This window comes from Miscanthus floridulus, chromosome 19 (assembly GCF_019320115.1).
Source record: "Miscanthus floridulus cultivar M001 chromosome 19, ASM1932011v1, whole genome shotgun sequence".
NCBI lineage: Eukaryota > Viridiplantae > Streptophyta > Magnoliopsida > Poales > Poaceae > Miscanthus > Miscanthus floridulus.
Genome location: NC_089598.1, coordinates 101907230 through 101979318, shown reverse-complemented (window position 1 = coordinate 101979318; position 72089 = coordinate 101907230). Strand labels below are relative to the sequence as shown.

General features: G+C 44.9%; 2 protein-coding genes and 3 pseudogenes across 2 annotated transcripts; all 5 read left to right on the top strand.

The window, feature by feature from the left end:
• The first annotated feature begins 13729 nt into the window (after window positions 1-13729).
• LOC136528621 (condensin-2 complex subunit H2-like) lies at window positions 13730-15694 on the top strand (annotated as a pseudogene).
• A 6679-nt stretch (window positions 15695-22373) lies between these two features.
• Window positions 22374-29906, top strand: LOC136528198 (probable cadmium/zinc-transporting ATPase HMA1, chloroplastic; annotated as a pseudogene).
• Window positions 29907-30904: 998 nt separating this feature from the next.
• LOC136528881 (EG45-like domain containing protein) lies at window positions 30905-31952 on the top strand. The gene is made up of 3 exons (XM_066521876.1): window positions 30905-31136; window positions 31253-31529; window positions 31639-31952. Exons 1-3 carry the CDS (start codon window positions 31034-31036, stop codon window positions 31643-31645), a joined length of 387 nt encoding a protein of 128 aa, XP_066377973.1. The 5' UTR covers window positions 30905-31033; the 3' UTR covers window positions 31646-31952.
• A 3494-nt stretch (window positions 31953-35446) lies between these two features.
• Window positions 35447-39131, top strand: LOC136528880 (beta-glucosidase 38-like). The gene is made up of 11 exons (XM_066521875.1): window positions 35447-35716; window positions 35845-35903; window positions 36004-36079; window positions 36217-36288; window positions 37161-37248; window positions 37435-37678; window positions 37804-37916; window positions 38017-38228; window positions 38354-38385; window positions 38497-38599; window positions 38738-39131. The coding sequence occupies exons 1-11, from the start codon at window positions 35470-35472 to the stop codon at window positions 39010-39012; spliced, it is 1521 nt and encodes a 506-aa protein (XP_066377972.1). The 5' UTR covers window positions 35447-35469; the 3' UTR covers window positions 39013-39131.
• A 4248-nt stretch (window positions 39132-43379) lies between these two features.
• LOC136526504 (EG45-like domain containing protein) lies at window positions 43380-43979 on the top strand (annotated as a pseudogene).
• The last annotated feature ends 28110 nt before the right edge of the window (window positions 43980-72089 follow it).

Below are 72089 nucleotides of genomic sequence, written 5' to 3'. Positions count from 1 at the left end.
AAGAGCACGCCAGGGAAGAAACAGAGGATTTCTTCCTCGCCGCCCCGCCCGCGCCTGCACCCGGTGTACATGGACCCAGCCAGGGGAGAGAAGGGTGGACTTGGCCCACCATGGACCCTGCCTTAGGTCCATGGACCGTGAACATGGGTCCACCGTGAGCCACGCTCACGCCCACAGCCTGGAAACGAAGCCCAATAAAGGCCCAAGGCCGTGACGTGGCAGCGCCACAGCATGCCACGTGGCGGGCCAAGCCCGGCCCAAATCTAGCCCTGTCCAGGCCCAGTTTGAACCTGGCCCATATTGACCGTTGACCTGGCCCCACATGTCAGTGCCACAGACACACTAGACCCACATGTCGGATGATGACGTCATGCTGACGTCACATTGGACCCACACGTCAGAAGCCAACACAGTCGGGTGTGATGTCATGCTGACATCACGATGACATCAGCTGCTGACGTCAGCAGACTAGGCCCCACATGTTAGTGACTCTGACCGTTGACTCACCCATTGACTAACATTGACTTTGACCGGGCCCACATGTCAGTGACCAAAGAGCCCCTGGACCCACCTGTCAAAACTGATGACGTTGATGACGTCATGCTGACGTCAGCTGGACCCCACCTGTTAGCTCAGAACCGAGACACTGATGTCATGCTAACGTCATGCTGACGTCAGCATGCCACGTGGACCAGTCACAGCGTGACACGTGTCAGCCCAGGATTAATTTGGCCTTTTCCATTTTCAAAAATGAATTAAACTTCGGAAATTCATAACTAATTCATATGACCTTAGAAAAATATGAAACTAGGATCAAAATTCATCTAAAATCGAGCTCTACGCAATGAACCCATGTTTGAGTGCATTTGGCTCTTTTGAATTTTCATTGCTTCTTTGTGCTATTCTATAGACGTCGCTAACGCGACTATAATACGATCGTTGTAGACTCGGAGAACCAGATGGACGAGGATCGTGAGTACCGTGAGGAGTACAGAGACGACTACACTAAAGGTGCCACATCCCACCCAATCTCGTAGCACCTATTACGCATGGCTAATATAGAACTGCTATTGCTTTACTTACTGTTATAATCATACAATGATAGGACTTGCATGGTAGTATGCTTACTTGATGGCCTTTACCTTGACGCAACCTTACCCCTGCATACCCTGCTATTAGGCTAGACACACGCTTACTGCTATAATTCATTGCTTACACTTCTTCTACACTTATACTACATTAATGCATGGTGGAAACTGGTGTTATCTGGACTATGGGGAGAGTGCTGCATGTGTGACTTGGGTGTGTGGAGGGTGAGGGTTGTATCGACCAAGTTGGAGTATACGACGAGCCTGGGGCAAGTCTTGCCATGGGGTGCTACCTGGGCACCCCTGGAATGGATACCTGTGGTGGGTAAATGGTATATGAGGTGGCCCTGGGTGTGAACCTGTGATGGGAGGAGCCCGAAGTGGAGGTGCTATGGTGGCACGGTAAATGGAAATCCTGATGAAGACATTCTGGCTTGGTCAACCCTAAGGACTTACTAGTACTCAGATTCACCGAGAAGCCTTACGTACCACTCGCCCTATATGGTGCGGGACGGCAGGACTACTTGGTAGGATATTGCCACTACTGCTAGGTTGATAGCGGACAGTGTAAGGAGGTATGGGGCGCGGAGGATTTCCTCCACACCCTTCTGAGACTTCATGGAGACCTTGTGGACCCAGCTCATGACTCACAGTTTCAGCCACCCCAGACTGGACTTGGGGTGTACCAGGGCTGAATGGTAGAGTGGCATTATCCTAGGCTAGCAAGCGGCCGGAATCAGCCTAGTTGACGATGGTCAGCGAAGAAGGCAGATCTTGTGGTTATGTAAAACCTCTGCAGAGTGTATGGTTGATCGATCGATACATGTGCCGACTTGTCGGCTATGGACCTTTCCTGGGTTTCGCTTAAACTAGATAGTGAGAGGAGTCCTTCTCTTCTTCCCCCGTGAGAGAGTGTCGGTCGTAGCCAGGGGCTGCGGGCCTTGAGACAGTGCTGAGAGGGAGTTGGCCTGTCGACTGAGCGATGGTATGGTGATGGTGTGGAGATGGTGGCATATCGATCCTAGGATCGAAACCTGGCTCTGGAGTGGGAATAGGGTGGAATGTGTGTGGGAATGGTGTTAAAACTTGACTATACTTTTATTCATACTTGATATGCTAAATGCATAGGAAACCCCAGCCTTATAGGTTCCTTTGATTATATCCAACATGCATCCAATTTCCACAAAGTAATGCTCATAGGGCGGGAGTGGCCTGTACAAATCGTACTGATAAATTTTGGCACACAGGTTCTGCTGAGGAGTATAGCTCCGAGGAGTTTGACGGTTGAGGGGTTCATGCCTACGCTCGAGTTTGGTGATTTTATCCTCAAGCTATTCTGAATGAATGCTACTTTTGATTCTACCAATGCGGCGATGTAATAATTTATGTAATTCCACACTATTCGTACTCTGATATTATCGTTGTAAGGATGTGATATTCGACTGGAATTTGGGTAATATGATCTACAACGGTCTTATTACACTTCGACACTGTGGATTTCCCTTCACGGAAATCAGGGTCGTTTCACATACGATATAGCTATAAGTGATAAGTTGTGCCGCTCTACAAACCCCATGCTCAAAAAGGAATGTGATGCACCAGAATCGAATAACACCAAAGTTAGATGGGAGTCGATGGTAAACATACCAGCCATCACCGGCTCCTACTACAAAACCTATGCAGCATCTGTGAAGTGCACCTAGCCAGACCTGCTAGGCACTTTCTTCTTAATGATGGTCCTCTTGACAAGCCTGAAATTTGCGGACGGTTGAGCTAACTGAGCTAGCTGGTTCTGGGGATAGGCCCGGGCATAGTGGCCATCCTTGCCACACTTGAAGCAAGCTCCTGGCCTATTCCCAAACCCCTGACAAGGTGGGACCTACTGTCCCGGAGACTACGGTGGCTGCACCTGCTGTAGAGGTGCACGGTACTGAGTAGAGGAAGCCTACGAAGTCTGCTGGGGTTGCCGGAATGAAGGGCGACTGGATGGTTGATAGGGCCCCCATCGAACAACCTAAATCTTCTATGTGTGAGGGTGGCTAGAGGATCCAGATGCCACCCGCTTCCTCTTCCAATCAGCCTCGGATTCCCGCTAAAAACCATTCATAGCAATGACGGCGTTCATCAGAGCCCCAAAGGTCTGATAGTTCGCCGTGTAGAGCTTTTCCTAAAGGAGGGGAGCTAGACCACGAAAGAAGTGTTCCCTCTTCTTGTCATCAGTATTCACCTGGCTACCAGCATACTGAGCTAAGTGATTAAACTTGTTCACATATTCTATCACTGTCCTATTCCCCTGGCACAGCTCTAGGAACTTAGTCACCTTCTGATTGATGATGCCAACAGGGATAAAGAACTCTCGGAATGAGGTGGAGAACTCCTACCAGGTTGCCGGATGATCCGGTAGCTCCATGGCCTAGAAGGTGTCCCACCATGCACCTACGGACCCCAAAAGCTGTTGCGCTGCAAAGCGCACCGTTTGCTCGTTGGCCACTCCGAGGAGCCAAAACTTCTGTTCCATAGTGCGAAGCCAGTGCTCCGCCTCTAGAGGCTCATCAGATGGGGTGAAGGTGGGTGGGTGAGTCTTGAGGAAGTCCTGGTAGGAGGACAGTCCCTCAGGATGATGGGCACCACCCCCGTTCCCACTGTGACCCCCGTGGCCTCCGCGGGCGAGGCCCGCGACAGCCTGTGCCATAATGTCCATGGCACGAGCTGTTTCCTGGCGAGCAGCAGCTGACTCCCAGCGAGCAGCCAACAGCTCCACCATTATCTCGGTGGGAGTCATCGACGGAGGTGGTGGCGGCGACGGGAAAGGATGAGGAGCCAGAGGTGGAACCTCTTGACCTCCCCCATTGCCACGCTCAATGGCCCGGCCACTGTCACCCTGGCCCTCGTGAGCTGTCCCAGAACTGGTGCTCCCACGTCCAGACCTTAGATTCATCTGCAAGAGAGATGAACCATCCATTAGAACACCTTCTCGGATCAGAAGCAAGGAATTAGGGGGATGACAACACATTTATTAAAGCATTACGTCAGTTAGTCCTATCAATTTACTAATTCCATTATACGTGAAGGGGGATTTCAATTGAAGTAAGATGCTATTAACATGATGCATGCTTCGACCTATACGTTCACTCAAGACAGAATATAGCGGCATTCGTAAAATTTTCGGCACATCGCACACTCACTTTTCGCAATATTAATCGATTTCTTACGCAACGTAAGTTAGTGTACCTGTAGAAAATTGATTAGATAAAACCAGTGCCGCTATCCTAGATAGACCATATTGCTAGGGCTTACACTTATTTACCTCATATAATCGCATCCTACTTTTCGCAAAACTTTTCTAGGTCAAAATTTTAAGTTTTTGAAAAAGGGTGATGAACTCGTAACCATTATTGGCTCTGGTACCAACTGCGGTAGAACCGCCCGAAAGAGCATACTTACGTAGGCGCTTGTCTTCCACCAGACACTAAGCACCCCAAAAGCAAGCAACAGCGAGCGGTATCCGTTGGGTGCACCCCGAGGGAGAACCCGAAAGATCCATATTTTTCCCAAGGATCCAATAATGAGAACGAGTTACAATACTAGTTCATTTCATACATCAAAGTTCCTTAAAAAGTACATTATTACAATATCAAATACCAGAGTGCAGAATTATAACATCAGAATTTAAAAATAACATCTAGCGTAGGGGCGAGGATTCCGTCTGAGCCCACCAGAAGGATCCTCCACACAAAGGTACTCTTCAAGCATCACCTGCAACAGGGGTAAATAAACCCTGAGTACACAATGTACTCGCAAGACTTATCCGACTAGTGGGAATAATTTCCCGACTCCAAGGAATATGATAGGCTTTATGGTTTGCTGGTTTTCTTTAGCAGAAAGCAATACTAATAGTGAGTCCTTATTTATGTATTATTATTATTAGCCGTATTAAGTTATCATCTAGCCAGTCCATATAAGCACATGTTCTACTTTCAAGTAAGAGTTGAGCAATTAGTTATATTTCTTCTCCTTTCCACTTTTAGTTCTTACTATGGTGCTAAACCGCAGACAAGCCGTACCGGATTTCTCAGCGATTCACGAATCAATGTGCCCAGCTAGATGCCCCAAAAACACACGCCCCGCTTGTACCCTAGGCACAAGCAGGAGTAACCCATCACTCTCCTGTCCCGAGTGTCTAGGTCCCTGTCCAAACTTGGACTCCAAGCCCCCACTCCTGAGTCCTAAACTCCGTGTGGTGCAAGGACCTCCACCATCTCCGCCTCCAATCAGTCGGTCCGAAAAGAGCTGGATCCGCGACAAGAGAGCAACAAGTCTTCCCTGCGCCTATACCCAAGTATGCACTCAAGACAATAAATCTGTGACTTGCTTAGAGCCATATGCAACGACCGGTCCTTAATCGACACGGACAGGGAAAAAGTGTAACCAAGTCATGCCCTGTTGGCCGCAGGACACAACTCCTTACACCCACCAGTACCCAATCCATATCCTTGCCCGATCACCATTTTCCTTTCCACCATTTTATCATGAGTGTTCATATTTTATTATCTATTTGTGAGTAATGGCAGGTTACTCATGCTACCGGTATCCTGAGCATAGCAGCTACTCGGCCTGTACTAGTAGGACTCATGGGTAAGTAAGTTTATGCAGGTAGTTTCCATAAAATGCCTGTAACTTAAATGCACATCACATATATATATTCAGTGATCATAAAAATATGGGTTATGCTCTAGGGCTTGCCTTGGGCAGGCGCCGGGTCAGCAGGGTCAGCACCAACAGGCTCCTGGGCTTCCTCCTGCACAAGGATCTCCTCCTCGTACTCCTCGATCACCTCGTCGTACTCCGGCTCGCCGACGGGCACGAAGTCTACCAGTTCGTGATCTACATGAAATGATGACGCAACGTTTAATAATACGACAATAGAAATTCTTAAAATAAAAGTACATCGATTAAACTACTAAGTGAGGTCTACCCACTAAAGGTAAGCTACATACTGTCACCACTAACAAGTATAAAATATGACATTCATTCTTATAGCAACTACAGGTATTCTTACTCCAAATGCTAATTTACGCAATATACGATAAAGCAAAGGTAATAGCTACTCTATCTAACAACTCATTCTAAGGCTACAAAATTTACAGCAAGTACATAATGGCCTAGGGAACCTACTATAAAATTTTTATGTCGATAGCTATCACCAATTGTCCACAAATATTCCTACAAATATGAATCTACATAATACCAAGCTTTCTAATTAGAATTTACGAGCCTATCATCATAACAACTAACTGTGAACTAACTACACTAACAGATAGATGGTGTTTTTGAGAACCTAACAAAATTAGTCTTGCTATTTTTGGACAACTACGCAATTTACTATGATTTATCGAAGTTCAATTCATAACTAAAATAAATAAACATTTCTAATTTACTAAAATTTAAGGAAACCGAATCCTACCCCTCGGCCCAACTTGCGCTGGCTCGGCCCGCCACGGCGCGATGCGCGCGCCAGCGCCGCACGGCCCATGCGCGCGCGGCCCAGCCGGCCAACGGCCCACGACGAGGGAAGACCCGCACGCGATGGCAATTATGCACGGACACCCCCAAACTACTATGTATTCATAGCGAGCTCTAAGACACTATTCCACAAGTCTATGGTTTTATAGCTGCACCCTCCCTTTTCTCCTTTACCGCGGCGACATCCCCCGGCACCCGTGCGTGCACTGGCGCGACGGTGCGAGCACCGGGTGGCCACGCCGATGTCAACCGAGCCTCTACTACCTAACTAAGGGGCCGATGATTACCTTGGGGACAAAGCACAGCGACTAGAGGCTTCACGGTGAATAGGGGTGCCGTGCCTAGCCCCCTCCTCGGCGGTGGCCCTTCCCTACGATGGCGGGCGCATTCCCGTGAGTGACAGCGAAGGCAGAGCAAGCAACTAAGCTAGAGAGCTCAAGGGACTACCCATGGATACCTTCACATTGATGGTATGGCTGGAGATGGCCCGAGCCGAGCTGGCCGTGTGCGCACCAATGCCACAGCGGCACATGGCGATGACACGGCCGCGTCAGGGAAGGTTGGACTGCTGCAACACTACAACCGAGGTGCGCAGGATGCTTAGGAGGGTAAGGCGGGGCTGGTGGTGCACTGAATTGCCACGGGGTGCCTTAGTTGCGAGGTTAGCTGATGGCGTAGACCGTCCTAGTCTTATGGCCTCGATGGTATGGCGTTTCAAAATTGAAGCCTAGGACAGAGCTACAGGCAGCGATGTGGGGTCGGTAGGACTTTAGGCTACCTAGCAGAGTTGAGGACGTAGTCAATTTGTAACAGGGCACTGCTACCACGACAAATTTGAAAGAGCCATCCCGGCGGCCATGGAGACAGTGGAGGCAGGGGGTCCTGGCGTGGCTTGGCTCGGCCCGGCTATAGATGTCAACGCAACAGCCCAACACGCACCATGATGAGGGACAATAGAACATGATCCATGCAACTATCCACACGACCGCGGATGCAAGCCGACGAGACACGGCACAGCGTCGCAGCGGGCAGCGCCAGACAAGAAAGACACAGTGCGAGTGACACGGAGGTGATGGTGGGGCAAGTTGTCATCCTTCGCGCGAGCAGCCAAGGTGAGTCAATGGAGCAGTGCCGTGCGTGGCCGCTGGCGGCGTGTAGCACGGGACCCGACGCGTCTCTGGCCAAGGCAGGGTAGGGCATGGCGCGACAGAGCTTGGTCGATGGCCCGGGCGCAGCGCGTCAGTCGTGGTGCTGTGACCCGTGCGCCAATGGGCGCCAGCAGGTGGACAAAGCAGCCGTGCCAAGACCCTACGCGCGTGTGCCATGATGGTGGCAGTGCGGACACGGCCAGCGCATCGGTGCGTGTGCGTTTGGGCGAGCCAACAGCGGCGATGGCCGCGGTCAGCATGCGTGGCAGACGGCCTTGGCTTGCAGCGCAAGGCCGTGCACATGCATAGGCGCGGCGGTGGGGCATAGCCAGCATGGCAGCGGGACATGGCCGGCGCGGTAGTGCGCTGGCAAGCCAGCAGCGGTGCCAGGCCAAGTGGTGACCGCGCCTAGAGCCAAGTCATGTGCCATGCACGCTTTTTAAAGCAGCTTGAAAACTTGTACACGATGCTCCAAAGGTCAAACCAACTATTCAATGCACAAGAGGGTACATTGGGCTGTCGATCGGAGTCTAGATATCATACCACTTCCTAAGTCAATCGCTCTACAATTATTGCCAAAGACGGCTTCGTCGACCTTTTTAAAACTTATGCGGAACGACGTCGATTCAAACGATTTCACGTCGAATCCCAAATCCGACCTATGGGATGTACTAGCGAGTTATCCTTGTCCTTGACCGCACATGTTTCATCGCCATTTGCAAAACGTTCTATACATTTTCGTTCGACAAAATTCAATCAATTGACATGACGCGTAACATTGTTTCATGTTTCGCATAAATGTTTCAAGTGTCTAACATTGATTTATAATTTGTGTTATACACAGATGCACATAAATATGATGCTCATGCGATGTTTAGCAAGAACAGTACAACGTAACACTGAGGGTGTTATAGCATGGCTGGTGGCGATGTCAAGGAGCTCCTTGGTGGTTCATGGGCCCTTGCGTCATAGCTTATGATCTAGAGACTCATAGGTGGTCTCAGAAAGGAAGGCCCTAATGATGTCGGCATCGGCTACGTCGAGTAGCTCGTTGCACTACCTGGAGAAGCACCGGATGTACTCGCGAAGAGTTTCCCTAGACTTTTGCCGATAGTTCTTGAGATCCCAAGGGTTCCTAGGGCGCGTGTAGTGCCCTAGAAGTTCCCCACAAAAATCTCCTTTAGGTCCACCCAACTTTGAATCCAGTTGGGCGAAAGGTGCTCCAACCATGTCCGTGCCGAATCAGCCAAGAACAAGGGGAGATTGCGGATAATGAAACTATTACTATCTGCACCACCGGCTTGGCAAGCAAGCCGGTAATCCTCGAGTCATAGTCTAGGGTTAGTATTCCCGGAGTACTGCAGGATGTTGGTTGGCGGCCAGTACTGTGGTGGGAAGGGTGCGTTGAGGATGTGCCGATCGAAAGCTTGGGGTCCCGGTAGGTTGGGGCTCAGGCTCCAATCCTCACCGCTGTTGTAGCGCCCGCTGCGATGAGGGTGGTAGCTGTGGTTGGCCTCCTCCCTCTGGTCGCCCTGTCCGCGCCTACGGACGTCCAAGGTGTTGCGTGCGTCACGGATGGGACCGATACACTCATGTACTAGGACCGTGGCGCGCCTCCTGCCGTCATGCGGTGCCTGGTGGATGGACACGTCCCTGCCATGTCGTCCCTAGGGCGTGTTGTAGGGTCGAGATGGCGACTAGATGGGGGAGGGTGAATAGTCGTTTCTAAAACTTAATCATGTCGGCTAACCGAAACAAGTGCAGAATTAAAATTATCGGTCTAGCCAAGACTACACCTCTCTATCTATGTTCTTTAACACCTTGCAAAGATCCCAATTAAGCAACAAAGGTGTTGGGCTAACTAGAGCTCACCTAACCAATTCTAGGAGCAAGGTCACACAAACCTATGCCAGTAGTATCTCAAGCAATGAGGGAGCTCCTACACATGCTAGTAAGCAAAAGCACAAAGCCAACTAAGCTCACTAGCAATGCTCAATAACAAGGCAACCAATGCCAAATTAGAGAGCGCAAATACTTAGCTACACAAACTAAGCAAAGTGACTAACAAGGTTAAACAAACCAAATTAGCCACGCAAGGGAGCTACTTCTATGCTACACAAGCAAGAAGGTAACTAGTGAGCTACACAAGCTAACTAATTACAAGAGCAACTACACAAGCACAATGTATATAAAAGTAATCACAAGCTTGTGTAAGGAGATTGCAAACTAATAGGAAGAACAAGGTTGACATAGTGATTTTCTCTCGAGGTTCACGTGCTTGCCAATACGCTACGTCCCCATTGTGTCGACCGCTCACTTGGTGGTTTGGCGGCTAATTGGCATCACCCGCCAAGCCCGCACATTGAGCACCGCAAGAACCTACCCCAAAAGTGAGGGTAGCTCAATGACACGCTCAACTAGAGTTGCTCTTCGTGGCTCCCGCGGGGCGAGCACAATACTCTTCACAAAGCTCTTCTCTGGAGCACCGCACAAGCTTCTTGCGGGCTTCGACAAAGATCACCACCAAGCCATCTAGGAGGTGGCAACCTCCAAGAGTAACAACCACCACCGACTTGCAACTCGATCACCTAGTGCCACTCGATGCAACCTCACGATGCAATAGCACTAGAATCGCTCTCTCACACAATCGGATGATCACTATCAGGCATATGTGAGATGGAGGGCTCCCAAGCACTCTCAAGCATGGACACAAAGTCCCCCGAGGTGCTCAGCATAAGCCATGGCCGAGACCACCTTCTATTTATAGCCCCATGGGCTAAACTAGCCGTTACCCCTTCACTAAAGAAAACCCAGGACGACCGGACGCTCCGGTCGTATAGACCGGACGCACTCACTCAGCGTCCGGTCACTCACTGTCTCCTCTGTGCACCACCACACCAGCACGACCGGACGCACCTAGCTAGCATCCGGTCGAAGACCGACGCCTGCGCGTTCTCTGCTACCACTGACCGGACGTAGGACCCCAGCGTCCGGTCACTGCGTGACCAACGTCCGGTGCACTCTATGAAACCCTGTCTTTTTTGTACAAGGTGCTGGTGGAGTTCTGAACCTTTTTTTGCCTCCGTTCCATCGCCGAGTTTATCCACATCAACTCCAACTTCATCTCCTTTGTAAATGTACCAACACCACCAAGTGTACGCCACCATGTGTATGTGTGTTAGCATTTTCACAATTATTTCCCAAAGGATTAGCCACTCAACTTGCCACGCCACTCAATCCTAGCGATGATGTAAAATTAGATCACTCGAGTGGCACTAGATGACCGATATGCAAACAAGTTTTCCCCTCTTGATAGTACGGCCATCTATCCTAAACCCGGTCATCAACTTCTCTACACACCTATGACCGGTGAAATGAAATGCCCTAGGTTATACCTTTGCCTTGCGCATTCCATTTCATCTCCTCCAACATCGATGCAACACATGTACCAACACGATCAACACTGATATGATCCACTTCATATCATCACGTGATCATATTGGTTCATCGATCTTGACTTCACTTGCTTTTCACCGTTGCCTCCGTCCATCGGCGCCAAGTCTTGCTCAAGCTTCACCGCCACGCGGTCCATCGCTCCAAAGCCTCAAACTTGCCCTTCACGCTTGCAACTGGTCCATCAAGCCAAGTCTTGTCTTGATCTTCTCCACCTTGATCACACGACTCAATGTCATGTCTCATTTGCAATGAGCTCCTTCATCATCACATGTGTGAGCTTTGCAACATCTTCAAGCCATTTTCACCTTCATGGCATATGTTGCTCACACACATGTACTTGTGGACTAATCACATGTGTATCTCACATAAATACAATTAGTCCACCTAGGTTATCATTCAATTACCAAAACCACACAAGGACCTTTCACGTGTGCTGGCTGGCATCAAGCTCGTGCTATCAGGACAACGAGCTTTCCTCCTGCTGCACTGCCGCGCACTCGAGCAGTGTGCGGATCTCACGATGGGCCTAACGATCTTCAGGCATCGCGGGCTCCGGGAGCCTTCAGAGCAAGGCCACCGGGGTAGCTATGTTGTGGCTTGCACGGGTGAAGTGCAGGAGGCCTACGTCATCCTCAACGATCCTCCGGTTCATGTCACGGGCGATAGCACGCACACGATCACCATCTCCATGGCTCTCGATCTTGCGTTTGAGCTCCGTGTGCTCCTGCTCCAGCTGGAGTCGCGCGTCCTCGAGCTCCTATTGTCGCGCCCTTAGCTGTGCCACCTGCATGCGAGGGAGGGCCCCTACATCTTCTTTGACTTCGTCGTCGAAGTCGTTAGGTGGGGTAACCCCTCCCTTATGGACGCTTTCGACGCGTCCCTTGGGGGTACCTACCATAAAGCATTTAGGCGAGGGGTGATGGCTCCCCTACTGGAGTTAGAGTCGGAGACTGACTCTGGATCTCCCGCGAGAAGGTCATGGAAAGACTCCGCGACGTAATCGGCCATTCCCACGAATTCATCATCTGTGGGAATCGAGTGTATACACTGTGCCGCGAGGTGACCATCGGTCCTCACAGCATTGCGCAGACCGAACGGGAACGCTGTCGGGGCGTCTCGGGTGAGGTATTCTAGGGAGAGAGGCTCTCCTCCTGTAAGCTACGTCATGACATTGGCGAAGGAGAAGGTGAGGTAGCGCACATCCTCCCAGGATGGCCGGGGTCCCAGGAAGGCATCGAACTAGCGCTCCAGCCTCCCATAGTTGAAGCCGAGGAACTAGTCGCTCCCGGAGACATGGGCCTTCGGTGCGCACAGCTGCAGCTCCTCGAAGGCCTCGACGATCGTGTCAAGGCTGGCGATGAAGTCCAGGCTCCCAAAACGCACGCGCGCGCCTAGGACCCAGTTGATGCCGTGGCTGGCCATCCGAAGCCTGATGTGGACATCAAGACATGCAAAAGCCCCTACCTAGCGCGCCAATTGTTGGTGTTTCAGATCACCGGCTAGTGAATTTCTAACTTGCGCGTCTGGCTCGGATGGTGTGCTCGGAGGACACAAGGATTATATTGGTTTGGGCAGAACGTCCCTACGTCCAGTTTGCTGCTGCTCGTGTTACCGGCACGGTCTGTAGCAGGGGTTACAGATGGGCGAGAGAGGGAATGAATCCCAAGTCTCTGATGAAAGGAACGAAAAGTGCTGAGTCTGGTTAGCTCTGCCGCTCAGCGTGTGTGTGCTTGTGCCCATGCCTCCCCTTTTATAGAAGAAGGGGAGGATACAGATTTCATCAGAGAAGAGAGAGAGAGAGAGAGAGAGAGAGAGAGAGAGAGAGAGAAAGAGAAAATCTGGGAGAGGGAGTCCTCCGGGGTTGCCATGTCCCTTGTCCTCTTTAAGCGGGTCCCATCGGCGTCGTAGGCAGTGACAGGGATGGTTCCACGTTGTGCTCCTGTTCGCCACTGGCGCTATCCCCGGGCTCCATCATCCAGTCGCGCGCGTTCCATTCTGTAGTCGTGGGCAACGTGGCCGACGGACACCCCTGCAGGGGCCGTACGAAGGTTAGGCGGCACAGCGCCGGCATGCCCATCACTGTTGGCGAGGTGTGGCCTTGGGCATGGCCCGACGTGGCCGCGGGTCACGTCAATGCGTGCTTGCCCCCCTTTTCTTGGTGTCAGGAGTTTGACTCAGGGGCCACATGCTTGGTCCCGTAGTGGTTGGGGGCGGTGCGGACCCTGTCGAGCGAGGCGGAACCCACGCCCCTGGGGTCGGGCGAGGCGGAGTCCATGCCCGAGGGATCGGGCGAGGCGGAGATCGCGCCCTCGGGGTTTGGTGACACGGAGCCCATCCCCGAGGGGTCAGGCGAGATGGGGACCGTGCCCAAAGGGCCGGGCGTGACGGAACTCGTGCCCTTAGGGTCGGGCGAGGCCCTAGGTACGTCTCTGATCTTCTGGGCGGATCGTAGTCACGTGGCCATTATCTCTTGCTCCCGGGTATCCCAAATACCGATACCCAACACCATCCAAGATGCAGTTTTTGAGAGCATTTGAATTTGGAGAAGAAAATACCAACGTGTTTGGGGATTTGAAAGATTACAATGGATCAAATACTGGCATTAATTTTGATGATGATGATTCAGACATACCAAACGACATAGATGTTGATTCTGATGTTCCAGCATATCCTGATGAGGTTTATTTTATTGACTTTTTTGTTTGCTGGTTGCTGTGTTTAGCTATCCAACATTTGGGTAAATATTTCATTTTTATTTTTCCTCTGTTAAGACTATTGCTGCAACTCCCAATGGTACACTGGAAGACATAGATACACATACAAGCCTCGACGGACTTGTGTCGATTACATCTGATGAGTTTTTAATGGTTCTACAGTCCATTTACATCTATGTCTTGTGCGGTTACATGCATCTTGGTGCCCTGTAAGTCAATATGTTGGCTAAATATATAGTAGGTGTAAGCATGTCAAAACATGCTTGGATAAAGCTTATTATAATAGAATATTGCTGCATTGGACAAATTGCTTGTAGGATCGATTAATTGCAATATCTTCCCAACAATTCTGGTCTAGCATCATTGCAATGTGTTGAGTTTTTTACAGACAAGTTTCTCAAATAAAGTGTCAGGAGGAACTGACTGTGATTAGTAAATTCCCATGCAACAATCCTTGGCGCTAAATAAAATAAAATATTATGCTGGTATGCTTAATGTGTTTCCAACTTTCATGCATGCACTGGATAAGGGCTTAAGGCATACCGTTTTGGCCATATGGTTGTTTCCCCCATATAGATGATCAATGTTGTTACTGCCTGAACAATGAGATGCATGCACGTCTCAGCTGAATATTTTCAGATGTGGAGTTAAATTGTTAGTCGTAGGTCACTTTTTATTTCGTTTTGTGTAACAAGCTCTTTTGTTTTTGGTGCCGCCTAAGCCCTTTTCTGGCTTGGACGGTTGCGTATAATCGCACTTTCTATTCCTCTTAATGAAATATACATGTTCAGATGCTTTCGTGAAAAAACCACCTAAAGTCTTAATGACATGATGTTAAAGCGAAGCTCTACTAACTTAGCTATATTATGCATCCACCCATACACATAAAATCCTCAAAACACACCTGGAGGTGATGCTTCAAAGCATTTATATGATTGGAAACTTCATTTTGGCTGCTGATTTCTAGAATCGAAATTGTGATTGAGAACTTTAATTTTGAGATGTGTCCTGCATTTGCCTTTTCTCTTCTACTTCCAAAACTGGCAGATAATTCTTCATACAGAGTGCTCTCCTTGCCAACATCGCTGAGGTTGAAAAGCAGAGAGATGGATGCTCGAGTTTCAACACGGAAAGAAAGAATTGAGAATGCCTTGGAAGAGCAGGTTAGTTGCTGGCTGGAACTGCTTACAGTTTTGCATCTATGAACTTGTTTAGCGCTCACCCCTACATCCATGTCTTTCAGGATAAAAATCCACCTTTTGATATGGGTTCATATGGGGAGCAAATCCTTGACACAATTTCGTCAAGAACTGATAGTACAGAAATTGCGTCTTTTAGTGAGATTGTTTGTGGCAGACCAAAGTATGAGGTTGCCAGAACATTCTCTGCCCTTCTCCAGCCGGTAAACTTCTGTTTTCTCCCAGTTTCGTAAGTGCAACCCTGATCATTTTTTAGACTCGTGATTGTTACAGGTAAACGGCAGAAGTGTTGATCTGGACAAAGGACAAACCACAAATGAGTTGGTGTGTTACACAGCTGAGAATCCATTCCACGTAAGGCTCATTGGTCTCAACCAGAGGCCAGAAATTGAGGCATGCTTTGCTCAGAAGAGAGTTTAAGTCCCCACTGCAGAATGCAGGCAAAGGTGGTGAGTCCTCCCAACATGAGTGCCCCAAAAAGCCTTTGCATAAAAAATGGCAAGATTCCCGTCAAGACAGCAATCAGGCTAACTCCAGATGGGAAGCGAAGGCTGTTGACAAAATAATTAGTAATTCCTAACATAATATATTGTGTATTTATTGATCAACGATTTTCCTATTATATGTCGATGCAACAATCCAATATAACTTCTTTGTTGGAAACAATGAACAAGCGAGATACAAAAAAAAAAGATAATGACTTTTTAAATGTATTAATTATTCACCCGTAGCAACGCACGGACATATTTGCCAGTAATAATAAAGAGGCAAAATTTTAAGCCATTTTTTTTTGTCCATCATCCCTAACAAACTCGGAATGTGGAAATTATCTATTCTTCTGTCCACAGCAACTGTTCTGTTTTATATGACACATTGGACATAGGTTCTTAGGTAACTATATAGTTACGAATCCTAATCCAATAATATCTCTCTGATCCTGAGTAAGTTGAATAGATTTAGTTTTTTTTTTATTTTGATCTTTTTATTTTTTTCATTTTTTTTAAAACTTTTATTTTTTTACCTTTCTTGGCCGTGAGGCGAGCATCTCCAAGAGTTTGCTATCTCAACTTGGCATCCATATAATTTTGGCAAAATAAGAAAAAATAGCCTCCAACAGTTTGGCAAAACAACTTGGCATCAATAGCAACTTGGCAAATTTTCCCTCCGCGCGCGCAAATATACGCGCGCGTATACGGCTTGGCATCCGGGGCTCTTCGTTTCTTAGCGGGGCTCTTCGTTCACTTAGCGGGGCTCTTCGTTCGTTTAGCGGGGCTCTTCGTTCGCTTAGCGGGCCTCTTTGTTTTGTTAACGGGTTTTTTTATTTTACCAAGTCAAAAATACTAAACTCTTGGAGATGGATTGTTTTTTTACTTGGCATATAATTTTGGGAGTTGGCAAATCACAAGATTTGCCAAGTAAAATTTGACAAACTCTTGGAGATGCTCTTACCGTCACGAACTAGAGGACTTTAGGAACGGAGAGAGAAGTCCTCTCGTCAGCCACATAATTTTCCGATTTCTGTTCGTGTTTGGATGTCTTTTCCAATTTATTTTTTTCCAGTTCCAGTTTAATTCAGTTACATCTGATTTCTTTCCTTTTTTTTCTCCGGTTCCAGTTAGGTTCTCTTACGTTTTCTTTATTTTTTCACGTTCAACTAAATGTGTTTCCATTTCGTTATTTTCATGTTCAACGAAACGCGAATGTAAAAATAGAAACAGATTGATAAATAATAAAAATAAAGAATAAAGAATAAAAAACAACCCATCGACGCACCGGCGCGCTCGCCCCCATGGCCGGCGTCCCTGACTCCGTGTGGCCAGCGTCCCAGTGCTGGCACGCTCGCGGCTCGCCGGCTGCAAGCGCAAGCTGAGGAGCAGGGCTGGTGGCCTGGCGTAATTGGGGAGGAGGGAGGAGCCAGCGAAGCTTGGCCAGCCATGGGTGGAGGAAGTCCTCACAGCTGCAGGTTGCGGAAAGGAGACGAAAACTACCGCGCTCGTGCGGTGAAGGGGATAAGACGAAGATGCGTACGGTGAAGGAGATAAGGAAGAGAGAGAAAAGCAAAACTGTAAAATAATTGAGGGAGAAAATATAAGAAAAAGGAAAATAAAAAATTAGGGTAGTATAGTCATTTTATTGTTTTAACAACTAGGAGCTATTATATCAAACGCTTATCTAAAATAATTTCAGCTTTTTAAGTGAAGCTGCTTCATCAGCCGAGGCAAAAAAAAACTATATATTTGTGCTAAACTATTCAAATTTACTACCCTATTTTCTTAAACCGGCAGTTATTTACATAAATTAAAAATGTGGCAATTTATTTAATCATAAGCCGCAGTCATTAGTTTTAAAGATGTCTACAAGAATTTGTTTATTTGATTCAAGCCAATATCACTATTCACTAGCTATGTAGGCATGCCATGACCACAAAGGTCGCTATATATATAAAATAAAAAACACGAGTAGCATATGTCCAACTTGATATAGATTAAAATTAGGCGGGAGGTGAGATTTGGCGGTGGGAGGAGAGATCCGGCGGCGCTCCTCCCCTCCCCTCCCTTGCTTGCGGATCCGGTGGTCGGAGACCAGATCCTGATCGGCGGCGGACGGCCGGATCCCTGCGGCGGGTGGCCGGATCTCGGCGACCGGAGGCCGGATCGGGCAGCGGGCGGCCGGATCCCGACGGTCAGGCGAGGATGCTATCACCGGCGTGCAGCTGCGGCGACGGCCCGTGGATGGGCTCGCTGGACTTGTCCATGGGGTTTCTTATTTTTTGTTCTTTTTATTTTATTAACTGAGGCGGGCATTTGAACCGACGCGGTAAATCATTGATGTATCGTGACCTTTCGACCGAGGTGGATAAGTTGCCCGCCTCAGGAAATCCCTTTTGCCCGCCTCGGTCAAGTTTATCGTAGTAGTGAATAGTTAAATCTCTAAGCAATAAATTATCTACGACCATGCAAAACGTACCTCCCGTTGCAACGCATAGGCAATTTTGCTAGTAAATAAATAAAACAACCACTAAGCGTTGCTGTTAGTTTTCATCATTGAAAAGCTTGTGATCCGCATGCCTTTTAAAACATGATTTTTTTAGAATGGAATCTATGGATTTCTTTTGATTTAAGAGGTTTCCTCTATTTTTCCATTTCCTTTTATTTTTGCCTCTTTTCCTTTTATTTTTAAGAATTCTATCTAGTCCTCTTCGATTGATTGAAATCGTGCTTATCTGCCCACAAATTGTTTGGAAGGAACTAGGGGGAATATAAAAGAAACAAATTATGGCTTGTAAGATCTCAATCAATTCTTGAGGTGCACGACAAAGTTTTCAATGTTAATGATTAAAAAATGGCTAGTAATTAGTTTCTCTCTAGCGATAATCTCTTTCCACTACAAAAGAAAAAAAATGATGTGAGGATAATCTACATTACAACTATGTGAAATTTATAATTCCTCATTTCAAAATGCAAGTTTTAGATCTATTCTAAATTAAATTTCTACAAATTTGACTAATTTCATAGAAAAACATAGCAACATCCATAACACCAAATTATTGTCGTTAAATTTTTTCCATTTAGATATATTTTTTCTAGTATGTTTGTTTGGGGCTAGAACTACAGATAAGTGTTTCTTTACAATTAGTCAAATTTGAAGATGTTTAACTTATGACAGACTTAATCATTTATTTATACATGCTGAGACTTTGAATCGCGTTTCGCAAGACATGTAAAATGGTCCAAACTCGTCCCAATCGGTGACAAGAACTGCCACTGGCACATACCCTTACGCCATTGATACGGACAGGCACCATGCATGGCAGCCATGACCGCGTTTATATATGCGACACGATGGCGCAACCGCGCGACATGGTGACGACACGAACGGCACCCGAACGAAACAAGTAGCAAAACCAGACGCGACGCGATGCCGCGACGGCGTGACACGGTGACGACACCCCCTCTCGCCTACCTCGCAGCCCCGCGCGCGTCCTCTCCCGCGGCCGCCCAAGTCATCACCACGATCGCCGACGTGCGCGATCCTGACTCGCCGCCTCGCGGCAGCAATGCAGTTCCTAACGGCCCCCGCCTCGGTCTCCTCCCGCGCCTCGACGCCGGTGCCGTCCGCGTGGCTCCTCGGCCTCTCGAATGCACCTTCGCTGTAGCCGCTGCTGGCCGCCCATCAGCCAACCTCCCGACCGCGGCTTCTCCATGCGCGTCGATCCGTGCTCATCACCCCCGCACGCACGGCTGCCGCCACGGCCAAGGCCACGTCCATCACCACCAGGGATAAAAATGGTACGGATATTTTCCGACCGTATTCGAGACCGAATTCGTTTAGGAAGGTTCAGATCTGTCCGTATTCAAGTCCGGATATTCAGCATCCGATACCGTATCCGTATCCAAATACTCAACTTATATATTTGTGATGTCGATACTTAATAGTATCGTATCCGACATAATTGATATTATCCGTATTCGAATCCGAATCATATAAAACAAATGTAATATCGATGTCCGTCCGTATCCGATCCATTTTTATCCCTAGTCACCGCCACGAAGGCCAGCGCCGTAGACACTGCCACGGTCACCGCGGCGGTGTGGATGACGACGACGACGCGCACGGAGCAGGCAGCAGAGGCGCAGCGATCATGCGGGCGGCGTGGGCGGTCGGGCTGGTCAGCGTGGCCGACGCGCTGCGGGAGCACCTCCACGTCTGCTGCGGCGTCGCGCTCGGGCTCCTCCTGGTGGCCGCCGCATGCCCGCACGTCTTGCCGCTCGGCTCCGGCGCCAGCAGGCTCGTGCAGGCGGCGCTCGTCGCCGTCGCCGTCGCCTGCCCTCTCGTCGGGGTAACGCTGACCCACTCCTGCTCCTTTGTTAGCTTTGAGTTTTGAATTTTGACCGTTGTGGAATGCCTAAAAAAAATCGTTAGACGGCTAGAGTCGAAATCAAGGCAAATGCTGATCGTTAACAGAAGCTTCAGTATTGGACCGAATCGAAAAGGTTATATGTTTACAAAGAACAAACGGCGCAAATGCAATAGCACAATTGATTGATTTATATATTTTGGAACCTCTAGAAGAAATGTACCATAGTTTACAAAAGAATGCACTCGGCACAAATAAGTTGCACTGGGATTAAAGAGACAGGAATTGGTAGCGGCCGGACGTCCGATGGGATAGGATTCCGTCGTACAATAATATGGGCACACTCCCACCAAAATAGCCTAGCAGAACGGCCCATCGGATAAAGGTCATCGCGCGACCTCGGCTTCGGTCACCAGCCCTGCGCCGTTCGCTGCTGCACACGCACGTCCGTCCTCGTCCGCCTCGTCCTGCCCTACACGCGTACCCTGCCCCTGTCCGCCTCTCGCCCCACCCCACGCCCGCCGCTCCTTCCCCTGACCCCCTCTCTCTCTCCGCACGGGCGGGACCCGAGAACCGGGATGAGGACGAGCACACGCCCCATCCGCAAAAGACCCCAGGCGCACCGCGCGCCCCATCCACGGGCACCCTACTCGCCGCGCCCTTCCCCCGATGCCCGAGCACCACGACTCTCTGAACATACCTCTGAAACACGAAACACTTGCAATATGAAACACTTGAATGCAACATACGTGATGAAACATTTGAAACATACAATTGCAACATGTGTGTGAAACATATGCAACATCCAGATAAAGCACTTGCAACATAAAAACACTTATTGAAACATAAGATTAAAATAACTAAAACATTTCGAACATACTCTTGCAACATATGTGTAAAACATGTGCAACATTCAGATAAAAAATGCTTGCAACCTACGTTTGAAACTGATAAAATATTTTGAACAAGCGCTTGCAACATGCCTGTGAAACACTTGTAACATATGCAACATCCCGATCTACTTTTACAACATTCATATGAAACACTTGCAACATACCTCTGATAACATCGGAAACACTTGAAAACATACATTTGCAACATAGGGGAGGAAGAGACCTGGGCCGGTTGATTCCGGCATCAGAGTGGGAGCCGGTGCCGAGCGACAGTGTGGGAGCACGGAGCACCACGAGCACGAGCCGCGTTCGTGGGTGCCCTTGGCTCCGTGGAGGCGGGTGACGGCACCACTAGCGCTAGTAGAGGCAGGCGGCGCACCCAACGGCGTGGGTGGGCGCGTGGCGGGTGGGATTGCGGGAGCAAGGAGCGAGAGTGCGCGGGTGGGGCGCGCGACGGGCAAGAGTGAGGAGCGAGTAGCGCAGGATGTGGGCGCGCGGGGGAGATGGCCACTGTGGCGAATGCGAAGTGGGGCGGGCTGATGGCCGCACGGCGCTGTGAAGCGTGCGATGGGCGAGCGAGTAGGAAGATATTTTTAGAGAGATGGGGAGACGTACTGAGGAGGAGATAGACTTGTTACATCGGTAGCACACATAGACCTAGGAAGTGACGCCCAACCCTGAGCGTTACGGTAATGAAACACATTGACCAATGTAGAATTCATGATGGAGTCGATGATCATCACTTGATCAGCAGATGTGTAGCGTACACGATCATCTAGGCTCTAATAAAACATCAGCGTTTGTAAAATGCTCGAGTACTCATTGCATATTCCAATATTTTCCGTAAACAAAGTTATACAAAATAAATTAGAGCGACACTAGATCCTTTGTAAATTGTAGTTTACTTAGCTTTGTTTTAAGTTAGTTTTTTTGAACATTGACAAGGTTCATCGAAAGAATTATCAGTGTTTGTAATATTAAAATAATTTAATTAATTCTCATAAAATATATTTTGTAGTGTATTTATCTGAATATATTTTTCTAAAATTAAGTCAAAGGTAGACAAATTTGTATTATTAGGAAAAAATTAAATTGAACTATATAAGTCATAACGCAAATTATACCTCACCTCTCAAACAGTTTGTCAAGTCGTGATACTTTGTTTTGGAGCTCGGAAGTTCTTTTTGAGTGACCATATTATCACTGGAATTCCTTGAGAGGATGTATTGAGAATGCACTTTGCCTCCGAAGCATGGCATATAGCGTAATAGAGCTCCTTTTTTCAGATAAGGACATTTAAACGTGTATTGTGCACTACATATACGGTACAAAGTTACAAATCGCAAAATGGAGACGAAATAAACGAGTAGCGAAACCGTGCGCGACACGATGGTGACACGGTGATGACACGAGCCAAAACAAACCCGGCCGGGCCTGGGCCTGGGCCCACGCCCGTCATCTCCATCCGCTTGGCTCGCCACCACCCCCGTCCACCACACGCCCGCCACAAAGGTCCAACCCCGTGGTGGACCAGTCCTCTTCCTCAGCTGCTGCTGCTCACGGCTCACCACCACGAGCGTCAACCGCCCCGCCGACGCGATCTCCTCCCGCTCCCGCCCTCGCCCCGCCGGCGCGATGCAATTCCTCAGTGCCTCCGCCTCAGTCTCCTCGCCGGTGACGCCGTCGGCGCACCTCCTCCGCCTCGCGCGGCCCCCGCCCTTCCCGCACCTCCGCCGCCGCTGCTCCCCGCCCAGACCCCTCGCGCTGACGCCCCGACCGCCGCTCCTCATCGCCTCGCGCCCGTCCCTGCTCTTCACCCCACGCGCGCACGGCGGCCACGGCCACGGCGACGGCCACCACCACCATCACCATCAGCACGGCCATGACCACCATCACCACCAAGGCCACGGCCACGTCCACGGTCACCACGAGGTGGACGTGCACGGGGGAGGCGGGGGCGCGGCGGTCATGCGGGTGGCGCGGGCGATCGGCTGGGCCGACGTCGCCGACGCGCTGCGGGAGCACCTCCAGGCCTGCTGCATCTCCCTCGGCCTCCTCCTCATCGCCGCTGCCTGCCCGCACGTCGCGCTGCTCAACTCAGTCGGCCGCCTGCAGGCCGCGCTCATCGCCGTCGCCTTCCCTCTCGTCGGGGTAATGCCCCCTACCTTGTTCCTTTGCTACTTTTGACCTTCCAGACCCTTACAGCCTTACTAGGGATCACTACTAACTAGTACTGTACTTAGTAGTCTATTTGTTCTATGCTCACAGCTGCTTCAACATTTGCACTTACAGAGGAAATAATTAGTTGGACTGCGTCAATTCTATGCTGTATTTAAATGCTTGAAGATTGGTAAGAAAATTAGAGCATAGGATTGGGATTTCAGATACACTAAGCACAATCCAAGGAGTTCATACATTGGAAAGTACAATCCCCGTTCGTTTGGCTGATAAGCCATGGCTGAAAGTACCGTTGGCTGATTTATTGTGAGAGAAAAATATTGTTCGTTCGCTGAAAAAGTACGGCTTATAAGACAAGCGAACAGACTTGTATCTATGACATTGTGTCTCGCTGGGGATTTCGCTATAAAAGTTTGCACAGGGAAACCACTGTTTGTGTGCCACCACATAACTCTCCGGTACTTTTCCATGCTTCGAATTAGCCAAGGTTCAGTTAAATCCTCTCAGCAATTGATATGACAACTGCATTGGTGTAAAATGGAATTCATTGAACATGGAACTGTGTTTTGCTTTGCTACCTAACAAGGGAGATCAGAGGAGCAGCCTTTGTTTTGTGGTCGCTTGCCAACAACGTACTTGTTTGACACTCCTTTCCTATCTTGCAGGTGTCTGCAGCGCTTGATGCTCTTGTAAATATTGCCGACGGTAGAATAAATATCCATGTTCTCATGGCTCTTGCAGCATTTGCTTCTATATTTATGGGAAATGCATTGGAGGGTGGCCTGCTTCTTGCAATGTTTAACTTGGCTCATATTGGTACATTTCTTCTGATAACATCCGAAAGCCCCATGTGTTAGCCCCTGTTGTGTGTTTATTTGAAGTTCACTGTTCTTGTTTCTTACAGCTGAAGAGTATTTTACAAGTAAGTCAATGTTTGACGTGAGGGAACTGAAGGAAAATCACCCGGAATTTGCTCTGCTGTTAGAAACAAGTGGAGAAGAATCTGTACAGTTTTCAAATCTAAGTTACACCAAGGTTCCTGTGCATGATCTTGAAGTGGGTTCTCATATCTTGGTTAGAGCTGGCGAGGTGTGTTATATCTTGTATAGAAGTTAAATCCTTGCTTTTCCTATTTTTGTTTTCATTTCATAGCTTCTTCATGCATTTTCCAATTTGTTTCTAACTGAGCACAATGGTTTGACTTATCTTTTTTTGCCCTACATGTTGATGGTATTCTTATTCTAGATGGTTAGAAATTTTTCTCATTTTAGTGCAGTTCTTGTATTCTTTAGGCGGTGCCTGTTGATGGTGAAGTCTACCAAGGTTCATCAACTGTCACAATTGAACACCTAACTGGTGAAACAAAACCTTTAGAAAGGACAGTTGGAGATGCCATACCAGGTGGCGCCAGGAACTTGGAAGGAATGATGATTGTAAAGGTTTGCTTTGCTCCCTTCAATGAAGAAGATGTTTCAACTTTCTTTGATGAAGAGATGGAAAATGGAAACCTAGTTAATCTTGTGGGATTGGACAGATGTTTAGTTTTAATAAGCATTTGTTACTAGTACTATTTCTGCTTTTCTAGTACATTATGCTTGCTATCTGTTCTGGAGTGTCGCCTTGCCACCTTGCAAGAGAGTCATTTGTTTGCCTGTTTACTACCTTTTCTAGGTGACCAAGTCATGGGAGGATTCAACGCTCAACAGAATTGTCCAATTGACTGAAGAGGGCCAGCTAAACAAGCCAAAGTTGCAAAGATGGCTTGATGAGTTTGGAGAGTACTATAGCAGAGTTGTGGTAGCCCTTTCTTTGGGTGTTGCACTTTTGGGACCATTACTTTTTAAGTGGCCTTTTTTTGGTAACTTAGGTAATCCTCTAATGTCTCACTGCTGTATTGGTCCTGTCATATACTATATAAAACATATAGGTACTTCTGATAGTTCTACAACCAGTATGCTTTGGTGCATTTCATACTGATGATTTTGTTTTGCCAATTTTATCGATTTGATACACTTAGGTCCAGGCTTGAACTGTCTCTGTTCTGACATTTTCTTTAGTTTGTAGGGGTTCAATTTACCGTGGTTTAGGACTTATGGTGGCTGCATCTCCCTGTGCGTTGGCTGTAGCTCCATTGGCATATGCAACTGCAATCAGTTCTCTTGCTAGTAAGGTACTGTTTGAAATCTTCAGTTGTTGGAGCTCTTTATTTTGGGGTGATACAACACTTTCTTGGCTTCTAAACTTCATGAAAGCATCAACCATTTAGTTCATAGCTTCATAGTTCATATTGCTCACAAGTGCGGGTAATGTCTACAGTATTATCAATATGAATTCTCTTTTTTTAATGATTGGTGTAATTACTGCAGCTACGAAGTTCCTCCTGTAATTAATTGGAGATAGCACCATAGCAATCTTGTCACTTTCTGAATATACCTTTTTCTCTTACGAGCTGCTTGATTTCTGGCTGGTATAGTGGATAATGGATTGATGAACCTATGCTTTTGTTCTCCTCTAGGGAATTTTGTTGAAAGGTGGTCATGTCTTGGATGCTCTTTCGTCTTGTCAGTCTATTGCTTTTGATAAGACAGGCACATTAACAACTGGGAAGCTTATGTGCAAAGCAATCGAGCCTATCCATGGACATTTGGGTGTGAAAAATGGTCATAGTAATCCTTCTTGCTGCACTCCAAACTGTGAAAGTGAGGCACTAGCTGCTGCTGCAGCCATGGAGAAAGGAACAACACATCCTATCGGAAGGTACATAAAATAGATAACTTTTTTTTGAGCGAAATATACAGCAGGGGAGGCCCCCACTGTGTATTTTATTAAAACCAAAAGGAGAAACAACACTGTACAAAGGCGACACAGCAAGGGAGGGAGGGGCTACACAATAAGCAGGCCCTGGGGAGGCAGAAGAACTAGGCTAGAGGGACTATACAGGAAAGGAACTCTAGACGCTTTACAACATTGAACCTATGAGCTTGAAGCCTAAAAATAGATAACTTTCGAAGAGTCCGATTTGTTCATTTTATTCTGATTACGTGCATTCTTATTTCTCATGAGTACAACTCTGCAATAATTTGGCTTTCAAGGTGTTGCTAGAAGCCTAGAATCTACTCCATGGGCCCAGTGTAAATATTTGTACCACTGTTGTTGTTAAGGTGTTGAAACTCAGGCAACAGTTCTGTGTTGCTTATTTGGAAGCAAAGTCAGTAGGCTCATTCTGGTTGCATGTGAATGCTTGAATTTCTAATTTCTATTCACACATGCCACTAGTGGCTTCTTGCACTGGACCAGCATGGGCTCTAGTTAACATGAATGTTGCCGTGATCTTATCTATGCCTGTTGAGAACTGACCGTTAAAAAGTTCCCATGCCCTTAACCTTAGTGTAGACTTTCTTGTCTTTTTTGTATTTTTGAAACATGGCATTGGTTGTTCATTTTTGTTTTATGCACTGAAACTTGTAGAATAATCTATGGCAAACAATTGACATACAGTTTGCATGATCACAGGGCTGTTTTAGACCACTCTGTTGGAAAGGAGCTTCCAGTGGTCGCTGTAGAAAGTTTGAATGCCTACCTGGTAGGGGAGTTGCTGCTACTTTGAGTGGGGTGAAGGTACGTCTAACTTCTATAATATTTTCAATCATCAAAATCATCTGGAATTGTCAGATATGTCACAGACCTTGCTTTAGATAAAATTCAGGTGTATTACTGGAAACACCACTGGCATTTAATGTATACTGTAGGCGGAAACACTCTTGTAGTGTAGCAGTAAGCTCCCTAGTTTTGGGAGACAAAAATGTCCCCTGTTGGCAACCAAAAAATAGTGGTCTGGCGCCGGCCTGTGGCGTCTGTAGTTGGTTTGGGCCCTCACAATAGTTGCAGTGGTCGGCAGCCCAGGTTAAGGTGAGGCCCTATAGGGTGAAGCCGGGGTTCAGAGGTTTTCTTGGTTGGTTTGACCGAGAGATTCAGTTCAATACCGTGGGGGCAGTCTTTCCCCACCGGCCAAGTTCTTTATACTGTAGGCAGCATATGTTTCATCCAATGGATGCAATTGTAGTTCAGTAGCTATCATATTCTTCAATAGGGGCGTGTTTTAGATTTTGATAAGTTAGCATGGTTGTTATTTAGTGTTTGGTCACTATGAAGGAATTGGAAGAGCCAGCCTTTGACATGCTAACTTGAGTACCTGACACCTCATACATTTGCATTACAGGTAAGAGAAAATGAAAATGAGCTATCCGAGGCATCTATCGGTTCTGTGGACTATATTTCTTCACTATATAGATCCAATGGTGAATCAGAGCAAATAAGAGCAGCAGCAAAAAGTTCTGCATATGGGCCTGAATTTATCCAAGCTGCTCTATCTGTTGACAAAAAAGTAAGTTAACTTGAGAACCAAACTCTTTCTTCTTTCATGTATCTGGTCATGTATTTTCATTCTAGTCCACCTAAGCGACAAACCAGCATGGCCCCATGTATCCACTGCACAGTCAAAACCATAAGCACTAGGTGGTCCGTGGTCCAGATTCTAGTGTTTGGTCCATCTGAATAGCCTGCCTATTCTGAAGCTTGTTCAGTAGGTGCCCTGGTAATTTGAATCTGATGATTTGGGCTTGTTTGGATACTAGCCTTCTTTGAGTTCTACTTAGAAGTTAGAACCTTTGAACTTGCTCTTGTTTTAGTGAAGCTGACCTTAGTTTGCTTTGCATAGTCATAATCATTACCTTACCTTGTTTGGCCGGCCCACCCACTGGCAAGATTGCAAGAAGGCTGTACAAGTGACTGTATCAAGGCATACTTCTACTCATGATTTTGCTACCCCCCCACCCCCCTTTCTTCTGACCAAACAGTACACAGATTTGAATTGTTATCATGATTTGAGTCTTGTGTTTTGTAAGAACTAGTTTTCCAGTGTATTATATATCAACTGATTTAAACTTTTCTAGGTAACTCTTTTTCACTTTGAGGATGAACCCCGCTCTGGTGTTTGTGAAGTTATATCTACCTTAAGAGAGAAAGCTAAACTTCGCATTATGATGCTTACTGGAGACCATGAATCAAGTGCCCATAGAGTTGCTAAATCTGTTTGTATTGAAGAAGTCCACTTCTCTTTAAAGCCAGAGGATAAATTAAATAAAGTAAAAGCAGTTTCAAGGGAAGGAGGTACTTACCTGTGATATGTATGCCTGTCAAAAGTCAACTATATGATTATATCATGGCTTTAAGTTTTACATATGTTATCTAAGTATGCACTTATATAGCTTTAGCCTTTAATCCTGCAATGTGGTAGCCACGGTTGCTTTCTAAGTGCTCCTATGTACTTCCTCACCACATGATTTGATCTAACAAAATCATTGGTAGTTTTCTTCATAGTTTTCACTTCTCATGCTGCATGAGTCTATCGATCCCAACAATTTTGTTCCTACTTCAGTTTATTTTCTGGACATAAGCAACCTGCCAGACATTTACAGAATCCTACCTTTTGTCCATGACTAAATGTTCCTTGTGTACAATTAAACTGTAAAATTGAACATTGTTACTTTTTGTTGTGCTCGCTTTCCTGCCGATTATTCATTATTTACCTTTTTGTTTGTTTCCAGGTGGAGGTTTAATAATGGTTGGTGATGGTATAAATGACGCACCAGGTCTTGCAGCCGCAACAGTTGGAATGGTTCTAGCCCAACGTGCCAGTGCAACTGCAGTGGCTGTTGCAGATGTTCTGTTGTTGCAGGATAATATTTGCGGGGTGCCATTTTGCATTGCTAAGGCTCGTCAAACAACTTCATTGGTATGGTCTTTTCTTTGCTTGTGTGACACTTTAGCTTCAGATGCAATATTACTGTTTCTTACACTTCTAGGTTATCCTTACAGGTCAAACAAAGTGTAGCTCTGGCCTTAACTTGTATTGTTTTTGCTGCGCTTCCTTCTGTCCTGGGATTTCTTCCTCTTTGGTTGACTGTAAGTTCCTTTTCATGACCTAGACTTGTGTTTGTGTAACTAGGAAATTTAACAAATTGTTCAAGTGCCCTGAACCCTATTTGTCCTTTGTGACACGGAATTAGTAAATTGTAGAGTTGGAATAAATGCACTCTTTACAGATATGCATTTGTAGCGTAACAGAGTGGCAAATTCACTTTCTACACAAAAAGGAGAGTCCAGTTCCCACTTATTGGATGGATTCTTTGTAAATATTTCCATTATGTTTTTCCTAGCCCATGGTCCTTTTATGAGCCTTAAGATGGCCAGAAAAAAAAAAAGCAAAATGCAAAATTGTAGTGACAGTTCCATTTTACTGGATGTGTTAGCACCATCACTACTGTTGTTATCATGTGATTCGCATACATAATCCTTTCTTTGGTGTCCTTATTTCTACATGTGCTACAATTTTCAGGTACTTCTTCATGAAGGAGGAACCCTTCTAGTGTGCTTGAACTCGATACGAGCCCTGAACGCTCCGACATGGTCCTTGGTAGATGACATCCGGCAGCTCGTTGATGGCTTGAGGAATTATTTCTCATCCAAGTTCAACAGCTCTTCCTCAAACTACGTCGCAAACACTGTACCCTTGTAGATTACCATGTACAGCAACGGTTGCCTTTTCTTACCTTCTTTGTGTGGCACCGTTTGAATTTAGGCGAGGGGTTCTAACCTAATTTTTGTTGGCTATGTACTCTTATCACCACCATGTAAAGAAGAAAGAAATTTGGCTTCAGGTTGAGCTGAAAGTCAAAAGCAGTAGTGATGAACATCCTGTTACGATGTGGCGTAGAAGCAACATTTGTTGGGCACGTTCGTTATGGAATACATACAGGTGCAGCCGTGCAGGTGCTGTACCACTGTTGAGATCAGGGAAGTCTAATCGCCTATTTCTTGCTTGCAGAAGCTATAGACTGCTGTTCTGAGGTCGATTGATTAATTTATTGTTGATTGTCCACTTGCCCAGTCAGCATCGGCCGTCAGAAACGCGTGTCTAAGTAACTCCATAGAAGATTATCCCTTGGGATGCAGAGGTTGCAGTGCCGCTGCACACCGTGTGTGTGTGTGTATATATATATATTATAGATATAGATTTTTAGCCTAAATCTTCTTTCCCTGTCGAATGGCTCAATGTTCGCCGGCCGTCCGCAGTTGCAAGCGGACTCTCCTTCTCATTTGGGACAACTCCTGCTTAAACCAAAAAATCTGTGGCAAAGAGGACCGATTACATTTCTCCTGAGTTTGTGTGTAGTATTAGCCAAGACCATCGCGTGTAGTAGTACGTATTAGTCACCGTCCATGCATGCTGCACAAAGTCAATCTTCTCGATGCCTCCTAGAGACGATCAAAGGCAACCTCGCTGAATGTTTTTAACCACTAGCTAGCTGTGTCCATTTGCCTACCGATCCAGCTAGTCAAGTCGCCGCAAGAAACATTGACGTACATGCCTATGTGGTTGCGAGAAATCGTACTGCCAAACAGCCACGAAAATCCGCACCAGTTGCCTAAATTTTGACCTACGTTCTACGCCTCACGCACGGCTATACGGCTATGCTGTAGCGAGTAGCGACAGGTAATTCAGGTATCCAACACCCGCCCATGCAACGGAGAAACTCAGCCTTTCATCATTGTTAAAAAAGACAGAAGATAAAGAGAATCAGTTTTTCCTCTGACCAAAGCACTAGTTTCGCCGCATCCATCTAGAGTTTCCAACAATTTCCTCCTCCGTGTCGGACCAAAACTTCTCTCCTGGGTTTTCCCTTCCGTAGGCACCAAGCATTCAGGCACGACTTTCCACGCCCGTGCTCGTGCACATATTGACAAATACACTGCCTGCCCTTCCTATAAATACCCTGTTCAGCAACGCCACTTGTGCACCAAGAACACTATAGCACCCGGCGGCCACCTCTTCTCTCCAGAGCGAAAAAGAAAGAGCTGTTGGCTGTTTGTTGCTTGCTTATAGCATCATCAGCAACCTCTCGCCATCGTCGGCCATGGCGAAAGCTGCCGCCGTTCTGCTCATCGCCGCCCTGCTGGGGCTCGTGTCGGCGTCGCTCGCTGACCAGGGCACCGCCACCTACTATACCGTCTACACTCGTGCGTCGCTCTATCCGTCCATCGTCACATCATGAACATTTCTGCATGGCATCAATATCACGTTGTAATTTTCTGAAGAACCTGACTCCTGAGGTCGGTGCGTGCGTGTTCTGCAGCGTCGGCGTGCTACGGATACCAGGACGAGGGCACGATGATCGCGGCGGCGAGCGACGGGCTCTGGGACAACGGCGCGGCGTGCGGGCGGATGTACCAGGTGTCCTGCGCCGGCGGCACCAACGCTACCCCGAACCCCTGCAAAGGCGGCAGCGTCACCGTCAAGATCGTCGACCGCTGCCCGTCACCGGGATGCCAGGCCACGCTCGACCTCTCCCAGGAGGCCTTCAACACCATCGGCAACCTCGACGCCGGCAAGATCCTCATCAACTACAACCAGTACGCACGCGCCACGCTCCAGCATCTTCCGATCGATCCCCTGGTGGTGTTTTATGTTGGTTAATTTCTTTTTGACACATCAATAAATATTATTCGTGTTGTTTTGCAGGGTGTAATTAAAAGAGCAGGCAAAGCACAAGAAGGATCTAGGAGCTATATGGGCTTCATGATTATGTCAGGAATAAGTTGGGTAATAATAAGCACGTGAAACTTGCATTGGAGCAAATACGTCGTGCCTATAGCTAGAATAAAACCATGGTGTACCTTTAATAATTTGGATGGATGAGCTCTCCTGCTTCTTGTGTGTTCGAAAAAGGAAAACAAATGAATAATGAAGGTTGTAATATTATTAGATACCAAAAAATGAATAAATTGGGTGTATGTATACACAATCTTGTTCAAACATTGCTATATATCTTTATTGGCCGATTTCTTATTATAGTCCCTCTTTTCTAAATTATAAGTCACTTTGGCTTTGCCTCTAACATTAGCAAATTAAACTTTATAGAATACTCCCTCCATATCACAAATAGCGGTCGTTCTGGCCATGGACGGATCTGAGCGATTAGAAGTCGTTCTGGCCTCCAAAGCAAAGTTTGGACGATGCTGCCCCTTGCGCTTCGTATCCCTCGCCGCGCGTTAAGAGCTCGCGCTTCGCATCCCGCGCCGCACGTTAAGAGCCCAATCGATCCCTTCCCTCGCGGCGTCAATAGGCCAACCGCTCGCCGCTAAGAACACGCGCGGCTGCCGCCACCGCACACCATGGCTAGATGAACAAGCAAGGCAAGGCAGTAGTACTCCAGGCAGTCGAACCGATGCCGGCGTTTTAATACTGCAGGCAGCCGAACTGTTCGACCTGCTGAGCGCTGAGCGCCAAACGAACAAAAAAACGCGCCCAGGCGAAACAAAGAGTGAACGAAAAAGTCTACACACACGGCAACTGAAAAAATTCGCGCGGCATAGCGCGCAACCAGCGTGCATGCGAGAGCAAGCAGCAAGCGTGCACAGCGCCATGCAAATTCCCACGAGCGTCCAGAAAAAATAGTGCGGCCAAGGGATTCGAACGCTGGACCTCCAGCCTCGGTCCACAAATCGCTTACCACTCAGACTATGAGGAATTGTTATATAGGAGACACCCGCAGTCCTATTTAATAAGGGTAAAGAAGGAAAACTCTCCCCTAATTAATCACACTTTGGCACTCCTTGGTAAGCGTAATCCTGTCATAAACGACTTCTAATTGCGATACGGAGGGAGTATATATTGACACATCTACAAAAGTGCAATCTTAAGACATATTGAATGCTGGATTAAATGGAACTAATTTGGTGCTATAAATGTTAGTATATTTTTCTATAGACTTGGTCAAACTAGATAAGTTTGACTCAAGATGAAAGCTAAATGACCTATAATTTAGAACGGAGTGGGTAGTAATTTGCACCAAAACATCAAACAATAGAACACTGCTTTTTTTGAACGCACTGGTAGAAGCTCTGTCTTTCAATTAAGTAGAAAGAGTTGACCTTGTTTGTATGGAAAACCAGACGTGAAGATCTTACACTTGCATGGTTAATTAAAGGAAAACCAATTGAAAACCCTAACATCAACGAAGGCCAAAACGACACAACCTGCTGCAAGTTATCATTGTCGAGCTCGAAAATATAGCCGAGTAGCTCTGACTTCTTGCAAAGGACCAAAGCCTAAACCTCAAACCCTAACATCAACGGCAAGGCCAAAACGACCAACCCGAAACGACACAACCTGCTGCAAGTTATCATTGTCGAGCTTGGAAATATAGCCGAGTAGCTTTGACTTCTTGCAAAGGACCAAAGCCTAAACCTCAAAAGTCACAACACATACCTATGGGGAAAACTAGCATCGCCCTAAAGAGATTGTTGAGCATTATCATTGTTGAGCTATGCCAAACCCCTCAACACAATAGCTCCAACTTCGCCGTAGAAAACTCTTTCAAGCAAGTCAAACGTCCTTGGGTGGTGTGGCAAGAGTAGTGCCAAGAGGCAACCAGTGAACAAGACCTCCAAAACGACACCTTAAGGAAGGATGTAGCATCGGGAGCGCCACCATTGTTCGTATAGGAATCTGGACATGGCTTTCACCCAAAGAGCCTTGCAAAGTCGGAAGAGGGGGCACCTCAATGATGCCCCAAACAGGGAGAGTAGCACCGTCATTGGCTTCTGCCCCGTTGGCCAAGTCTTAAGCCCCGAGCCATCCATCCACACTCGCCGTGTTGAAGTGTGGCATGCCAAGAGGACCATTGACGACGCCACGGATGAGCACAACTCGCCAACACCATGACGCCGTCGCCAAACCGAGGCCCCTGCCAAGCTATCGTTGTTAATGTCGCTCAAAGGCACAATCAAGGTTACGCCTCAGACGCCCCTTGGCGCTAGCCATGCCGACCCAACGTGCGACCAACGCCCTTAAATATATTTTTGTTGGCTAATTTCTTATATTCCAAATTATAATACCTTATTTGCAACCATTATTAGCCGCTAATAGTTAGCTTGCTCATAGCTCATAGCTAATATTAGCTAGCTAACTATTAGCTGCTACTAGTTGGTTTGGCTCAACTAGCTAGTGACATAGTTGTTAGTTAGATATTCGGCTAACAATTATGTAGACTATTAGCTAGATCTGTTTAGATCCAAAGAAACTAATTATTAACAACTAACTATTAGCTCTATGAATCCAAATATGACCTAATTAAGTCATTTTGGCTTAGTCATCTCTAACATTGACAAAGTTTATAGAAATGTATATTAATATCTAGAATACCAAATAAGTGCACTCTTAAGACATGTTGAATGATAGATTAAATGAAACTAATTTGGGGTTGTAAATAATGTCAGTATGTTTCTTTTATAGACTTGGTCAAATTAGATAAGTTTAATTTAGGATAAAACCAAAATGATTTATACTCTCTCCGTTTCAAATTATAAGTCGCTTTGACTTTTTCGGTATAGATTTTGTTATGTACATAGACATAGGTTATATATAGATACATAGTGAAATTAATATACCATAAAAGTCAAAGCGACTTATAATTTAGAACGGAATGAGTAGTTTGGAAGGATAATAATTTTGGACCAAAACATCAAACAGTAGACATTCCTAAACTCGTAAACATATCTAGCCTATAAACAGGTGACAAAATGCGATCGGGTTATTGCTTTTCCACAGTACCAATTTGAGTTGTTGGATGAAGTACAGTAGCTAGAAAAAGGATAAAAACCCGTCACCTGACGATCGAGAAGCAGACAAATACTTTACAAAACCCTGAAAAGTTCCCATGACACTATGTCCACGTGGTGAACGCCGGCCCATTCTACCAAGCAACATGCAGATCGACACACGCCAACTTAACTCAGGAGCAAATATTTCAGGATTTAACGGCGTTGTGCATTTAGTGGTAACGTGCATTTAGTGGTAACGGCGTTATGCATTTAGTGGTAGGTGATGTTGTCGTCGACAGTGCAATTTTGAGGATTTCCTGGCCCAGTCTTTGAAAAATCTCATATGGGTTGGGTACTCGTATGGGTTGGGTTTGCGTGCGTCCATTTATAGGGGTGAGTGTGCGTGACTTGTGAGGGTCTGCTGTAATTCTCAAAAACAAAAATCAAACTAATTAAAGCCGACTAATAATCACCACCCTTCGTTTCCAAAACTCCGACGACAAAATTACGAAAATACTGGTGGTTCAGGACGAGAGTTACGTGGAAGAGAAGAGTGTTCATCACGCATGCAGCTAGCTACGTGCGCACGAGAGAAACAGTCTCTCGTAGCCTGTTCAAACCCAGCACCACCATTTCAGCTCTGCTCTTGCATGCCGCTGCCGGATCGCGTCCCCTCCGCTCTCCGGTCTCCGTATATAGCGCACCTCTGCTGAGTCTCTCCGACTCGCTCTCACCACTGTCCTCCGTCATGGCGACTGCTGCTGCTGCGCCATTGCTCCTCCGGCCACTCTTCCACGGTCTCCTCCTCCTCGTCGTCCTCTCCCTGGCGCTCGGCGCCCATGGCAACAAGCCCGGGGAGCACTACAACCTCACCAGGGAGAACTTCCCGCCCGGCTTCGTCTTCGGGACGGCGTCGTCGGCGTACCAAGTGGAGGGGAACACGCTGAAGTACGGACGAGGCCCCTGCATCTGGGACACCTTCCTCAAGTATCCAGGTGAGATCGAGTCGAGATGCATGACAGCATCATCACGGCATTTTATGTCTCCTATATATTTCATCATCACATGGTGCTTCTCTGATCGATGGCGTCGTCTTTGGATGGATGTGTGCTTGGGCATGCAGGCGCTACTCCTGATAACGCGACTGCGGAAGTGTCGGTCGACGAGTACAATCGCTACATGGTTCGTGAAGCGAAATGTCTGAATGACTCATGTGTTGATTATATTGCTGATTTGTGATCCATTGATAAGTAATTTTTCTTTTTCTGGTGGCACAATGCAGGATGATGTGGACAATATGGTCCGGGTTGGATTCGACGCGTACCGCTTCTCGATCTCATGGTCGCGCATTTTCCCCAGTATGTGTTGATCGATGAAACATATATAGTACACAGTCAGTGATGGACTCGATGATTCATATATAGGGCTTTGTTTCATCACAGCAGTAACATGCATGGTTGCGTCTTTTGTTTTTTTGGGGGGAAATTAAATGCAGGTGGAATTGGGAGGATCAACAAGGACGGCGTGGACTATTACCACAGGCTCATCCACTACATGTTGGCGAACCGTACGTGATGCTAATTAATTACTCTCTCACGAGAAATGATCTTTCATCCACTTTGATTTTGGGCTTTAGTCTCGGTATTTTTTGCGTCCGGGAGTAAAGGAAGAATTAGTCCCGGTTGAAGCTACCAACAGGGACTAAAGGCCCCCTGTCCTGGCACGCTTTCGCAGCAGGTCACCTTTAGTCCCGGTTGGTGTTACCAACCCGGACTAAAGGTCCTTCAACCTTTAGTCCCGGCCGGTAATACCAACCGGGATTAAAGGGTGATTTTTTAGTCCCGATTGGTGTCACCAACCCGGATTAAAGGTCTCCCACCCGGGACTAAAGGTACCCCACAGGTCAATTCAAAATGAGAGCGTCCAGGACACTGTCACATGTGGTGTACAACTGAATTGGTAAGGAGTTTATGCGCGAGGAAAGAGGTCCTGGGTTCGAATCTCACACATCGCAAGAGAGGTCTCCCTATAATTTCGTTTATTTTTCTCCTGAGGATAGACCTTTAGTCCCGGTTATGTGACCCGGGACTAAAGGCCAGGACCTTTAGTCCTGGATTCGTAGTCCCAGTTGGGAAACCGGGACTAAAGCCAGTTCCCAACCGGGACTACAACCCATTTCTCTACTAGTGTCTCAATTTCAAACTATAAGTGGCTTTAACTTTTCTAGATTCATAATATTTGCTACTTATTATCTAGATATATGTTATGTCTACATACGTAGAAAAAACTATATATCTAGAAAAAACAGAACAACATACAATTGATCTTATTCGCCTTCCTTCGAGTCCAATTCCTGCAGCAATTTCTTTATTTGCTACACGTTTCAGATTTGTGGGCACTCATGCCACTCGATCACGAGTCTTTTTGCTTGTTTAACAGATATTACTCCCTATGTTGTTCTCTACCACTACGACCTTCCTCAGGTGCTGCAAGACCAGTACAATGGCTGGTTAAGCCCCAGAATTGTGTAAGTCTCCATGATACGCACCATCTTTTTCTGGCAGTAATTAAAAGTACAAAAATAAACTTAGGGTATTGTTTTATTAAAAATGTTATATATGTTGTTTCATAGAGAGAATCCTATTTTACCACCTTCAAACCCATATATATGTTGACTTGATTTTTTTTCTGATTATGGCTATCATTTTCGCAGGCCTGATTTCACAGCATTCGCGGATTTTTGCTTTAAGACATACGGCGATCGGGTGAAGTTTTGGTTCACCATCAACGAGCCCAAGATGGTGGCTAACCATGGCTACGGAGACGCCTTCTTCGCCCCTGGCAGATGCACCGGTTGCCATTTCGGCGGCAATTCCGCCACCGAGCCGTACATCGCCGGCCATCACCTTCTCCTAGCACATGCTGCTGCTGTCAAGCTATACCGCGAGAAGTACAAGGCTAGTGACCACCCAATGCAATCCCTCTCAGCATTCATTCTAGCTATAGACTACATGATGCATTTCACAGTTTTGTTCTCGTTTGCATACATGCATGCTCACGCCAAAAACCATGATTGTTTCAGCATCAGGCTGGAAAGATTGGCATCCTGCTTGACTTCGTCTGGTACGAGCCGCTCACCAAGTCGATCGAGGACGAGTACGCGGCGCACCGGGCTAGGATGTTCACCCTTGGCTGGTGATCATAAACCTTACACAACCATAAAAAAAACATGCATGTGCTGTGATGTCTAGGTTGAACCAAACATGAATCGATCTGTTTCAACTATATGTTCCAGGTTCCTGCACCCAATCACCTACGGCCATTACCCGGAGACGATGGAGAAGATAGTGATGGGAAGGCTGCCCAATTTCACCTTCGAGCAGTCTGCAATGGTGAAAGGTTCAGCAGATTACATCGCCATCAACCACTACACGACGTATTACGCCAGCAACTTCGTCAACGAGACAGATACGAGCTATCGCAACGATTGGCATGTCAAAATTTCATGTACGGTTATTCATTTCAACATGCACTACTACTAAATAGAGATAAAACAAAAACCATTTCTTCATTTGATGTTTATTTATTCTTTTGTGTCGCTAACACATTGGACCGATCGATCATCTTTTCAGATGAGCGAGACGGCGTGCCCATTGGAAAAAGGGTAACACATTTTTCACCGATATATAGTAATATAGCCACATATGACTGAAAATGAACAGAATTACAAGCTATATATGCAATGACTTTCTGATATATGTAAAAACCTATGCAGGCATACTCGGACTGGCTTTACATTGTTCCATGGGGGCTCTATAAGGCTCTTATCTGGACAAAGGAGAAGTTCAACAACCCTGTCATGCTCATCGGCGAAAGCGGTACGTAGATCACCAAGTCCCAGCACCTCTTCACCAATTTTCAGAGAATAAACAGCAACATTATATATTGTGATACAATACAATCTCAAAAGCATGAATATAATCTTCATACAAAATTTAACTATGATATATTCCCAGGAATTGACCAACCGGGAAATGAAACTTTGCCGGGTGCCCTGTATGACAAGTTCAGGATAGACTACTTCGAGAAGTACCTTCATGAGCTCCAATGTGCTATACGCGATGGTGCAAATGTCTTTGGGTACTTTGTCTGGTCACTGCTGGACAACTTTGAGTGGCGGCTCGGCTACACCGCCAGATTTGGAATTGTACATGTGGACCGAAACACGTTCGTTCGGTACCCCAAGGACTCAGCTCGGTGGTTCCGGAAGGTGATAAAGAACGAGGACTAAACGAACTGTGTGGTGGCTTGTTTAGTTGCCTTTTTTGGGGCCATGTTTCATGTTTGGTCCTTGTGAATAAAATGTCAAGTAGTTTAGGACTTTGAATAAAGACGGTTCTTTTCTTCTCCTTTTTTATATATGATATGATTGTTTAGTACTGAGTTGTATCCAACAAAGTCATGCACTAAACTCATGCACTAAATTTATATATTTTTTTAAACGAACCGGCAAGAGAGCTACCCGCTATGTTAAAAAGAAGGAACCACTAAATTTATATAAGATACTGAATAAAACAAAAGTTGGAACACAAAAGTTTCTGTCAACAAGAATAATGTTCCAGATCATATAGATACTACACATAGAAATGATTCCACAAAAGTTCACATCCAGAAGGTGATAAAGAACGAGACGAACTAAAGGAGTTGTATGGTCACTATAGCATGTGTATTTGTTTAGTTGCGTTTTGGGGGCCATCAGTTTGGTCTTTTGAATAAAATGTCAAGTAGTTTATTAGGACTTCGAATAAAGATGGTTCTTCTCTTCTCGTTTTAGGGCTTCATGTTCTATCTTATTTTGATTTGATGATTGTTTAGTACTGAGTAGTACCCTTTTGTGCAACGAAGTCATGCACTAAATTTATATGACAAAATTAAGTAAAACGAAAGTTAGAGCAACAAATTGGTACACAGAATTGCCGCAACAAAAAAATATATCATAATTATATTAAAAATATCAAAACAATATTGGAAAACAAAAACTTCAGAACAAAAAATTGGAAACAAGAATCAGAAACAAAAAATAGGGACAAAATCAGGAACAAAATCGGGGAAAAGGTTATTTGAGCAAAAAGATTGAAAAAATTACTAGCACAAATTCCTGAATAAAAATCAATATAAATAAAAAAATGGACAGCGATGCATATCCACATCTTAGGAGGAAAGAAATGAAAAAAGAACACAAGGAAAGCAGAAAAGAGAGGGCAATAAGGCCCCGTTTGGTAGGGCTCTTCTCTGCTTCGGCTATGGTTCCCGTGGAGGAGCCCAACCAAACGATTTTATAGGAGTAGCCGTTTTTAGTGAAAAAAAGTGGAGCCGAAGCCGTTTTGTGGCTCCTCCAGAATGACTTTGGCTCTTCCGAAGGAGCCCTTCCCTTAAGGAGAAACCCTACCAAACAAGGTCTAAAATGACTGGACATAAGATACCCACTTCCCATTGAGGCCCTCCGTGTGACCGGGAGTGGGTGACATCTGCCTACACTGGAAGCAATAGTTTTTATAGATACTAACCCAAAAATATTTGTAGATATGTACGCATATTCTGAATTCATTTTGCCAACAAGAATAATGTTTGAGAACAATCCTAATAAGCAGTTTCCATAGTTGCAACAATGTCATGTAGATATTACACAGAGAAATTATATGTTCCTAAGAAATGATTTCCACTATTCACCCGCCTATTATATATCTTCCTATCCCCACATCATGCTTTTTGGTTCTTGTGAAGATATTTTTGCATGAGAAACCATTTCTTTCTCTTTCTTCCTTAACTCAAAGGCCACATCATCATTTTGCTTACTATACATTGCACCTTGATTCGTGGCATGAAAATCATCTTATAGTGAGTTTGGTTTGAGAATGAGATGGGATGACTCATTCTAGTTTTTTTTTGGATGGGGATGGTCTCGTTTGGTGTTTGGTTGAAAGGGATGGATCGGAGTCATCATCTTAGTTTTGTGTTTGGTCGGAGGGATTGTGATTAAGAGGATACATCACCATTTGAGATATGTTAGTCATCCGTTAAGTAGGACCCACCTGTCATCCTCTCTCAGCTTCTTATTCCTTCTTCACACTATCGCCAAGTCCTCAGCCACCTGTGCTCCTTCCCTCCTCTAGTTCCCCCTGCCCGCAATGGCCCACCCCACTCCTCCAGCAACCCCTGCCCATGGTGCCTCGCCCGGCCAACTCCTCTGGCCACCACATCCTCGACCAAACAAAAGGACACCCGCACTCGAACATCCTACTCCTTCATCTAGGAAGGAGGTCGACTGCGCTCCTTTGCCGTCCACCCTACTCCTCCGCCCGCCTAGCTCCTCTACCCTGCTCCTCCACCTAGGAAGGAGACCATCGGCGCTCCTTTTCCCTCCACCCTACTCCTTCAGCCGCCCCATGCCCGCCCACGGTGTCACGCCCAACTCATCTAACCGCCACCACCTCAGCCAAACGAAAGCAAGAAAGATGAAGAAAACAGAAGAAAGCCAAGAACAGAAGAGAAGGACATGAGGATTGATACCTTAGTTTTGAGATGTGCGCCTGTGGACAACATCTTGAGAGAATATTCTCTTTCGGAGAATATCCAGTTACATCCCACTTGTCCCTGAACTAAACAACGATATAAGTGACATATCCACTTCGTCCCTAAGCAACCCACAACCAAGCACACCTTTAATAATCCTATTGCAATTTCCCATGCACACACACGAGGCAAGAAATACTCTCCTTCTATTTGGAGAAGAACGAATATGGAGCATTCAAATTACTCTCTCAGTTCCAAATTATAAGTTTTTGCTAGGTGCATAGCTTTATCTGTTTATCTATGTAGCTAGATATGTACTACTACGTTAAGATACACTATCAAAAACAAATTTAGAAGACAACCTCTCTGATTAATAGAGGCGGGTATATCTCGAGACTACCTCCGTAAATGGCCAGGTGACCTCCAGGCAAATGGACACCTCTAAAAAACATTTACAAAGGTGGGCCATCTCTGTAAACCGATTTTCAGAGGTGGGCATCTTAAGATATCAGGTCTGTGAAAATCGCTATTAACTGAGGTGGCCATTTTAAGCATTTATCTCTAAAAATCGATTAGCCGCGACATCTTAAAGATGTCCGCATCTAAAAATGGTTTCATTAAAAAATAATTCATAATTTTTCTATATGATTCGTATGAAGATAAAATTTATATCAAAATTGTAGCTCTCAACGCCATCTACAATTTTGTAGTTGAGAAGTTAAGATGTATGTCTCTGTTAATCGATTTTCAAAGAAAGACACCTTAAGGTGTCCGCCTCTATTAATCAATATTCGGAGGCGGAAATGCGTGACGGATGGCCGCATCTAGAAAATTAGAATGTCTACTTCTAAAAGTGTTTTGTGTAGTGATGTATAGTAATAATTATATGTTAAAAGAGTCAGAACGACTTATAATGGAGTATTTCATAGACAGACAAAATATGCAACACATGCAAAATTACTACTTGACAAATAGACGCGCCGCACACGCTATGGCACAACATTGGACTTCAAAGTATAGCGCCGCCGGAGATTAGTTCTCTAGAAATGGAACTGGGTTGTTATTGTCCAACATTACGTTATGGCGGCCGTGATCCATTTGTTCATGAGTTTGCACCGGATTAACTTGACCGTTGTGCGCGTAGTCAATATTAGTCCCTGTCCATGCATGCATGCATGCTGCTGCATAAGTCAGTCTTCTCGTTGCCTCTCAGAGATGGCAAACGAATTAATCTCGTTTGGTTTTTCGACCGAGATAGAGCTGCTCCCCCGCTAGTAGCCAACGACGCAAAAATATATAGCAGCCGGCCGGCCCGGAAGAAACTCGGATTCGCCAGCATACATATTGATGAATCGAAGGCATATTCTGAAACGTGCAGTTGCCGAAAATTTGACTTGCTAGCGACATGTAAGAGTTTGGACATTCAAAAAACTGGACCTACGAGGATATGACTACCCTCAGGCATTGCATTAAAAAAAAGACCTTCTCAGGCCCAGAAAACTTCCGAACCCCTGCCCCACTCTTACACAGTGGCACCGTCACCCTGTAAGACCAGACCGGTCCTTAGAACTGTGCTTTGACGTGGGACAGACGAGGGGATTTTTTTAACCCTAGCTTAAAATTCGCTTTCACGGAGAGTCAAACCCAGGACCTGAGTAGTGCCACCGGGATGCTCTAACCAGTTGGACTAAAGGCCAACATTGCAAGTCCAGTCCAGCCACAGCGACCGGCCGGCGGGCAAACTCTCTTCTTTCTTCTGACCCCAACACAAGGGAGACCCGTGCCCCGTATTCATCTACATCTTCTTGCTAAATTTGTCCGCATGGAGCCAAATTTTTTCCAGGTCGACCGGCAGGTGGGTAGTCGGCGTCATCATGAATAGGCGTGCACACTGGCATCTCCTGGGTTTTCCATGCAGCAAGCCACGATTTTCCACGCGCGTCCTCCTATAAATAGCATCGATCGATCGCCACTCGTACACCAAGCAAAGCAATAGCATCGCCTAGCTTAGCTAGCCTTTCTCTCAACGACGGGAAAAGGAGCCGTTGCATAGATCGAGTAGCTAGCTTCAACCCGCTGCTGGCCATGGCGAAGGCTGCTGCCGTTCTGCTCGTCGCCACCCTGCTCGTCTGCCTCGTTTCGGCGTCGCTCGACCAGGGCACCGCCACCTACTACACCGTCTACACTCGTACGTTATTGCTCGATCTACTAGCCCTACATTACATCATGAACCACATTTCTGCATATGGCATCATCATATCACGTTGTTTTCTTGAATTAACACATGAAGCGTGTGGTGCATTGTGCTGCAATGCAGCGTCGGCATGCTACGGGTTCCAGGACGAGGGCACGATGATCGCGGCGGCGAGCGACTCGCTGTGGAACGGAGGCGCGGCGTGCGGGATCATGTACACGATCACCTGCGTCGGGGGCACCAACGACACCCCGAACCCCTGCAACGGCGGCTCCGTCACCGTCAAGATCGTCGACCGGCTGCCAGGCCACGCTCGACCTCTCCCAGGAGGCCTTCGCCGCCATCGGCAACCTCGACGCCGGCAAGATCGTCATCGATTACAACCAGTATGCAGCGAAACCAAACTTTAATTTATTTCTTTGGGAGAAAATCTTTATCCTTCAAATTTTGCTGGTGACTAATTATCTTGTGTTTTCTGCAGGGTACTGTAAATTGGTAGTGCAAAAGGAAGCAAGAACTACGTACTCCATACATGCAAAAGCTTCATTCAAGATTATATTATTCAGGGATGAGTTATTAAATACTCCATCCGTTCCAAATTATAAGTCGTTTTGACTTTTCTGGTTCATCCATTTTGTTATGTATCTGGACATAATATTATATCTAGATGCATAGCAAAATAGATCAACTAAAAAAGTCAAAGCGACTTATAATTTAGAACGGATGGCGTAAGCAATAACAAAAGCCATGTCATAGTAGTCTCAAGCTACGACTATAATACTAGTACACCCAAATTATTTGTTTTCTGAAATAATGATATGCACCACACGAGTGCGTGTATAACTGTACCATTGGAGAAATAAATAACCGGACAGTCCGGGCTTAGATTACTAGGAAATATAGCCATGCTTTGTAATCTATCATCTATTATCTACTATTACACCTAAAAAATAACTAACCGTATCGTCTGCTTCCCCCCCCCCCCCCCCCCCCCCCCCCCCCCCCGCCCCCACCCCCACCCCCACCCTATTATACGACATATATATACGAAAAAAACACCGTAAAAAAACCAACCACCCTGAAAAAAAATACTACACCTAAAAAATAAATAACCGTATCTGCTCCCCCCGCCCCCGCCCTATTATATGCCATATATATACGAAAAAACATCATAAAAACAACCACCCTGGAAAAAAAACACCATAAAAAAAAACAACCATCCTGAAAAAAACGGCATCTGCTTCCCCCCGCTCCCACAATATACGCAAAAAAATTCCGAGATAAACCCCCGCCCCCGCCCTATACGACAAAAAAACACTGTAAAAAAACGTCCCTGTTTCCGGGGAAAAAATAGACCCGTTTCAAAAAAAAAATACGGCATGAAAAAACGTTTCCGAAAAAAATATACCCCTTTCCGGAAAAAACAAATACGGCAAGAAAAAAAATGTTTCCAAAAAACATATACGAATAAACTCTCTCATTGCAAAAATAAATCAATATACTAAAAAAAAATCAAATGAAACAATTTTAACAAAATATATAAGAAGTTCATCTAAAGAAAGCATAAGCAAATAACAACGTCCCGTTTCCGAAAAAAATATACCCTGTTTTCGAAAAAAAATACGGTAGAAAAAAAAAACGTTTCCAAAAACATATACGCAATAAACTCTCTCAGTGCAAAAATAAATCAATCTACCAAAAAATCAAATAAAACAGTTTTAATAAAATATATAAGAAGTTCATCTAAAGAAAACATGCAAATAACGATTCCCTCAAATTCGACTTAGATAGCTGACCACATGTGTCACGCTATAAAATGGATTTAATTGATTTCAAGTGGCCATGTAAAGATTAGTATTCATCCAACGCTCGACACGCATTCGTGTTCTACCCGGTTCTGATAAAAGACCAAATCTATGTGTCCACGTCCGATACGAATTCTTCAAAGCTCAGATGTTCGCGTCCTAACCGATTCAAATAAAAAGACAAAATCTACATGTAAGCATCCAATACAAAGTCCTCATAGCTCACACGTTCACGTCCAATTACTAAGGTTCACTCAAAAAAAAATTGACCCCGTGCAACGCACGGACATTTATCTGGTGGAAAACAAAAACTCTCATCCTCGCTGCGCTCACTAGCGGTATGGCCATGGTGAGGTCAAACACCGCATACTAGCCCATACCACCCCCTTCTTGCATTTAAGTCGTCTTACACTACGTCAGAATACTCCATCACCTTTGGTTCAAAATACCCCATCACAGTCAGATTTTGAACCGGCAAAACCATACCGGCAGTGATGAGGGTAAGCTATCACTGTCGGTTCCTACAAACCGGCAGTGTTCTTCAACTTCACTGTCGGTTCTTTACACAACCGGTAGTGTAGATTTCCACCAACACTGCCGGTTCATAAGACCACCCGGTAGAGCTCAGTTCCAACAACACTGTCGGTTTGTGTTTCAACCGGCAGTGTTGTAGTAAGAATCATTGCCGATTTGTGACAAGAACCGGCAGTGATGGCTAAGCCACGCTGCTGGTTTGTGGCTCGAGCCGGCAGTGCCATCACTGTCGATTTTGTTGCTAACCGACAGTGATGTTTATGACAACACTGTCAGTTTTCTGATAACCGGCAGTGATGTCACGTTCGTAATTTATTGTTTTATAATTGATTTTAATTTATATTTTTTCGTGGAATCGGGTTTCGCTTTATATACGCTACGTAGACGACATGTACATCAATATTAAACATTACAAATGTTACGGTTACAATTCAAATGTTCTTATCCACATCTCGATCCCTCAAAATAAAAAAATGTTCTTGGACTTCACACATGCTTCTTGGACTTCTTACAATAATCTAGCGAGCCGCTCTAGGCCATACTGGTCCTTGTACTTCACGGATTGTGCAATGGAAAATACTCCATCTTTTTTCAATACCTCGGCTAAGATGAATTTTGCCAGCTCCGATTGCAGTGCAATGATCTCCATGTTTAACAGCCTTTCGTGGTTATATTTCTTGCGCTATCGTTCAAAAAAGATGATATCCAAAGAGAAATAGTAAATCATTTTGTTGAATTATTAACATACATAAATGAAATGGGGATTATACACACCAACTTATCGGCTTCTTCCGATTTCCCGCCGATGTAGCGAAGCATTGCCCACATTACATAAAACCCGCATTCATTGTTTTCCGCCGGCTGTGATATGTACTTCCCCTCCATTTCGACAACCTTGAATGGGACCGGTTTCCCACCGATATGTCTTCTTCGGACACTGAGCAACATTAAAAGGTGAAACATTAGAAAGCGGTATGTGTGATTACAAAATAATATGTTATTAGGATTGCTTACTAATTCAGTACTGCCACCAGTGCATCCAGATGATGAAATTGTTTTTTTCTTCGAGTCCCACACCTCGATCAGATTTTTGGCAAGATTAACACAAATGAAGACGAAATGGTTGCTGTAATCACAGACTCCTAATTATCGAATAATCTTAACGAAAAAAGAAGAATAAAATTAAAAGTTGAGAACACATACTCGCAGTTGTAGGCTAGAAGTATGTGGGTTTTGTTCTTCATCGTGAATTCGTCGAAGACAGCAATCAATCTCTGTTTCAGGTCTTCCATGTCACATCCATGGAGGCCTAGACATGTCCTCTCATTGACTCGCAAGGGGTCCAAGAAGCCTATGTAATCCCATTTGTTTTTTAGAATGCAAAATTTTGCTATACACCTACATAAAAATTATGGGAAGTGCTCAAAAGTTAACAATTTATGTTTCGAGAGAGTAGTTAATTGTAATATCGTGCATGTAGGGTACTTACATACTCCACTGTGTCAACATTTGAACATCGAGAGAGCATTTCTGGTATAGCTAGAACAAGCACTCCCACTCGACATCGAACTTCTCTTTTTTAGGATAATGGAAAACATGTGGCGAACGGATAATAACCTCAAAACTAAAGTCGTCCATCTCTGTTGCTTGAGCCATGTAATATTCATGTAACTGACGCATATATGTTGTCACATTTTTATACTCATAATCGGAAACCAAAAGATTACCCTTTTCATACTTCATTGCCGGTGTTGCCGTCCCTTGTACATCATAATAGATGGTCACAGCCTCTTCCATGGTTAATCCTAGGTTGTCTTCGACGTACTTCTATATGTTCCTTAAATCTTTATTGTATATTTCTTTGTCTCTTGTTGTAGCGTATTTATTCTGTGTTTGCCTTTCGAATTCGGACTTCAACAAAAATAAAGGCAGTGAGGCATAGAGATTGAAGAAACTAACACAATCTTCCTTCGAGATGTGTGCTGTAAATTTTTCTTTCATCAAGGTGGTAACACTGCCACTGAACTACCTTTTTCTTTTCTATTCGTCCACTTTGGGAGCATTAGCAACCGAATCCAAGGACCTTTTCTGCAGCTGCGAGGATGTCCTTGATCTTGTTTCGGGCTGAGGTGGAGGAGGAGGAGGATGACGACGAGAATTCTATTTTCCCGACGCTAATGAAGATGGAGGAGTAGGACGAGGAGGAGGAGTCTCTTTTCTCAGGGCTGATGAAGATGGAGTCAGACGAGGAGGAATAGAAGGAGACCTCTGTCTTCTCGAGGGTGATGGCTCCGGATGAGGAGGGGAGTGATCTCTGTTGGGAGATGGTGAGTGATCATCGCAGGTGGGTGAAGACTCACAGTCGTCCTCATCATCAGAGGACAATTGATTGTCAAGCTTAATGAAGCACTTGCGCCAGGCCACTTGAGAGCCCTTGTTTTGACCAAGTTTCGGCCTGTCTTCTGCTACGGGGTACTCAATGGGTATCTTGTTAAACTTCTTATCAAGTATTCTATCAATGGTGATGCGAGCGTACCCCTATGGAATTGGACGGCCATTAATTGTCCCGTCTTCCATAGGCCCAGCCTAGCCAAGCACCACCTTATCCTTTGTCCATTCCTGATGGATATACAACTTGACATTGATGGGTTCAGTGATGTCGTCCACTGGATGAGGCACATTCGCCTCTTCTTCGTCGAGCGGGGTCGATCCGCAGCTACTGCGACCCCTAAACTGTGGGCCAAAGGCAGTCGGAGTAGGGTTTTGTGGTACTCTTGACCCCTTGGACAGCAAAATTTGCTCGACTCATGCTTCAACAGTCACCTCAATCCGTGCTTCCATTCTGTCTTCCATCTCTTTTAGTTGCCTCAAATACTCTGTCTCCTGTTCCGCTCTACCCCTTGAGCGGCTCTGGTAAGTGTTAGATTCTTAGGGGAATGCTAGTTTCCAAGGAACAACGCCGGTTCCTCTAGTGCGACCAGGGTGCTCCTTGGTTCCGAGTGCTTAGGTGAGCACGTCTTTCTCCCTATTAGAAGTGCGAGTCCCTTGCCTCACCTCCTTAGTTACCTGGGAGATTCTCTGGATGAGTTCGCTCATGAGTTCATTTGTGGAGCTAAAGGTCCCGTCCTCGGCGTGCCGTACATTCCTCCCCATATAGTATAATACCGATCTAGGCTCCCAATCGGCTGTCTCAACCTGAACACCTTCCTCAACAAGGCGATCCATCTTTTGAAGTTCTGCTTCAAATTCTGGTATCTTTTTGGCGTAGCCACGAGAGCCGAGATGATGAGGATTCATCGCTTTCTGCGAGTTCTTCTTATTCTTCCTGCTCGGTGCTAAGTACTCCTCGGATAACCTGTATTCCTTGAAATCCTACCAGAAGTCCTTCTGCTTGCTAAACTATCCACCATCGAAATCTGGCTCTTTATTTTGGAGGACAAAATTCTTGTATAATGTCCCCTTGAAATTCTTGAAGCATGTCCCCATGATTTCTTTTGCTTTTTTCTTGACTAACTCCCTGTCATACTCAGTTGGGAAAGTGAAATACTCTGGGATCTTGACATCCCATATGTAATCCTTCTCACTTTTAGGAACCCTCCATGGGTCATCATCTTTCCCAATCCACTTCCTGTACCTAATCGGGATGAAGTCCCTAACAAGTAACCCAAGGATAGTCTTGTATTTGGTCAAAGCTATAGGCTGTGAGAGTGGATCCCCGAATTCATCGAACTCAGTAATGTGCCAGTGTACATTCCTACCAATAGGAATCTTTGACACGCCCCGCTTGGATCTGGCCTTCCTGCTACCCGAACCCTCTGGCTCCTCGGCCGGCGGAGGCTCCTGCTAGAGACACCAAGTAAGTTATGACCCTCTCAATTGATTACGTGTGTGGCTACATAGTTACATGATACCAAAGTTACCTGGTCATTTTGACCCAGATCGAGCAGGTCAGACGGGGTCCATGGCTGCTCATTCTGACCGACCTGATTGACACCGTCACCGTTTGTCGGATCATACGGCTCTCCCATCCCAGCGATATCAGCCGCTTCTTGTTGCCGATCTGTTCTTCGGCAACGGGGTAATAGGCGACGATGAGTCATGGCTATGACACGATCGTGGTTAGTTTTGGCCGCAGACAACTACTAATAGCATATGTTCATATATATATATATATAATATGTTTAATGCAAAGTCTAATAATAAGTCCACATACAACAAAGTCAAATAATAGCATATGTTCACCTAGAACAAATTCATTGTTTGATTGACCACATACAACAAAGTCCACCTACTGTTCTACGAAACTAAGCCTATATCAACTTTCAAATAAGAAAAGCGATGAACATAGCCATAAATAAAAGAATGACATCTTTCCAAGACCAAGGAGCATTTCTCCTAATCTTCATATCTCCGGCGGGTGGCTTCTCTTCGATCTCCAGTGTCAGTGGATGGCCATGGTTTGCATTCATTGGACCATAGTAGGCCGGTTGCCCATGGTTTGCAAGGTAGGCCAGATGACTATAATAGGCCCTCAAAGCTTCAACTTCTGTGTTGTATTTTTTGTGCTAATTACCAGAGTAGCGATTGACTTGAGCATAGCAATCTTCCCAGGTTCGATAAATCCCAGGCATGTGACCAACATGCACTACATACCATGCCATGGTTGCCTATACATTTAAGTAAATTAGGTTGTCATTCAAACATGATGTACTCTTATAAAATTTAATATATTTACGAATAACACACAACCATTGCATAGATAGGAGTGTTTGGACAACAACTATTCACGTGCCTTAGTAATAGTTGTTAGATGTAGGAAAGATATAAAGAATATTTTTTATTCGTTAAAAACCAAATGATGATTTAGAGAGCCAGTTTAAGACTTTTGGATATACTCCTAGAGATGTCTCAGAGTCTTCAGTCTCACTATAAATCCCCCAACCATCGGCGTGAGGTTATTTCACAAGTATCAGTGCAGGTAAGCATCTTTCGAAATTAGTGATACTTTGATCTGAAACTTACATGGTTGGTAGGGGCAAATATGCATCTCATACTATCCCAGGAAAGTGACATACAAAAACTCATAATAAGATAGGATTGTTGGAAAATATTCCCAGTTTAATGCACAAGACTACATAACTATGTATTACTTGTAATATTGCATAAGTTAATAATTATGCATCTTTATGCTGATAGCATGGAGAATTCCATGACAAGTTTTGCATATATTAGTTCTATAGGTTTAAAGTATATATACTCCATCCTCACATCCAAAAACATTGAGCATCGGTGGCATAGTTCCAAAAACATTAAGTATCCGCCTGATGGGAGCGTAGTTGCAATTGCAATCTACGAGGTGAGGCCAGCCATTGGTTTCACATATGTATCCGGTCAAGCTCCAATGATGCACAAGATGGTTTCATAGAGAAAATGTCAGTTTGTTTCACAGAGAAAATGCAAGTACTCTGAAAATAAACTACCATTAACGTTCAGAGAACAATTTCTGTCAAGTATTACGAGTCCTTGCTATGTTCATCCTGGTAACCAAAAATAAAATTACGCTTTTGTTCTTATCAGTATACTGATGAATAGAGCTGAGCAACGTGCTACTAAGTAAAAATATACTACTTACTAGCAATGCGTCCAGAAACACAAAGAAACAGACAGCACACACTGTGTGGCAAACCTAGGTTCTAGCATTCACAGCTACATGATCAAACTGTATGATAGCACACACTGCATGATCAGACTGATTCAAGTAAGCAGTTGTGGTACATTTCATCAGACACATAGTAGGCAATGAGCCACGCACTCACCGTGGGGGTGGAAAAGCAGCTGTCCGCAGGCTCCTGAAGGCCTCGGTGGTGGGACAGACAGCGCGGTGCTCTGGCTTAGCACGGACGGCGTAGTGCTCTGGCTTGGTGCGGTGGACGGCGTGGTGCGGTGCTTCGACGCGGGGTGGTGCTCCGACGGCGCAGGGGGAGGGGTTGGCGCGGGGTTGAAATGAATTGGGATTGTAAGGAAAATGGACCCTTGGCCCATTTACTTTGGATTTTGGTGTTTGATGACCAACACAACCAAATTGGACTAATGAATTTGCAAGTGTTTATTTTGTAGTTCAACAGGGTGCAAGACGTGACTTGGACGAAGGCGACGTGGTGATCCGATGATCAACACCTTAAGAAAGACCTTAGAAGCACAAGAGAAGACCCAAGATATCAAGCAAAGTCCAAGCATGAAGATTAGAACCAAGCCGTATGCAAGATCGCAAAGAAACGAGCTTACTGAGGTGACCGGACGCTGGACAAGCGACCAGACGCTGGGCAGAAGACTCGGCAGACAGGCGACCGGACACTGGACCGGACGCTGGCGGCAACCGACCGGACGTAGGACAGCAGCGTCTGATCGAGTACAGTAAGGTTCCAGAGCGGCAAATCTGCGACCGGACGCGTCCGGTGGCAGGCGACCGGACGTTGGCCAGCGTCCGGTGGCAGGAGGCCAGACGCTGGCCAGCGTCCGCTCAGTATATTGCTGGCTCAATGGTCAGGACGACCGGACATGTCCGGTCATGACGATTCAGTGTCCAGTCAACGGCTACTTTCTCAGTGGGGCTTATAAATACAACCCCCAACCGGCCATTTGAGAGGTGTGGAGCTAAGGAAACATACCAAGGGTGTTGATACACCATTTTAGTGATCTCTACTTGCATAGTGCTTAGTGTTTTATTAGGTGATTAGCATAAGTGCTTTGCGAAGTGCTTAGGTTGATTAGACCACCGCTTATGCGCTTGCTCTAGGTTTATGCCTAGTGTTTAGTGAGGTTTTCATACCTCTTACCACTCGGTGCTTGTGAGTACCATTGTTGTACATCGGAGGGGCTTGAAGTCTTGCGAGATCACACCAACCGCGTTTGTGGTGTGGCCGCCACCGTGTACCGGAGGGAACAAGGCCCGCGGCGTTTCGACCGGAAGCTTGATAGTGAAGACGGCGGGGAGCATCCGGGAGAGGCTTGCCGAGAGGCACGTTGGAGACCCACTTGCGCGTGGGGAAGGCCCGAGGCTATCCACGGAGTTACCCAACCAGGAGCTTGGCCCTTGCGAGGGGCTCTAACGAGGACTAGGGGGAAGCTTGCGCGCTTCTCGATACCTCGGTAAAAATACCAGAGTCATCGACGGGAGTTTGCATATCTCTACCTTGCTCTTTAGCTTCCGCATTTACATTGATTACTTTACTACGTTTGTGGTAGAGATAGCAACACACTAGCAAAACTATAGTTGCACATCTAGATAGTTTATCTATTACATAGGTTTTGCTAGGGTTAGAAAAAGAGGCCATAGTTTAGAGTTAGAATTTTTAAGTTGCCAAATTCACCCCCCCCTCTTAGGCGTCATGGTCCCTTCAATTGGTATCAGAGCCGGTTGGCTCAATTTAGACCTTTGGCTTAACCGCCGTTGAGCTAACACTATTTAGAGTGGTTGGGATGGATACCGCTAGGCCTCCGCACTTTGACGGCACTAACTTCCCATACTATAAAGCTAGAATGGCTTGCCATCTTGAGGCGGTTGATTTGGGTGTATGGAGAGTCACTCGTAATGGGATGAAACCCATCAAGAATCCTGAAAAAACCCACAAAGAGTGATGAAAAAGAAATGCACTTCAATGCTAGAGCTAAAAATTGCTTGTTTGAATCACTTAGTATGGATGTTTTTAACTAAGTATTCACTTTAAATACGGCACATGAAATTTGGTTAAAACTCCAAGAGCTCCATGACGGCACAAGCAATGTCCGTGAGCAAAAACATTGTCTAGCAAAGCAAAACTATGATTCCTTTACTATGAATGATGATGAGCTTGTTCGTGATATGTATTCTCGTTTGAATCTAATTATCAATGAGCTCCATTCTATAGGATTATTTAAGCTAGATGATGTGGACATCGTGAGGAAGATCATCTCCGTGCTACCACAAAAGAAATATGCAAGCATCATCACCATCCTTCACAACATGGAGGACTTGAGCAACATGACCCCGGGCATAGTCATTGGCAAGTTAGTGGCAGTTGAAATGTCACGTAAGATGGGTCAAGAAGAATCTTCTTCATCAAGCAAAGGCAAAGCTCTCGCTTGTAGCGAGAAAAAGAAGATGAAGGGCAAGCAAGTTGAGACAAGCTCAAGCTCAAGTTCCTCAAGTAAAGATGAAGAAGAAGATGAGGATGATGATGATGAAGATGAAGATTCAAGTGATGATCAATCTTCCTCCTCCACCTCCAATCTTGATGAAGAATCAATCAAAGTGATCAACAAGGTGGAGAAGATGATCCAAAGGCTCAATGTCAAGGGTGTGCCCATCCAAATTCAAGATTTCATTTTCACAAATCAAAGAAATGAGCAAAGAAAGAGAGGATGCTATGGATGCGGCGAGTTGGGGCACTTTGTGGAAGTTTGTCCAAACAAGCCCACACCCAAAAAAAAAAGAAGAAGGCATGCAAGAACCAAGCCCTCACATCAATAAGATCATGGAATGATTCTTCAAGTGAAGAAGAGCCCCATCACAAGAGGCGAGGCCACAAGCACTCATCATCAAGCTCTTCTCGTGTGTGCCTTATGGCACGAGGTAACGAAAGCTCTTCCTCTAGTGAGAGTGATAGTGATGATGATATGCCTTCTTATCATGAACTTGTGCAAGAAAATCTTAATTATGCTAAAGCTTGCACTAGTCAACAAAAGAAGCTCAAAAGTTTAAAAGAAAAGCTAGATAGTTCACAAAAAGCATACAAAACCTTGCTTGAATAATATGAGAACTTTGCTAATCTCAATGTTGAACTATCTACTAAAATTGAGAAACTTGAGACTAGTGCAACAACAAATGCATGCACAATCAATGATGATCAACTCTTAAAGAAAAATGAAAAATTAAAAGAAAAAGTTAGCTAGCTCACAAGAAGCATATAATAGTTTGCTTGCCAAAATGGAAACCATGTGCAAACATTGTGATGAGCTAACTAATAAAGTTGTTAATCTTGAAGCCATCAGCACAACCCCCATCAAGGCATCTAAAAAGAAAAGTTCTATCTTTAACATGTCTAAAAAGGATGCCTCTACTTCTTGTAATGATTTATGTTTAGACTCACCTTTGTGCAACCAAGTTTGTGTTGAGAAAGTTATTGTAGATACATGCACACAAGAGGTTGCAAAGGAGAATGAGCAACTCAAGCAAGAAGTAGCTCGCCTCACCAAGGACTTGACTCAAGTGAAAGGCAAGGCGAAGCAAACCCAACTTCATCAAGATAACACCGTCAAGGGAGTGAAGAAGCTTGATGAAGGACAAACCGTTGTTTGTTACGTGTGCCACAAGGAAGGTCACAAGTCCTATGAGTGCAAGGTGAAGAATGGGGGAGGAGCAAAGAAGAAGGAGAAAAAGCAAACAAGCAAGCTCTCCAACACCGGCCTCCACACCTTATCTCTTGAAGAAGAAGAAAAATGACAAGGTGGTGGCCATCAAGGTGAACAAGCAAGCCAACAATGGGGTCAAACGCTTTTGGGTGCCAAAGGAAATCATTTCAAACATGAAGAGCACCAAGAAGGTTTGGATCCCGAAAGGGAAGTGAGAAGTCCGTCGGACTACGGGGAATTTGGAGACTTGGCAAAGTTTGGGTGCATTTCATGGGGTGCATCATGATGGACAAAGTAATTGCCAAGTAGGTTAGTGAATACTATGGACCCAAATTCCCCTTCCCATGTTAGGTAACTAGATGTCATTTCTTTCAATTAGTATTCATTTCAATTGGTATTGTTTTTCAATTGATATACTCTTAAAGTATCTAATTATCTTTTATGCCTATGTTTGCATTTACATGCTTAAATCTTTTGTCATGCATTCAATAGGTATATCATATGGTAGGCTTGCTCGGTTTCATTATCAACCCTTGGAGCAAACCTACATGGTTTAAAATTGTTTAGGAGCACGACACATAGCTTGTTTTACAATTAGTTATCTAATATGTGCCAAAGTCCAAATTGTAGATAATCTCTTCCAAATATCATCTTTCAAGTGTTATTTTGATACTTAAATCAATGTGCACAAACTTTACAAGTATTCAACACTTATGTGCACAAATTTAGGGGGAGCTTAATCTACAAGTTGGATGCTTTGTGACTAACACCTTTTCAAGCTTATCTTGTGTGTAGTAGTCTCATTGCAAGGAAAATGGAGTCCTCGGAGGAAAGCATTATATTTCAATTGGTAGAAATCAAATTGATTTTCACATGTGGTATTTCTAAACCGATATCACCATGTTGATCTCTCTTTGATATTTATTTTCTTTCTCCATGCATTATATAGATTAACCTCTCTTGTGCAATAAATTGCTAATTATGCATATGCTTTGCTTTTTATCATATGTATGCATAAATTTAGGGGGAGCTTAGTCTATATAATGTGATAGTCAAGTTTTGTGACCTATTCCATGCTAATCAAATCCTTCATTTGGTTCACAAAGTTTGACCCTCCCTTGTGCTACTAATGTATTCCTTTTTGGGTGTTTGATGCCAAAGGGGGAGAATTTGAAGGACCAAAGACAAGCATTTAGTTACAAGTAGTAATGGTCCAAGAAAGGGAGGAAAGTGAATTATGGATTAGTCTAAGTAATGGGAGAATTTTTTAGAAAGCTAGGCTTTAATCCAAAATATCACAGAGGGACATTTACAAGGGCAAGACAAGCCTTTAAGTAAAATTTTAATTGGTCGGTAGTTTTTAATCTCCAAATTCTTATCATTTGCTTGTTTTGGTCGTGTTGTCATCAATCACCAAAAAGGGGGAGATTGTAAGGAAAATGGACCCTTGGCCCATTTACTTTGGATTTTGGTGTTTGATGACCAACACAACCAAATTATACTAATGAATTTGCAAGTATTTATTTTGTAGTTCAATAGGGTGCAAGACGTGACTTGGACGAAGGCGACGTGGTGATCCGATGATCAACACCTTAAGAAAGACCTTAGAAGCACAAGAGAAGACCCAAGATATCAAGCAAAGTCCAAGCACGAAGATTGGAACCAAGCCATACGCAAGATCGCGAAGAAACGAGCTCACTGAGGTGACCGGACGCTGGGCAGAGGACTCGACAGATAGGCGACCAGACACTGGACCGGACGTTGGCGGCGACCGACCGAACGCAGGACAGCAGCGTCCGATCGAGTACAGTAAGGTTCTAGAGCGGCAAATCTGCGACCGGACGTGTCCGGTGGCAGGCGACCGGACGCTGGCTAGCGTCCGATCAGTATATTGCCGGCTCAATGGTAGGGACGACCGGACACGTCCGGTCAGGACGATTCAGCGTCCGGTCAATAGCAGTTTCGCGGGAATTCGACCCCAACGGCTACTTTCTCAGTGAGGCTTATAAATACAACCCCCAACCAGCCATTTGAGAGGTGTGGAGCTGAGGAAACATACCAAGGGTGTTGATACACCATTTTAGTGATCTCCACTTGCATAGTGCTTAGTGTTTTATTAGGTGATTAGCATAAGTGCTTTGCGAAGTGCTTAGGTTGATAAGACCACCGCTTATGCGCTTGCTCTAGGTTTATGCCTAGTGTTTAGTGAGGTTTGCATACCTCTTACCACTCGGTGCTTGCGAGTACCATTGTTGTACATCGGAGGGGCCTGAAGTCTTGCAAGATCACACCAACCGCGTTTGTGGTGTGGCCGCCACCGTGTACCGGAGGGAACAAGGCCCGCGGCATTTTGGCCGAAAGCTTGATAGTGAAGATAGCGGGGAGCATTCGGGAGAGGCTTGCCGAGAGGCACGTCGGAGACCCACTTACGAGTGGGGAAGGCCCGAGGCTATCCACGGAGTTACCCGACCGGGAGCTTGGCCCTTGCGAGGGATTCCTTGCGAGGGGCTCCAATGAGGACTAGGGGGAAGCTTGCGCGCTTCTCGATACCTCGGTAAAAATATCGGAATCGTCGACGGGAGTTTGCATATCTCTACCTTGCTCTTTAGCTTCCGCATTTTCATTGATTACTTTACTACGTTTGCGGTAGAGATAGCAACACACTAGCAAAACCATAGTTGCACATCTAGATAGTTTGTCTATTGCATAGGTTTTGCTAGGGTTAGAAAACGAGGCCATAGTTTAGAATTAGAATTGTTAAGTTGCCAAATTCACCCCCCCTCTTAGGCATCACGGTCCCTTCAGGGATAATTTCAACCCACGCCACTTTTGTAGCAGTTGCTCATCACTGCCAGTTCTGCTTGTAAACCGACAGTGATGGGGCACGTCACTGTCGGTTCACTCTCCAAACTGGCAGTGATGTGCTGTAGCAGTTAGGTGTTAAGTAGGATAAGTTTTCGTTTTCTTTCGAACTCCTCCTACTGGCGCAACGGTTAAGACCCCTCAACTTAGCCCTCGAGACCCGTGTTCGAGTCCCTAACGACCCAAATTTTTTGTTCTATTTTATAAATTATTAATTTATTTCAGGAAATTGCTCATCACTGCCAGTTTTGCTTGCAAACCGATAGTGATGGGGTACATCACTGCCGGGTCATTTCCCAAACCAGCAGTGATGTTGTGTGGCAGTTAGGTGTTAACTTAGATGTTAAGTAGGATAAGTTTTCGTTTTCTTTCGAACTCCTCCTACTGGCGCAACGGTTAAGACCCCTCAACTTAGCCCATGAGACCCGTGTTCGAGTCCTAGGTGGCCCAAAATTTTTTGTTCTATTTTATAAATTTTTAAGTGGCCTAAAGGTCAAAAGGAAAAAAGTAAATAACCCTTGGCACACATCCTATAGTAGCGCATCAGCTAAGTCTCTAAACTCTGCAGCCCAAGACCCACGCTCGAACCCGAGGGCTGGCATAATTTTTTTTAATTTTTTATATATCACTGCTAGGTTTCAAAATAAACCGACAGTGATAACCAGTATCAATGTCGGTTTATTCTCATCAATGTCGGTTTTTTGAAACCGACAGTGATGTTTATATATATTAAAAAATTTCTTTTATATACTGAATAAATAGAAGCATATGTATTCTTATGTCGAAATGGCTTGAATTTTTTTGGCAAACTTGTACACCTAAATTAAGACCCCACACAGGATCTTAGGTTTTTTTAATTAGTTTTTTTATTTATTATATTTTTCTGTGTGCTGAATGAGACAAAAGAGGGTGAATTTCATCTTGGACCTAATAGATTTTTTCATCCACCTCCACAAAATTCTTATCCCTAGGATACATTAGAGCCTGTGTAAAAGTTTGGCACCATTCCAGATCTTTTCGTGGGTAGACTCAGTTCAACACATAATTAATCGGTGCCGTCGCGCGGAAATTCAATTAAACCTTAGAAAGTAGCAAATCATCTTCGGAAAATCCTAAACTAGGTGTTTCCTTCACACGTGGCACATGCAAGCCTAAGATTTGAGACCAATATGACACCGGAATGCGTATGAACCACAGAAACCTTGATAACCTATGTGTATAGTCATGGTTCGATGAAAGGGCACATGTACCTCTGTGAAGCATGTATACTCCGCCTATGTCGAAATGGCTTAAATTTTTTTTGGCAAGCATATACACCCAAATTAAGACCCCACACAGTATCTTAGGTTTTTCTGATCAGTTTTTTATTTATTATATTTTTCTGTGTGCTGAATGAGACAAAAGAGGGTGAATTTCATCTTGGACCCAATAGATTTTTTCATCCACCTCCACAAAATTCTTATTCCTAGGGCACATTAGAGACTGTGTAAAAGTTTGGCACCATTCCGGATCTTTTCGTGGGTAGACTCAGTTCAACCTATAATTAATCGATGTTGTCGCGTGAAAATTCAATTAAACCTCAGAAAGTAGCAAACCATCTCCGAAAAATCTCAAACTTGGTGTTTCCTTCACACGTGGCATGTGCAAGCCTGGGAATAATTTTAAGGCCAAGACGACACCGGAATGTATATTTCTAGTTGCCCAACAAATGTTACACGAATTATATGCATGACAATAATTAAACACATAAAGCCGTACATATTAAAATTAGAACCCAATTAAACTATAACCTTGAAAACCTAGCTAAATAAACATTAATTACTATCGAAATCACTGCTGGGATCGATCGGATCACGCACACTAACATGCCTCTGTAGCCATATATGGTAATTGATGTCACGGATTATGTATCCGCTTGTATCGATGAAGTCTAATGCCCGTATGAGTGCACTCTCTCGTGCCTCACAATACCGAAAGAATGGTCGGCCATAGATGTAACCTACTGAACGACCACTGCCCCTGTTAGTAATCCTTATGCAGTACTGGCGTCCTTCTATAGTGAGCTGGGCGAGGTTTCCATTGTAGAAGTCCCAATCGTACCCGAGTTGCTCCGTAGCTTGGTCTAGAACGGCCCACAAGCCACATGCAGCATAGGTAAGGTCCTAGAGCGCAATCTGCATGCGGAGAAAAAGAAAAAAATATAGATAATGTTATTACAATAATAAACAACAAATAACCACGACTCAGGCATAAGTGACCATTTTACCACATCCGTATGGTTGTAGCTCGCAAACCATTCGCTTGCTTGCGGGACGGGGATATCACCAGCATTCAAAGCAAGTGCCTTGAAGTGCGAGAAATCAGGCACATCATAGCAAATACGTCGAAGTGCCTCTAAACAGATGTGCATGTCACTTAATTGGGCGCTTATCATGTCCGAGCTCTGTATTCCCATCACGTTGATATGGTTCCAATGATTTGAACCCCTCACAGGGATGGAAAAACTGAGTTCACATGTCTATAGCCGACCACTTGCATTAGATGTCATGTTCTCAACGATGTCCGAGATAAAGAACCAGCTAAGTGCTGTTCGCAGCCAATCTATTGGGGATATAGTCTGCGACATATATGGATGCAACAATGATATTAAACTAATTACACTTATTTGTTAGCATGAAAAAACAAAAGATGTTGGAAAATATTTCATACAATAGCTGGAACATGGAACCATGTAATGTCCATATTAGGAGCGAATGGCTCATCGCCAGGGTGGAAACCTGGTTCTTATGGTGGGGGAGGTCCGTTGTTCATACCACCTGATCGATAAAATGCAAAAAAATGAACATAAAATATATGCACAAAAAATTCTTCCAAGTAAAATGTGGCAACATAATTAAATATAGATCGAATGCAAGGAATAAGAATATATATAAATGTAGAATGCAAAGAAACATGAATATAAATATAGATCAAATGAATATAGATAGAATATTAGAGAAGACAACATATCAATACCATTGAAAAATACAGGAGCCATGACCAAATTACGTAGAGAGAGAGTGGATGTCTTGAGAAGTGAGAGTGAAACGTGAGAAATGAGACTGAGAGAGTTCGTGGGTGGGTGGGATAGATGTATGTGGCCGGCAGTTTGTTTTATATAGGGGGCATGGACATCACTACCGGTTTTTAAATAGAACCGACAGTGAAAGTTGCTATCACTGTCGGTTTCTAACTAGAACCGACAGTGAAGGTGCATATATGTAAAGGATATATTTATTTAGATACTACAGTGGGAAAGTTTTAACAACAACGATATATTTATTTAGATAGTAATGAAATACATCAAAAAATTACAAAAAAAATTAGAAATAAGTTACATATACGATAACAAAGACCTTACACTAAAATTCCATATACGATAATAAAGACATATTTGTGTACTGGTCAATGTTACCATCAATGTGTATCAACACATAATAATTTAACCACCTTAGTAGCATTCTTCTAGCACCAACTAGGGTCAAACAACAGCACTGAGGTGGTCTACGAGCTATATCGGTTGGAGATGATATAGTGGCATCGATGAATCCAAGCCTCTGTTGTACATGGCCTTTTTCTCGGTACAGTCCAGAGCACATCGGATTCAGCTTGGCACCGCACCGATGAACCAATGCTGCTCCGGGACAGGAAATTGCCGAGAGCACACCAGGTCTCTCTGGACATACAGTCCAGAGCGCACTACAGTGGATGGCTCTGTGAACCTCGTGTCATCTCTAATCTTCGGCGTTGCTCTATCTTTAGTAGCATTCTTCTAGTACCTCATGTGTGCACCATTTTGGTGGACATGTGTGTACCATTTTGGTGGACTACGATGCATAACGATATATATGGTTTGTTGTGAGAGGAAACATTATATCATGGCTGATAAGGCCTAGCTGAAACCAACATACATGGAGAGGCTAGCTCCTGGCCGAGGACCATTTTATAGGGGCTAACAGTCGTGGTATATTTTTATTTCTAAACTAAAGTTGTTGGGGTAGGTGGGAGCAGTGTTCCAACTATTGTGGTCATGGGAGCACTGTTGACATATGAGGAGCATCTACACATCACTGCTGGTTTTAGTTTAAAAATCGACAGTGAATTGGGCCTTCTTTGTCGATTTGAGCAACCAACTGTGATAGAAGCTATCGCTGCCGGTTTTAAATCCAAAACCGGCAGTGAACGGCCTTGCCACCATCTTTTAGTAAAAAATATAAAAAACACTATCGGTTTGGAGTCTGCCATCGTAGCCTTTTTGTAAAAAATATAAAAAAGTTTGGCCCGCCTGAGATTTGAGCGTGGGTCGCGGGGTCGAGAGTGCGCGGCCTTAACCGCTGAGTTAGGATAGGGAGTTCAGTTAGAATGGTTTTATTTTTTTTCTTTTATCCCATCGTAATACACTACTAAATAATAAATGCAAAATTAAAAAAGTTTGGCCCGCCTGGGATTCGAGCGCGGGTCTCAGAGTACAGAGTGCGCGGCCTTAACCGTTGAGCTAGGATAGGGAGTTCGGTTAGTTTGCTTTTCTTTATTTATTTATTAATAGAAATAATGCAGTTAGTTTATATTCTAAAATAACACAAAAATGTGTGTCTTGATTATTTAATTCTATGATAATTAATTAATGGTCTATAATTATCAAATAATAGTGTTTGTGAATATCATCTTAATGTTTGATTACATAGTCAATAATTAAATTGTAGAGATGCGCACAAAATATAAATTAAATATTCAGTGTGAATTACTGATACAATGTCTGCATAATGATTACATAGTTAATAATAATCTAACTATCTTTAGGTGCATCAACAATGAGGGCCTTATTCTGATCAATTCGTACGTAAGCAGGTTCGTCACCCTCTTGAAGGATAGGTAGGGGTACGTTCGTCCCGAATGGATGCATTTTCTGATAGCTCCTGTAGTCTTCTTTGTCCGTCACTCAATCGACACCGACAATCTTCCTTTTCCCTTTTAGGACTACTTTTAGCCTTCCTTTTGTCTTGTTGTCCCTTGCATAGAAGACTTGCATAACATCTCTTGCAAGGACGAAGGGGTCGTCTCTGTATGCGGTCTTAGTGAGATCAACGGTAGTGAACCCTTCGCTGTCAGTGTTGATTTCCTCAAGCCGAACCCACTGGCAGCAAAAAAGAGCTGCCTTCAACAGACCGTAGGCTAGCTCCCATATCTCCTCTATGAAACCATAGTATGTCGCCTGCACGTTGTCGTTTTCGTCGTGAGCATCAAAACGAACACCACAATTTTGGTATGTGCTCTTTCTATCTTACTTTTTTGTGTAAAATGTGAATCCATTGATCTCATACCCTTGGTACTTAAGATATGTACTCGAAGGCCCCTTGGCTAAGGCATCCAGTTGATTACCAAACTTTATTCCAAGCAAGCGACGTCGCAACCAGCTGACAAATTCCTCCTTATGTTTTTTATCCAGCCAAGCCTGTGACCTGCTCGGATACAGAGTTTGCAGCAATTAGCTGTGCTCGTCAATGTATGGCATCACACCCTCGGCTTGCTGAAGAACAGCGAACTGTGCCTATCTAAAATAAACAGGGTTGTCTATTGTAACACATTTCTCCCCGATCGTTCCTTTGTCACGTAGTCTTCCCTCGTGACGAGATTCTAGAACTCCGGCCCTTTTGATGTCCAGATAATATGTACAGAACTCAATGGCCTCCTCTGTTGACCATCCTTCAACCATGCCCCTTCTAGCCTGAATCTGTTCCTAACATACCTCCTGAAAACTTTCATCAATCTTTCGAAAGGGAACATCTGATGCAGGTACATTGGGCCAAGGGCTCTAATTTGGTCAACAAGATGAATGAGCAGATGCAATGAGATATCAAAGTAAGTCAGTGGAAAATGCATCTCAAGCCTAACGAGAGTTTCGGCTATGTCCCGCTGTAGCTGCTCTAGCGTGGAAAAATCAATGACCTTTTTTGAGATCGCGTTGAAGAACGAGCAAAGCTTTATGATTGGGGCGTGGACCTTTGGGGGGAGGATACCACGCAGAGCAACAGGGAGCAACTGAGTCATAATGACATGACAGTCATGGGCCTTCATAGGGCCATAGTTGAACTTGAGTTCTCTCATGTTCACTAGCCTCTTTGGGTTCGCACAATAGCCCGTCGGGACTTTGAGTTCATTGAAGAAAGAAATAAGCGCACGCTTTTCTTTGTTTTTCAATGACCATGATGCAACTGGAAGTTCAAACTGGCCATTCTCTAGCTCCACGGGATGCAGCTCCTTCCTAATTCCCAAGTGTGGCATGTCTACGCGTGTGGCTAGTGAATCCTTCGATGTCCCCCGGTGTCCATCAAGGTGTTAAGAGTGTTAGCGCACACGTTTTTAGTGATGTGCATGGGATCAAGACAGTGGCGTACACTCAGAAATGGCCAGTAAGGTAGTTTCCAGAAAACTGATTTTTTCTTCCAAACGCTCCCATCAGGCGTTGCTACTGCATTGTCCCCCTTCCCAAGGACAACCTCTAGTTTGTTGAGTTCTCAAAGTATCGCAGGCCTGTCTCGATATTTTGGAGCTAAGCGTTTCTCAATAGTACCGTTGAAATCTTTTCTGTTCCTGTGGTAAGGGTAATCCTTAGGTAGGAACTTACGGTGTCCCATATAAACTATCTTTGAGTTATTTAGCAGATTTACCACATCGGTGTCGTCCAAACACTCGACACATCTAGTATAGCCTTTTGTCTTCTCTCCGGACAACGAACCTCGACCTGGCAGGTCGGTGATTGTAGCGATAAGTACTCCCTTGATCATGACATGTTCCTTTTTGTACTCGTCCCAAACATCTGGCACACCCTTTTCAAACATCTCCACTAGTTCATCGATCACTAGTTCTAGAAACACATCGATGTCATTCCCAGGTTGTCTTAGCCCTTGGATCAGTAGTGGCATCTGGATGTACGACTGCTTCATACAGACCCAAGGTGGAAGGTTGTATATATAGAGCGTCACTGGCCAGGTGCTATGATTGCTTCTAACCTGGTCGAAAGGATTCATCCCATATGTGCTCAAAGCAAACCAAATGTGCCTTACCTCTCCACCAATGTCCTTATAGAACATAGTATTGACAGTCCTCCAGTCATACCCATCGATGGGGTGCCTCATCATTGTATCTTTCTTACGCTCTTCGCCATGCCAGCGCAACAGCTTGGCTGACTTTGCATATGCAAACAGCCTATACACCCGGGGAGCTATAGGAAAATACCAAACGACCTTTATAGGACCTCCTCTGGTCTTGGTACCCTCATCTGATGGCCCTTCCTTGTACCGTGGAGCTTCACACTTGGGGCACTTGTCCAAGTCTTTGTATTTTTCTCCACGGTACAATATGCAATCATTGGAACACGCGTGGATTTTTTTCAACCTCGAGGCCGATGGGGCAGATCATTTGCTTGGCCAAGTATGTCTTTTCTGGCAACTTGTTTTTTTTTCTGGGAGTGTTTTTCTTATTATACCTAACAACTGATCGAAGCCTTTATCGCTCAATTCATTTATCGATTTGAACTCTAACAGCATGATGTCGGCTTGCAGTTTGCTCATTGGACAATTCCTATACAATGGTGTTTTGCCATCTTGTCTCATTTTCTCTAGCTTTCTCAGTTGTCTTTCACTAAGACATCCGGTCTCTACATTACGTAGCAGCTGAGAAATGCCATCGTTATCCTCGATGTCGTCAGCTAGCGTATTCCTAAACACATTATTAATTGTGGCCATAGGTTCCATGTTGACACCGGGTTCCTCGTCAGCATCGTGGATGGCTACGTCAGGCATGTCCACATCATCATCGTTTCCCTGTAGAACATTCACACCAATCTCGCCATGCATAGTCCATATCGTATAGTTTGGCATGAACCCCTGGTAATCAAGTGCGATCGTATAGACTCAATTTGACGAAAGTTCCTATGATTCTTGCAATCTTTGCATGGGCAGAAGACAGGGTTCACATTCCCAGCATGGGCTTTGACATCGGTGATAAACTGGCTGACGACATGCATGTACCGCTTGTCCGTTCGGGACAGATGCATCCACTCTCGATCCATCTCTGCACAAAAAAATACTGAGACAGTAATTACAAAGAATTAATAAGAAATCGAGCTTCATGAACAACAATTGTAGCTTGAAAGTACCATTTTTGAAAAACATTATTGTACACTAATTATTAAAAAATTAAAATTGGTAGTCCCGGCCCTGTAAATTGAAAATCGTAGTAAAAAACAATTATTGCGCAATAATAAAGAACATCTATTCTACTCTACTTCTAAGAACTAAGTATAGCATCGCATACTAACAATGATGATCTTGACCACCATGGAATAATTAGCTAGGAATTCAAATGTGTTCATAGACACCAACCTTTTGGATGATGGATTCACCACAATTTGAGCCTTGCACAAATGTTCAATTGGAAAAGTGCTCTCTAGAATGGAGAAAGAACTAGAATGAGAATCAAGCAATGTAGCCATCAAAACGAAGCTAATTAAGCAACAAAATCAAATGAGTGGATGTTTGTTACTAACCTTAAAGCAAAAAGATCAAGCCATTCTTCAAAATCCAAGCACTAGCTTCATGGTGAAGAGCAGCCGCAACAATGGAGGGAAGGGTCCAAACGCACGCCTCTATTCTCGGGATGGAAGAGATGAGGAAGGAGAGGACGGCTGCAGCCTTTTTGTATTGTAGGCTTATCACCGTCGGTTCTTGGCTAGAACCGATAGTGATAGAGCCCAATCACTGTCAGCTCTTGGCTTAAACCGGTAGTAATGAGTGGCCGCCAAAACACTGCCGGTTCAAGCCATAAACCGGCAGTGATGTGGTCCTTCACTGCCGGTTTTAGCCCAGCCCCAATCATTTTTTCATTTTCAAGCTCATAACCGACAGTGAAGGTACATCACTGTCGATTCTCACAAATCCGGCAGTGATGATGTCGGTAATGATGTGCAAATCTGACGTAGTGCTAGTCACCCTCGCAGCGAACTTGTAAATTGTAATTACAGTAGGTATCACCCATGCACCAAGTGTATTCTTCATCCCAAACACTCCTGTCTGCTTCTTTCTTGCTTATCAACTATCAAGCTCGTTGATTCACCATCGAGGCGTTGTGCTCAACGAGTAGCCACCGTACGGTTGCCTGCCGGAACTAATGCTAGCTCTCGCTGTCCAACCACCGCCATCCATGCAAGCATGCACGCTTGTGTAATACCCCATAGTCTAAACAGTGATTCAACACTACCACAAAACAGATTATGGGAGGAGGCCCCTTGATTAACAGAGGTGGACACAAAAGGGTGCCTTGAAGGAGCGCCTAGGGGGAAAGTCTACATACCTCTATTAATCATTAGCGGAGGCAGTTGTTTTAATATACCCGTCTCCTTTAAACAATTAACAGAGACGAGTATCCTAAAACATTCACCTTCATGCATTAATAATGGAGACGAATGCCTTAGGATGCCTGTCTCCTTTAAACTATTAATAGAGATGGGCATTGTAAGGCACTTGTCTCCATTATATAGGATTGACGGAGGTGGCTTCCTTACATTGCTCACCTCTGTCAATGCTAGGTTATAAATTAATACAACCCAACCACCCATTTATTCTGACGTGGTGAAAAAGCAACTCTGTTTCAACAAGAAAACTCTATTTTTCCAGGGGGGTTTGATCTTGGTTTCTTTGAGGGAGGTGGCCATAGGAGGTTGGTATGTGCCCAGCCTTATATGCTCCTTTTGTGCTTTTTTCTGAGTTTTTTTATGCTTTTGTGGTAGTTTATGGTGGTCTAGATCTAGTTCTAATAGTGGGAGGAGAGTGAAAGAGAAGATGTAAGTGCGAAGGCCAAAAAAAAGAAAAAATGTCATTCCAAAATGCCATGTTGGTTTTGTTTGTATCATCATAAGTTCATAACTAGAGAATGAGAGGGGGTCGTCGGACCAAGAAACCTTCCTCCTTTTGATATTATATATATAGTTAGGGATATGTCCCCATCATCCCTTATTTGTAATTGTACTAAATCTGTTACAAAGATGAAAGTACCATTTAAATTTCCTAAGAGGGGGAGTTGAATTTTGAGCTCCAAAAACTTAAAACAACAGAATTTGAGCACGACCTAGGATTAAAAAGATCAAACTAAGTCCTTATAGGCCTATAAAGGACTAAAATTTACTTAGTGTGATCTGGGTACCAATATATTTTCCGAGTACTCTACTGCTACTGCACGAGCACCATCGCACAAATGTTAACAATCTTCAGTCTTCTGCATTGTTAATGAGCCATGAAGCAAACAAAGATGGCAGAAACGTGGAAGATAACTAGAGCGGTCTGCAAAAAGGTTTGAACTGGTCGTTAGTTAAATTCTTCAAGAAAAGTAATTCAAATCCTCACAGAATTAAAATACAAAGAGGTAAAAATTGGATCAAACTCATAGAAGAACACAAATAACCAACTTTTACCGTACGTTTCCAAAGCCCATCCAGAAGTTAAAACAGGCATCGCTGTCGCACAGCCCCGACCCCGCCGGCGTAGGCTCCGGGACCGGTGCGCCGACGCTCACTCGAGCCGGAGCCGGTGCCGGTGCCGGTGCAAGCAGCGGCTGCTCATCGCCCGCCCACTCGGCCGCTTGCCGCCGCCGCTCGTCGTGGCACAGCATCATGTGATGATCCTCCCGCGTGGACGACGTGTACTCGTCGGGACAGCGGCATAGCGGCTGCTGCGGAGAAGGCGGAGCACACGCCACCCTCGCGGACCGCATGCTGGACACCGACGATGCGCCGCGTGTGGATTAGCTAGCTAGTTTCCCTCTGATCGACGAGGGGCTAGGACTAGGGAGTCTACCTTTTGCCTGATTACCTCGATTGGCTCCTCTGCCTCTTATATTCGATCGGGTTATATATTGCTCGACCGTCAGCAGGCGGAATCCATTACAGCTCGGAGTCTCCGATGTCCGATCCATCACGTGACTCGTCGACTGCTAGCTCAACAGAGGCCCGCATGCAGAGAGAGAGAGCTAGGGCCGAGCACACTCGTTGGCTCGGAAACGGTTTTGGTATCTATGCACACACGACACACCGGCTTCGATTTCTTCTCTATGTCGTCCTTATATATTCTCACGTTTTCCTTTACCTTTACGTACCCGCTTCTGTTCCAAATTAGTTAGAGACTAGAAAACATTTTTTTTAGATAAGGAACAAAATTCCAGGCCTCTTACATTCACAAGTGAATAGGTGTATAGCCGTCTATAAATGACCAACGTCCAAATGACCACGCAGCACTGCACACACTCCAACAACAGAAAGTAAAGGACGACTAAACCTCCAGAGTTCTCAAAAGCAAAGAGAATGTCGTTCTCGTTTTCCGAGAAATAACTTTGACTAATTTTATATAAATAATTATTAGTATTTGTGATACATAATTAATATCATTAGATAGATCGTTGAATCTATTTTCATAATAGATTTATTTAGAGATACAAATGTTACACGTATTTTCTATAAATGTTGTTAAACTTATGGCACGGAAACCCAAAACGACAGTTAATTTAAGACGGAGGAAGCACTCCCTCCAGTTTCCTAAAAAATATCGTTTTGGACAGCGATACGGTCTCCAAAGAATAACTTTGACTTCTTATTTTTATAAAAATATTTATTGAAAAGTGATATATGTATATTTTTTTAAAGTATATTTCAAGACAAATCTATTCATATGGTTTTCATATTTTCAAACTCAACAATTTAAAAGTTATTCATGATTTATATTCCCAATGTTTAACCCAAGCCTTGTCCAAAATGACATCTTTTAGGAAACTGGAGGGAGTAGTTCTCTAATGTCTTCAGCTGCCTCCATCCCAAACTTCGGAAGACCTCGAACAACATCACTTCCAACTTCAATTCTTGCATCCACTCTTCGTAGCCGGTCTCTCTTCCTCTTTAGACAGCAGAGATCAATGTCTGATCCAGTAAGTCCCTTGAAAATTACCTAAAAAATGAGTTAGTTCTTTTCTTGTTGAACACCATATTGTTTCTATTCAACCACATAGTCCATCACATAGCCGCTACCCCCACTATAATCTGGTTCCTAGAACTTGAAATGAAACTCCTCAGACACGAACCAAACAAGTGAAATCTACAAAGTATTTCACAAGAATCTAGCCAAACGGCATAAAAAAAGAGATGTTGAACCGTCTCTTTTAGACCACAAAAGCTACAGGTATCATTCCCTTGCCAACCCCTCTTTATCACACCTCCTTTAGGTACCAAAGGAAAATCTTTATTTCCAGAGCCAACTTTGCCTTCCAGAACAATTCTTTACCATCAATAGACTTCATAATCACTCTACAGACTACATTGAAAAACTACAATTAGTTCTTAACTACCACTGAAACCTATCTCCGTTCTCATTCGATGTAATGGGCACTACCAAGGAAACTAGATTCGGCGGCTCCTTCTGCCTCGCCCTCCTCAACGAAATATTCAAAGGGGTTGAGCCTAGCACTTTGGCAACCGAATCCCCCTTTCTCCTTAGACTGTACAGGTCCGGAAAACTTTGTTTCAAAGGTTCCCGGCAGATGATGATTCCCTCCTGCTCAAGCTGAAAATTTCTTATTTACCGTCTCTTACAATTTGCCACCATTTGGAAGTGTTTTGTATTGTTATCCCCTTTCATTAGTTTCTTAGTCTTTTCCCTTTGAAACCATCTATTTTTCTCCTCTCTAAGTAGCCGGGCAATTCTATTTTTGACACTCTGCTTAAGGTCCAATTCCTGCTGACTCAAGAGCTGGGATAACACTCTTTTGTCATGATCAGCAGCAATATTAAACAGTTATTCCTTCTCTTTTTTGACCTTCTCATTCGTGTTCCTAGCCTAGCCTCTCAAGAACTGACACAACCAACTCACTTTATTTTGTCATTTCTGCATTGAAGTAGTACCCTTCTCGCCATTCCAAACCTTTGACACGGAATCAAAAAAAACTTCGTGGAGTAACCAGCCTAATTCAAATTTAAAAATAGGTTGACTCACTTTCCGTTTTTATCACCCGTACAAAGGAGTAGAGGCGTAGACCTATGCTATTCCAAAAAAAAATCCCTCTCATGTTGAACTAAAATTGTTAACTTTTATTATTATAGTTTCGTGGAAGCCCTTTTTCCTTGATGACTTCTCCGCCTCCTTTCCTTTGACTGTTGGACTTCTTTTCCTTCTATACACGAGGCAGCGAGTCGCTGCCCACCGGCCGGGCACGTCTACGTGACCGCGCGCAGCCGCGCACCACACGTGATCTGCATAGGGCGAGGCGGTGATGACGTATTCCAGGCTTCCGCCAGGCAGGCGGCAACAATCAGGTACATGCTCCGTATCTCTTATGTCCGTCCTATGATCCCAAATCATGTACAGCCGACGCGCGATGCTACCATACTTTATGGAACTGCAGTTACTAATTGTTTCTTTAAATTTTAACAGTACCATGTCATCAAGAAAGTATGCTTCTGGCAATGAAAAAAAGAAGATAAAGCGAATAGTGCTAATATTATTATCATGTTTATATAAAAAGGCCTAGAATTTTAGTTTTGTTCTATGTAAAAAAAACTCAGGACCGGCCCTGGTCGTGTGTACCTCTGTCCAGGCGACCAGACGTGGCCGCACCTCACACAGGAGTTGTGAGGACGACACATCAAAGCGGGGCCACTGCAGCCAATCTAGGGCTACTGTTTGTGCCTCTGCCTCCCGGTGCCGGAGGGTATCAGCTGACGGGCTCTTGGCTAGCTGGCCATGGTGCTGCTAGCCTCATGTTGCCGGAGGAGATTTGGTCGACCAACAGGTACGTCATGGCAGCTGATGTCCAATTTGGTAAACCATGAAGTGGGGACGGTGAGGAGCCACGAGAAGCTACGTTTCCGTGCAAAAAAAAAGACTCCAGCTCTATTTGGCTTTGTGTGAGGAGCCATCTTTAGTACACCCGTTT

Excerpts from the sequence above, each read along its gene's own strand:
- LOC136528881 (XM_066521876.1), top strand. The coding sequence starts at position 31,034 with ATGGCGAAAGCTGCCGCCGTTCTGCTCATCGCCGCCCTGCTGGGGCTC. Across the intron at positions 31,137-31,252 it reads CTACTATACCGTCTACACTC|CGTCGGCGTGCTACGGATAC; the intron begins GTGCGTCGCTCT and ends CGTGTTCTGCAG.
- LOC136528880 (XM_066521875.1), top strand. The coding sequence starts at position 35,470 with ATGGCGACTGCTGCTGCTGCGCCATTGCTCCTCCGGCCACTCTTCCAC. Across the intron at positions 35,717-35,844 it reads CACCTTCCTCAAGTATCCAG|GCGCTACTCCTGATAACGCG; the intron begins GTGAGATCGAGT and ends TTGGGCATGCAG. Across the intron at positions 38,600-38,737 it reads CATGCTCATCGGCGAAAGCG|GAATTGACCAACCGGGAAAT; the intron begins GTACGTAGATCA and ends ATATATTCCCAG.